The sequence below is a fragment of the Marmota monax genome, unplaced genomic scaffold, assembly GCF_021218885.2.
Source record: "Marmota monax isolate L192 unplaced genomic scaffold, Marmota_monax_Labrador192_F-V1.1 WCK01_AAM20220418_F8-fsc00119, whole genome shotgun sequence".
Taxonomy (NCBI): Eukaryota; Metazoa; Chordata; class Mammalia; order Rodentia; family Sciuridae; genus Marmota; species Marmota monax.
The window spans coordinates 5,381,675-5,453,763 of record NW_026694771.1 but is presented as its reverse complement, the minus strand read 5'-3'; the positions used below and the strand labels follow the sequence as shown (position 1 = coordinate 5,453,763).

The 72,089-nt window shown below is 37.1% G+C and overlaps 2 protein-coding genes across 6 annotated transcripts in view; both read left to right on the top strand.

The window, feature by feature from the left end:
• The window catches only part of LOC124079546 (OX-2 membrane glycoprotein-like), a 13,202-nt gene extending 4,911 nt beyond the window's left edge, over positions 1-8,291 (top strand). The window contains exons 3-4 of the mRNA XM_046425135.2: positions 401-700; positions 8,182-8,291. Coding sequence (XP_046281091.2) covers positions 401-700; positions 8,182-8,291 — 410 coding nt within the window. The remainder of the gene's footprint in view (positions 1-400; positions 701-8,181) is intronic.
• Positions 8,292-19,680: 11,389 nt separating this feature from the next.
• Cd200 (CD200 molecule) lies at positions 19,681-47,217 on the top strand. Of its 5 annotated transcripts, none has more exons than XM_046425199.2 (7): positions 19,681-19,879; positions 27,218-27,299; positions 30,266-30,592; positions 32,738-33,010; positions 35,376-35,483; positions 35,875-35,994; positions 45,913-47,217. In XM_046425199.2, the coding sequence occupies exons 1-6, from the start codon at positions 19,868-19,870 to the stop codon at positions 35,964-35,966; spliced, it is 894 nt and encodes a 297-aa protein (XP_046281155.1). In that variant the 5' UTR covers positions 19,681-19,867; the 3' UTR covers positions 35,967-35,994; positions 45,913-47,217. The 5 variants fall into 5 exon arrangements, with proteins under 5 accessions (XP_046281155.1, XP_046281158.1, XP_046281154.1 ...); XM_046425198.2 differs by lacking the exon at positions 19,681-19,879 and adding an exon at positions 20,880-20,934; XM_046425202.2 differs by lacking the exon at positions 27,218-27,299 and having other exon boundaries at positions 19,683-19,879.
• The last annotated feature ends 24,872 nt before the right edge of the window (positions 47,218-72,089 follow it).

Below are 72,089 nucleotides of genomic sequence, written 5' to 3'. Positions count from 1 at the left end.
GCAGAGTTGAGAAAAGTGAGGAAAAGAAAAAGACTTTAGGGAAAGAGAAAGAATGATGAGGATTAAGAGAATAAGGAGTTTCCAGTCTTCAAATAAACAAAATGCCTCATGGCTTGTGGCAGTGCGACACAGTCACCTTACTATATTGTGATAAATGTAACTTTTAGGCTGGATGAAAGTTGAGACACCAGTTGTTCCTCTCACCTTGGAGGGGCTGTGGGTATAGGAAATGATACTATGAGGTTGTTGTTTGTTTTTTTTAAATGCAAGGAAAGTATCTGAGAGGGCTCTTCTCAACATTTTGGGATCATATAAAAATTTGGGGAGGCCAAGTTTTAACAGCATAGGAATCTGGTATGGTATATTTTCATACTTAATTGTGTTTCTCTTTCTGCCTCAGCTGTAACTGAATTAACATCGGAACCCCGATTCAGTCCTGACTCTGAAGGTTTTCTTAGCTTTAATTATTCAGCCGTGGGAAAACCTGCACCTCGAATTTCTCTTTTCCCCTCACGGATCCTGAATTGTCCACCTGAGGAGTACCTTGCTCAGAACCCCAATGGTACCATAACAGTTACTAAAATGTACACCATCTCTATGGAAACTGTGAGGTCCCTAGGACTCCAACACCTGATTGTGCACATGGATCACCCTCTAAGGAATGAAGAGAAGATTGTTTCTCTGCCAAAAAAACAAGAATGTAAGTAGCAGTGAAGCCCAGAGAGGGGAAATATTTATCTTCCCTTAAAATTCACTTTCATAGGTGTTTGTTAAGTCATGTACTTTGAAAAAAAAAATCATACACATGCATAGTTAAAAGACTGAAATAATGAAGACAGCCTCATAAACCTGCTCACCTGCTCCCTGGGGCAGCTGTTTTTAAATGGAAGATTTTGAAATTGATCTTGATATGTCTTCTACCCAATTTCTACCTCAATCACTTTGGGCTTATTTACTCTACCTTCAACTTTTCCTCTGTCCTTTCCCTTCCTCTGCAACCTTTATGGTTAAGCCTGTTTCTTGTTTCATACTCCACAAAAAGTCTCTCTTTGCTGTCCATTTCTTTCTGCCTTCTTTCCCTTCAAGCTCTGCCAACTGTATTTATAACCATAATTTTTTTTTATTATGACTAGGTATAAACCATTTATTCTTTTACCGAAGTAAAATAACAAAGTATTGTTGATGGACTCCCAGACAGAAGGCTTTAAGGAGTAAAAAAAGTAATTATTTGTAATTAGTATGTTAAGGTTTTAATGAAATAAAAATTTATATACAACATCATTCTCAAACTAGAAGCCTTAAATAGGTTAGCCCCAAAGTGTTTCTTTTTAAACAGTTTAAATTATTTGTCAACATTTAAAGATCCATAAATTTCAGGTGAATATTATGGGTTTCATCTTTTCTCTAAAATGGAAAGTTCTGGCAAAGCTGGGCCCACATTTGTGCTCGGTGACGACTATCTCATCTTGGTTCCTTAGCTTGGGTGTGGGTGCTCACTCAGTTCTATAACCATAATTAAACAGGGTTAATAGGAATGGGATAATTTTTAAAGAGCTCAAGAAATAGTATGTGAATAATGTCTTTATATTCTACCCAATAATCTTTTAAAATTAGAATTTCTCCAAATATTTACTCTACATACTGATAATCTGAGGTTTTATTCTACCACTTTACCATTTATTTTCTGTTATCTCACCTTTAGTCTCTAAATATTTATGGTACATACTGACAATTTAAGGGTTTAATCTACCACACTCCTATCATTTTCTGTTAGCTCACCTGTTCCTGTCTCTCTTTTTTTACTAATTTATTTTGGTTAATGATTTATCTATATTTCCTTTCCCCCATATATTGGTTTATAGATTACATTATTTTAGTGATTGGCTTGGAAATTATAACATACATCATGACTAATTAAGGCCTAAAAAATTTAATACTTTAGTAATCACTTCCCAACAGTGCAATGAGTTTATATTAACTCCCACTCCTTGTGCCAATATTTTTGGGCATTCTTTATGCTTATATATCATAGCATATTATCATTGCTATGACTGTTATTTGTTGTACTATTCATTTAGATTTACCCTCTCTGTTGCTATTCATTTCCTTGCCCATTTTTCATGCTTTTCTCTGAAATAATTTTTCCTCTATGTGGAGAATTTCTCTATTGCTTTCCTTTAGTAGAGGCTTACCTGGGACCAATTTTCTCAATATTTTTGATTAAAGAATATGTCTTTACTTTTGAAGAACATTTTCACAAAATTTGTGATTCCAATTTGACAGATTTTTTTGCATTAATTTGACAATGTCAAATATGTCATTTTATTGACTTTCTATTACCATGATTACTGTTGAAAAGACATTTCTTCGTCTTGTTGCTTAGTCTTTAGAAAGAAAAGTATCTTCCCCATCCCCAGCTCTGGCTATGTGTAAGATTTTCTCCTGGTGTTTGTTGCTTACCAGTTTTATTATCATGTGCCCTAATGTAGTATTCTTATTCTGCTTGTGGTTGTCCAAAACCCTTGATTTCTTTTTTCTTTCTTTCTTTCTTTCTTTTTTTTTTTTTTTTTGTGGTGCTGGGTATTGAACCCAGGCAGGCCTTGTGCATGCAAGGCAAGCATTCTACCAACTGAGCTATCTATATCTCCAGCCTTTTGATTTCTTAATATGGGAGAAAATATCCTTTTCTATAAATGTTCCACATTTTGTTTACCCATCCATCAGTTTATAAATATCTGAGTTATTTTCATTTTTTGTTATGGCAAATGATTTTGCTATGAATATTTGTGTAAAAGTTTTTGCATGTGTGCATGTTTCCAATTCTCTTGGGAATAGACCCAAAAGTAAATTGGTGGTTCACATGGTAATATGATATTGACCTTTTTGAGGAACTACTAAACTGTTTTCCACAGTGGTTGAACCATTTTAAGTTCCTAATAGCAATACACGAATGTTTGAATTTCTTCACAATCTTTCTAATGCTTTTTATTCTCTCAATTTTAAAAGAAATTATAGTCATAGCAGTGGAGGTGAAGGGGTATGTTACTGAAGTACTTTATACTCTTTAACCTAAATTCCCAAATGCTCATATCCCCAGCCCTGGGAAAAACTAATTTGATTTATATATCTATACATCTGTACATTTTCATGTAAATGTAATCATATTTGTGGTCTTTTGTTATGTATGATTTTATCTTCTCTCAGAAAGCATTTACTTTTGCTTTCTGTAGGTGCTTATTAGGGATAGATTGCCTTAATACAATTAGGGATTAGATGACTTGAAATAGTCTATACTCTTCACTCCTTGAAAAGTGGAGTCTCTTTCTGGTCCATTCTTTTTTGATTTTGTTGTTTTTGCTTTTTTGTTTGTTTGTTTTGGGTACTAGGGATTGAACTTGGGTTACTTAACCACTGAGCCACATCCTCAGTCCTTTTTTATTTTGAGGTGAAGTCTTGCTAAATTGCTTTGGGTCTCACTAAGTTGCTGAGACTGGTTTTGAACTTGCCATCCTCCTTCCTCAGCCTCCCAAACTGCTGGGATTAGAGGTGTGTGCCTGGCTCTGGTTCATCTTTTCTACTGGAGTTTAACTCTTTGGAATTTTAAGCCTCAAGTCCTACCAGGACCCTTTGCCTTGGTAGACTTTTAATTCCAGGCTTTATTGCTGACTTTTCTGCTCAACTTTTCAGTATCTCAGCTTTGGCTTTCACTTTAAAAATTTGTGCTTCTACTGAGTAAAAACATATCTTAAAATGAGACACTCCCTCTCTTGGCTTTCTCCTTTTACTAGGTCTACAAATTCTTAATGATCTGGTAACCCTTTGATGTTTCAGAACATTTTTAAAGTAATTTGTCCATATTTTCTTAATGTCTTCAGTGGGAGGGTTAGCCTCAAACTAATTAGGTCATTGCTAGAATTAAAACCTGCCTATATTACCCAATTTCATACTGATAAGCATCTTTTCTTCTGTTACAACTGCATTTCCATAGCTTTGTTGCCCATGGGGCCCTTGTCAAAATGTTCAGGAATTGCTGTGCTTTGAACCCCCTCTCCCAGAAGTATAAGACAGCATCATTTTCAACCCTTATCACATTGCCTTAGATATTCTCTACAGAAATGATGAAGAGATCCTGACTTACCTGCTAACCAGAATTTCCATCCTCTTTTTTTTTTTTTTTTTCTGAAGGAAGGTAGAAATGATATTCCTAACATTTTGCTCTATTTTGGGAATCCCTTTATGTTTGGATAAGCACTACAGAACAAGATTTGGATACAAGTGTCACCCAAAAGCTCCTGTGTTAACTCAGGAATATTCGGAGATGGGGCATGATTGGAAAAGGTGGGTCACTGGGGGCATGTCCCCAGTGCCATAGTCATGCACATATTCATATTCTCCCTCTGTCCTTCCTGGCCATCATGAGGTGAGCAGTGCTACTTCACCACCCTCTCTTGTTATGATGTTCTGCCTCGTCTTGGGCCCAGAGCAATGGACTTGACAGATCAGGGAATAAACCTTTGAAGCCATGAGCCAAAATAAGCTTTTCATCCTCCAGCTTGTTCTTGTTGGGTCATAGCAATGGAAGGCTGACTAACACACATATTCTATAGTTTATGTTAACCATCCTTCTGCCTGAATCGTCCATTGGTCCTGACGAGAAGTCACATGTCAATCTGCTAATTGCAATAGCATATACTACTCCATATTCTTTTCTTCTTTATTTTTGTTGTGGTTTGGAGATGAGATGTCCCCCAAACGCTGATGTGTGAGACAATCCAAGAAAGCTTACAGAGAAAATGATTGGGTTGTGAGAGCCTTAACCTAATAAGTGTATTAATCCTCTGACAGGAATTAACTGGGCACTCACGGTAGGTAATTGGGGTGTGGCTGGAGAAGGTGGGTCCCTAGGGGTGTGGCTTTGGGGTTTATATTTATATCCTTCTTGAGCAGAGCTCTCTCTGCATTCCGGTCCCATGTTCTCAGATGCTTTCCTCCTCCACACCCTTCCACCATGATGTTCTACTTCACCTTGAGTCCCGGAGAATGGAGTTATCCATCCACGGACTGTGACCTCTGAAACTGTGAGCCTCCAAATAAACTTTTCCTTCTTTAATTGTTCTTGTCAGATCTTTTGGTCACAGCAATGAAAAAACTGATTAAAACAATCCTAGTGCCATGTTTTGTTTTGTTTGTTTATTCATTTTATCCTTGCATGTGAATACATGTGCTGCATTCATTTAATCTAAAATATTTCAATTCTGAGCATTTTCTAATTTCTCTGATAATTTCCTGCCTGTTCATCTAACTGATTCTTTTTGTATAAACCTCTGAGTAAATAAGCATTGAAATATTTGGATTCGATTTTTTTTTTGAATTTTCGTATGTTTTTTTTCTCAAAATTATCTTCAAACTGATTCATTGAATTTTTCCTTTTTTGGACAAATCAGGTTTTTAATTTAGAATTGCTTTGGGGATTTAAAATGAAAATTGTCTATTTTTTATAGACTTTAAGAAAGTAATATCAAATATATCTGGGAATAATAATTTGTAAAGATTATATTTAACTTCTGTTTCTTTAATTGTCTTCCCTTACCTCCACCCCTACCATTTTAACATTATGTTTCTTTTACTTAGCCGCCTCACTTGGATGAAGCTTTCTTTATTGGAGGTTTATAAAAGGCTACAGTTTTTGGTGGGGTGAACTTTTGTGTGTAGATAGGAGACCCTGAAAATCAGAGTGTAAAGGCCTTCATTCTGAAGCCCTGAACTAAATAGCCCTTAGTTATTTGAAGTGAGTTCAATAAGTCACACCTACTCCTCCATTTTTATTTTGGCTGGGTTGTAAGCATCTTGGCTGTCCAGCGTTGCACTTTGGAATATAAAGTAGGTGATTTTAACTATAAATTCTGTTACCCCCCCCCCCCGAGTCATCTTCTGCTTTTTCAAGGCTCTTTCTTCGTGTGTTGTCTGCTTTGTACCTCCCCAAGGCTGCAGCCTCTTTTATCTTGTACCTTCATAGCTCATTGCTTTGTCTTCTTTACATCTCCTATGTTTGATTCTTCATAATTTCTTATCACTGGAAGTTCCTCTGCAGTATTTTTGTTGTTTTGAATTTAAATCTTTTACTTTTATCACTATAATTTTAATTAAGTCTCAAGAAATATTTTTGCTTATCTGTCTCTCGAAGCTGAAATTAATTAGTTTCTTTTTCCTGGTAAATCTCCCCATCTTATCTCCCATCAATCTATTGGCTAGTTTGGTTAACTTATGGTTAAGTTTACTTCTTACTAAGGTACAAAGTCTGTAAGAAGTAATGTGAATTTATAAAAGCATTATTCTTGCTTACTTTTGTGACGTATGTACTATCTCATTGAATATATATATATATATATATATATATATATATATATATATATATATATATATTGTGTGTGTGTGTGGGGGGGGGTTTGTTTGTTTGTTGTGTTTTGTTTTTTTCCTCTCAATACCAGGAACTGAACCCAGGGACACTTGACCACTGGGTCACATCCCCAGACCTATTTTTGTATTTTACTTAGAGACAGGGCCTCATTGAGTTGCTTAGTGCCTTGCTAAATTGCTGAGGTTGGCTTTGAATTCACAATCCTCCTACCTCAGCCTCCCAAGCTGCTGGGATTACAGGTGTGCACCATCACAGAGTCTTACTTTTGCTGAGGCTGGCTTTGAACTGGCGATCCTCCTTTCTCAGCTTCCGGAGCCACTGGGATTACTGGCGTGTGCCACCATGCCTAGCTCCCCTATGCTTCTTTGTTGTTGACTTTAGAGATTTATGTTCACATTTGGGTCTTCAGGTTCAGTCTCCTCTGACTATTTAGAATGGGTATGTAGTATCTCATTGAATAAGAACATCAGTAAAAACAGAAGCTCACACAAAACAATGGCTGAGCACTCAAAAGTAAATGGCCAAAGTTATTCAACTAAAACACAGGTGCTTTTCTAACAGTATTTAGGGAAGAAGAAACTAGTGACAAGGCTCTCTTTTCCTTCATTGGTAATAGAAAATTCAAACCAGCAAATTAAACAGGGGTGAAAGTTTACTATAGGATTAATATTTATATTTAGGAGAATTTTAAAAAGGATAAGACCAACAAATAAACAAATAAACCCCTACCCTGACAAGACTTAAGAATATAAAACTCACAATATTTCATGCATTTAACATAACTTCAAATTTCCTTAGGGGCCAACATAAAACACAAGTTCAATTTTCTATTTTATCTAAGAACAATCATTGTTAATCCTTAAGAATGGCCTTTTGTTAATTTTAAATTATATTAAAAGAAGTAGGAATTATATTCAAAGGCAACATAGAAAGAAGAGGTATCTATCATATGATTTGGGAACACTAGGATCAAAAAAACCCTATTTTTAAAAGTGTTGATGCTCAAAACCTTGCAGTTTGTTTTTTGTTTTCCCAAGAGTTCATCTTCTGGAGTTGGAACTGAACTTGTTTCCCAATTTTGCCACTTAATCACTGTGTATTTAAGTGATTCTCTTAACTACAGACACTGCATTTCCCCATCTGTACCTAATAACTGTACCTACCAGTTAATGTAAATAATCCTTGTAAAAAGCTTCTTACAGTTTTTTATATGTTAATCTTAAATATTTGTTATTATTAGAAATTCATTTTCTGATGTTATTACAGACTCTAAATTTCATTTTGGTAATGTAGTCATCCAGTATACTATATTTTGCTTAATCATTTTTCTATGATGAATATTTAAGTGGTTATGTAATTTTTTTCTCCTTTTTGAGATCAATAGGATTATATTAAATATCACATGTCTTATTTTGAAGAATATGTACCAGTTTGAGTATATTTTACTATATTTTTTTATAAATTGGAATATGGCACATTCTTGTAAAGAATAAATTTGAATGTCAGTGAAGCAGTAAGAATCAAAAGAAGAGAAGGAAGAAAAAGGGAAAGGGGGAAGGAGAGAAGAGGCATTGAGGAATGAAATTAACCAAATTATTTGTACATACAAACATATCACAATGAATTCAGCACATGTAATTATGATAAACCAATAAAATTAATAATAAAAAAGGAATATTGCAAATTAAAGGTACCAGGATGCAGTACACTGTAGAGGAAAAAAAGTATGGTCATGAAGAACATGTTTCTGGTTTTTCTTTCAGGTGCTACTTGTTCTTCTACTTGCATGTATATAGTTTCGATGATCTTCGTTTGTGTTTTTCTTAGCGCACTCCTCCTCATTCTCTATTTTGTTTGGAGAAAGAAAAAGTAAGTCATATTACTATATGTTTGTGATAAAGAAAGTTGTTAAAACAAGATTAGTTTTAAATATTTTTGCAATAATTCCAAGGGATCTGGCAAAATCCATCATGAAAAGAGGAATGAAAACTCTTCCATATGCTTGGTTCTTCCCATTATCAGGGGTGTGTCTTTGTCAAAATGATACTTTACTTAGGATTGCCATAAAGGTGTAACCACTTATGCTTGTAGTAAATTGAGTTTAAGATTTTTTATTGAGATTTTTATAGGAGACTGCATATGGACCCTAGACAACTGGTGGGAGGGAGTCCACTGTGTAGTAGAAAAGACTGAGTCTGGGAGCCCCAAATAAGTCTGACTAAGCCATAATGAGCTGAAAGTGATCTTATTTTTACAAGACTAATATAATAAAATATCCGTTCGGTAATCCAACAAATACTTCCTGAGGCCTCTATATTGCTGTGCATTGTTCTCAGTATCAAAGACAGAATTGAAACAGGTGAGTTCTTTGCCTTAAGGAGTCTACATCCTAGTGAAAAGAAATAGACCATGGAATGACAAAAGGAAAGAGGAAATATCAGGCAATGATAAGTACTGGGTAAAAAATAAGACAGAATGATATGATTGAAAGACATGTGGCTAGTTTATGTTAAGAGGTCTCTGGGAATGGGGACGTTTCAACTGATACCTGAATAAGTATAACTAAGTATAACCGATACCTGAATAAGCATGAGTGGAATGCTTGGTGAAGAGCATTACAGACAAAAATGAAGAATATTTAATTCATATACCAATGTGGGAATAAGCTTGGTGTGTTACAAGAATAAAAAGAAAGTTGGGGCTGGGGTTGTAGCTCAGTGGTAACACGCTTGCCTAGCATGTGTGATGCACTGGGTTCAATTCTCAGCACAACATACAAATAAATAAAAAGTAAATAAAAATAAAGGTTCATCAACAACCAAAAAATATTAAAAAAAAAAAAAAGTCAATGTGGTTGGAACAATGTTATGGAAATGGAAGTGGTGGCCAGAATAGGTTAGGCCCACAGGCTTGGGATTTTTATCATCTGCAATTTCAATCCATGGAAACAAGAAGCACAAGAATTTGATTTACACAATCAAAAGCTCTGTCTTGCAAGAATGTGGACAAGGTTCCTTAGAAATCAAGAATGAAGGACAAAGAGAAGAGAAGTGAGACAGTCTGGAATACAGTGGTAGAAAAGGGAATGGAGGCATTAGTGATGTATTTGGAATCTGTACATTGGGAGAAGAGGATGTGGGCATCTCACTCAGGCCTAATGCAAATGCTCTACCACTGAGCTACATTCACTGCCCAGGGGTATGTTTAGGATGACAAGATTTACTGAAAGATCAGATGGGGAGAAAAAGCAAAAGGAAAGAAGTATGCTGATTACTAGACATAGAACAATGATGTTATTGGAGTACATTTTGAACATTAGATAAAGACAATTTATAAATCTGGGAAAGAACAGAGAAGAAGCTTTGGGTGAAGGATTAAGAATTCTATGTGGAACATGTTAATTAATTTTGAAATGCCTATTTTACATCCAAGGGAATATGTTAATTAAGTATCTACATATATGAAATCTGAAATTTAGGGAGTAAAGACCAGAGGTATAAGTCTCCAATGGGACAATCATAAATTACATTACTATAGAATAGAAACAATATGCAGGTCCTGTAATTGGAGTATTTTTATATTGAACTAAGCACTTGAAAAGATATTTTGACAATCTCTCAAGAGAATTTGAATCAGAGTCTTCCAATATTTTATTAATGTTTTGTTTTCATATTTCATATTTTTACAATGTACTGCCATGAGGGGGAGTGTTTGAGCCATATTCATCATATGTATGCATCAATGTTATTATATGTCTAGGCACCTGTGTGAACAATCATCGTTACAGTCGAGAGAGACAGAATTTCATCTGACACACAGGTGATTGGCACTGCCTGATTTTGTTTTTTACTGTTATTGTGTATTCCTCAAATTTAATACCTAATTTTCCAAGTTAAATTATGCATTTGGTAGCAGCAATTATCATTTTAGAAATAAAGGGAAACAAAGATTGATTTGTTTAAATATATAATCCAATTCTATGAAGTAGTGGATTCAAATGAGGCTAGTTAATATTAATACCTTTGCTTTATTTTTAATTTTTAAAACTTAAATTTTCTAACTGATACACAAAAAGACAAATATTGTGATGTATAGATATAGGTATATATTATATAATTACATAAACATATAATATTTAAATCAAGTTAAATGTATGTATCTCCTCAAACATCATATTTTGTAGTGAAAACACGTAAAATTATTTGTACTAGCCTTTAACAATATACAGAATTTTATCATTATTTATAGTTATCCTACTGTGGAATAGCACACTGGAAGTTATTCCTCCTATATAACTAGTTTTTCTAAATTCTCTTTCAGTGAATTCATCACTAATGTATAGGAACACATTTGATTTATGGGTGTTAATTTTATATCCGGCTACTTTGCTGAATTCATTTGTTAGTTCTAGAAGATTTCTGGTGGAATTTTTGGATCTTCTAAATATAGAACAATGTTGTCAGCAAATAGTGATAGTTTGAGTTCTTTTTCCCCCTATATATATTGTTTTAATTTCTTTCTTCTCTCTAATTGCTCTGGCTAGAGTTTCAAGGACAATGTTGAATCAAAGTGGTAAAAGAGGGCATCCTTATCTTGTTCCAATTCTTAGAGGGAATGCTTTCAATCTTTCTCCATTTAGAATAATGTTGGCCTTGAGTTCAGCATATATAGCTTTTACAATATTGAGGTATTTTCCTAATATTCCTAGTTTTTCTAGTGTTTTGATCTACATCTATTGAGATCATCATATGATTCTTGTCTTTAAGTCTATTAATGTGATGAATCATGTTTATTTATTTCCATATGTTGAACCAACCCTGCATCTCTGGGGTGAGCCCCACTTGGTCATGGGGTACTATCTTTTTAATATGTTTTTGTATGAGATTTGCCAGAATTTTATTGAGAATTTTTGCATGTATGTTTATTAGGGATACTGATCTGAAGTTTTCTTTCCTTGGTGTGTCTTTGGTTTTGGTATCAGAATGAAACCAGCTTCATAGAGTGAGTTTGGAAAGCTTCCCTCCTTTTCTATTTCATGGTATAATTTGAGAAGTATTGGTGTTAATTCTTCTTTGAAGGTTTTGCAGAACTCAGCTGAGAGTCCATCTGGTTCTGGGCTTTCTTAATTGTTAGGCTTTTGATGGCATCTTCATTGCTTGAGTTTGATTTGTTCAAATCGTGTATGTCCTACTGGTTCAATCTGGGTAGGTCATATGTCTCTAAAAATTTGTCATGTCTTTGAGAATTTTTATTTTATTGGAGTATAAATTTTCAAAATATTTTCTAAATATCTCTGTATTTCAGAAGTGTCAGTAATGATATTTCCTTTGTCATCACAAATTTTAGTAATTTGAGTTTTTTATCTCTTTTTGTTAGCATGACTAATGGCTTATAAATTTTATTTATTTTTACAAAGATCCAACTTTTCATTTGTCAATTTTTTGGATTTTTTTTTGTTTGCTTCAATTTGTTTGATGTACATAGATACTCCATTGTTTGGGGCATAAATATTTATGATTGTTATATCTGATGCATCTATAATTCCCTTAAGCAGTATAAAATCTCCTTCTTTGTCCCTTCTGATTAACTTTGGCTTGAAGTCCACTTTATCTGATATGAGGACAGAAACCTCTGCTTGTTTATACAATCCATGTGAGCAATATATTTTTTCCATCATTTAACCTTTAGTCTGTGGTTGTCTTTGCCTATGAGGTAAGTCTTTTGGAAATAGCATATTGTTGGGTCTGTTTTTTAATTCTATCTGCTAGTCTGTGTCTTTTAGTGATGAGTTCAGGCTATTCATGTTCAAGGTTTTATTGAGATATGATTTGTGTTTCTGGTCATTTTTGGTTTATTTCTGTTTTTTTATTTGAATTTGTTTCTCCTTTTATTGACTAGTCCTTTAGTATATTTCCTCCTTTCACTGGTTTTCACTTTTTTTTTTTCATTTCATCTTCATGGAATATTTTGTTGAGAATATTCTAAAGTGCAAACGTCCTGATTGTGAATTCTTTTAATTTTTGTTTATCATGGAAGGTTTTTATTTCATCTTCATATCTGAAGCTTAATTTCACTGGATATAGGATTCTTGGTTGGCATCCATTTTTCTTTCAGAGCTGATATATGTTATTCTAGGACCTACCATCTTTGAGAGTCTGGGCTCAAAAATCAGCTAAGATCCATATTGGTTTCCCCTGTATGTAATCTGATATTTTTCTTTTGCAGCCTTTAAAATTCTCTTTATTCTATATGCTAGGCATTTTCATTATAATATGCCTTGATGTGGGTCTGTTGTAATTTTGCACACTTGGGTTCTTGCAAGCCTCTTGTATTTGATTTTCCACTTCATTCTTTAGATTTGGAAAAATTTCTGATATTATTTCATTAAAAAGATTGTGCATTCCTTTGGTTTGTATCTCTGTGCCTTCATCTATCCTGATAAATATTAAATTTTTTTTCATGTTATCCTGTAATTCTTGAAAGTTATGTTCATGGTTTCTTAACATCTTCTCTCTGTGGTCAACTCTATTTTCAAGATTATATATTTTTATATTTTGTCTTCATTGTCTGAGGTTCTTTCTTCTAAGTGGTCTAGTCTGTTAGTAATGCTTTCTTTCTTTATTTTTTTTTTTAATTTTTATTATTGGTTGTTCAAAACATTACATAGTTCTTGACATATCATATTTCACACATTTGATTCAAGTGGGTTATGAACTCCCATTTTTACCCCATATACAGATTGCAGAATCACATCAGTTACACATCCATTGATTTACATATTGCCATACTAGTGTATGTTGTATTCTGCTGCCTTTCCTATCCTCTACTATCCCCCCTCCCCTCCCCTCCCCTCCCATCTTCTCTCTCTACCCCCTCTACTGTAATTCATTTCTCCCCCTTGTTTTTTTCCCTTTCCCCTCACTTCCTCTTGTATGTAATTTTGTATAACAATGAGGGTCTCCTTCCATTTCCATGCAGTTACCCTTTTCTCTCCCTTTCCCTCCCACCTCTTGTCCCTGTTTAATGTTAATCTTCTTCTCATGCTCTTCCTCCCTACTCTGTTCTTAGTTACTCTCCTTATATCAAAGAAGACATTTGGCATTTGTTTTTTAGGGATTGGCTAGCTTCACTTAGCATAATCTGCTCTAGCGCCATCCATTTCCCTGCAAATGCCATGATTTTGTCATTTTTTAGTGCAGAGTAATACTCCATTGTGTATAAATGCCACATTTTTTTTTTTATCCTTTCATCTATTGAAGGGCATCTAGGTTGGTTCCACAGTCTAGCTATTGTGAATTGTGCTGCTATGAACATCCATGTAGCAGTATCCCTGTAGTATGCTCTTTTTAGGTCTTTAGGGAATAGACCGAGAAGGGGAATAGCTGGGTCAAATGATGGTTCCATTCCCAGCTTTCCAAGAAATCTCCATACTGCTTTCCAAATTGGCCACACCAATTTGCAGTCCCACCAGCAATGTACAAGTGTACCCTTTTCCCCACATCCTCGCCAGCACTTGTTGTTGTTTGACTTCATAATGGCTGCCAATCTTACTGGAGTGAGATGGTATCTTAGGGTGGTTTTGATTTGCATTTCTCTGACTGCTAGAGATGGTGAGCATTTTTTCATGTACTTGTTGATTGATTGTACGTCCTCCTCTGAGAAGTGTCCGAGCTGAAATCAATGAAATTGAAACAAAAGAAACAATTGAAAAAATTGACAAAATTAAAAGTTGGTTATTTGAAAAAATAAATAAGATCGACAGACCCTTAGCCATGCTAACAAAGAGAAGAAGAGAGAGAACCCAAATTACTAGCATATGGGATGAAAAAGGCAATATCACAACAGACACTTCAGAAATACAGAAGATAATTAGAAATTATTTTGAATCCTTATACTCCAATAAAATAGAAGATAGTGAAGGCATCGATAAATTTCTTAAGTCATATGATCTGCCCAGATTGAGTCAGGAGGATATGGACAACCTAAACAGACCAATATCAATTGAGGAAATAGAAGAAGCCATCAAAAGACTACCAACTAAGAAAAGCCTAGGACTGGATGGGTATACAGCAGAGTTTTACAAAACCTTTAAAGAAGAACTAATACCAATACTTTTCAAGCTATTTCAGGAAATAGAAAAAGAGGGAGAACTTCCAAATTCATTCTACGAGTAATGCTTTCTATTGAATTTTTAATTTGGTTTACTGTTTCCTTTATTTCAAGGATTTCTACTTTTTTCAGAATTTGTACCTCTTTCTTGAAGTGATATTTTGCTACCTGTATTTGCTCTCGTACATCATCCTTTACTTTGCAGATAAGTTTAACTATGTACATTCTAAACTCCTTTTCTGACATTTCTTCCACTGTCATGTTGATAGATTCTGCTATTGGAGTATCTTGGTTTGCTTGCAACTGTTTGTTCCCTTGCTTTTTCATGTGGTTTCTGTGCCTAGCCATCTACCAGAATGGATCTGAGGCAGTAGAGTTTCTACCCTGTGGACTTACAGTATCTTTGAAGGTTTACATACCTCACTGTTTAGGGGGAGACAAATAATAACACCAATGTAAACAATTTACAGCATTAAATAAAATAGTTCCGACTATGACATCTACAATATTAATTATCACAATAAACAAAAATGGATATGATTAGTTATTGCCTATAAAAAGAACAGCAAGTTTGCAAAAGGGTTTACATTTTCAAATGGTGGACAGTAAGAGAAGAGAAGTGATATAGGATGTGATTATTATGAGGGAGGAGGAAAGAAGACAGAAGTAAAAAATCAAAGAAGAGTGAAAGAACAATAGAGGTTGGCTGTGAGCAGAATAATAGAGATAATTAGGGAAAACAGGTAGAAAAAATATAGAAAGCAAAAATTCTAAAAAATAAAAATTAAAAGAATACAAAACAAAAATAAAATATATTAATCAAAATCCTAGTTCATGGAAAAAACTAATCCATTTAAAATAACTGGCTTCAAAAGAGAAGAAGAAGCAAAATAGAAACTATATAAATGGCCATGTACCATTAAGCTCACAATTAAACAGTGAAAAAAAATTTTAAAAAAAAGAAATAAAAATCTTGATGAAAATTTAAAGAATTCTTTCTTTGGAGTTCAAAATATTCTTAGTTTCTCAGCAGTTTTAGGTGGGGTCATCTGGAGTGTGATGCTCCACCCTCTGGATTGCTGGAGTGAGAGAGGTAATCCTGTAGGTGGAGTTCTTGGAAGCATGGTTTAGGCTCAGGCAGGCTCCAGGCTCTTTGCTGAATGCTAATTGGTCTGGAAATTTAGCACACCTCCAGTACCCAGTACTTGCTGGTCCATGCTGGAAGACTTTACCCCAGGAGTCTCCCCTGGGTTCCACTCATGTGGTGGGGGAGCCAATTCTTAGTTCCCTATGTCACCTGCAGACCCCAGGTTTCCTGGTCTTGGGTTCAGTCTCCAAACAATTTCTGCCGCCCTGCCCTTCTGAGTTCCTGGCCAGATAGGTCTCTCCCAGCTGCAAGCAGTTGAATTAGAGAGGGAGGGGTAGTGCCAGCCTGGTTTCCTTGACCAGTTGTCCCCTACATAAATCTCTCTCCACATTTGATTTTTTTCTGGTCACTTATGCACACTCTGTGCCCTGCAGAGTATGTTTACTGGTCCTGTATTTATGGCCAAACTCTGGTTTGCCTGGAATCGGCTTCCTGCATTGCCAACCCCTAGCCACAGCTGCAAAATGGTTCCTTCCTCTTCCTCATGCCACCTAGAGAGATGGTGGTTTCTTTCTCCAAACATGGATATCATGCAGTGAGTCCTTCAGGTTTGTTGGGCAATATCCTTGGTCTCTAAACACTCCGTACCCAAACACTCCTCGGTCCTCCCAAAAATGTGGGTTCCTTTAATTCCATTATTCCTCTACTATACCCACAGAGGGGCCTCTCTGGCTAGAGCCTCCAGCCCAGCTGTGGTGGTGGCTATCCCACTGGGGGGGCGGGGGGGTCCTTATTTTATTATATCCAACCTCCTGTGCCCTGGTCTGCTTTGAATGTCCAGTTTTAGTGTCCAGTAAAGTTCCCCACCTCCCATTTTTGAACATTTCCTACCTTATGGAGAAGCTGCCTATCTGCTTTCTTTGTTTTACACCATGGAACAGCCAGGCATGCAACCTCCTCTATTCCTCCATCTTGGACCTGAGCCCTCCACAATGTTTTCCGTAATGGTTATTCTCATTTACATTGCTACTAACAGTGTCCATGTTGACCACTGTTATCTTTTATTTATTTTTGATAATAGCCATCCTTACCTGAGTGATAGCTCACTGTAGTCTTGATTTGCATTTCCCTGATGATTAGTGATGTTGAGCCTTTTATCATATACTGTTAGACATTTGTGTGTCTTCATTTAAAGAATGTCTGTTTAGGTCATTAATATTTATTGTTTATTTTTAATCAGGTTATTTTTTAATTTTTGCTATTAAGATTTTTTTGTTCATTGTATATTCTGAGTATTAAATACTTGTCAGATGTTCTCCCATTATATAACTTGTCTCTTAACTTTGTTAATTGTTTCCTTTGCTGACCAGTACTTTTTTAGTTTGATGTGATCACCCTATTTGTCTGTTTGTCTATTAGCTTTTCCCTGTTATTTTACAATCTTTTCCAAAAACTTATTGCTTATACCAATGTCCTGAGTGTTTTCTTCCAGTAGTTTTATAATTTCAGGTCTTAGATTTAAGTCATTCAATCATGTTGAGTTGTTCTTTTGTAACTAGTAAAAAGTAGAGATCTAGTTTTATTACACATATAGATATTCATTTTTTTTCAGCATTATTTATTGAAACAACTATTTCATTTCTAGTATGTGTCCTTAGCATTTTTGTTGAAAATCAGTTGGCTTATAGACATGTGGGTTTACTTCTAGGTTCTATTCTGTTTCATTGATCTGTGTGTCTGTTTTATGAAAATATGCTCTTTTCATTACTACAGCTTCATAGTATGTTTTGAAATCAGGTAGTATAACGCCTACTTATTTATACTTTGTGCTCAAGATGGCTTTGGCTATTAGGAGGTTATTTTTGGTGGTCTTATAAAAATTTTAGGATTTTTTTTTCTGTTTATGTGAAGAATGTCATTAGTATTTTGGTAGAAGTTGCCTTAAAAGGTGAATTGTATGGACATTTTTATAATATTGATTGTTCCAACCTATGAACATGGGATATGTTTGCACTTTTTTGTGATTCCTTTAATTTCTTCCATCAGTGTTTTATAATATTTATTAAAGGATTATTGAAATTTTAAGAAGTATTGATATCTTTTTAGTGTAATTTGCTCCACCCATATTCTGGTATCTATTTAGTCAAGTCTTTCTGAAAGTATTTTAGGAGAAAAATTAAATTTTCTCTCTGTAAGGTTTGTGTAATTCTTGCTGAGTTAATTCCTTTGTACTCTTCCTTTGCTCACCATAATAAATAATATCTTTTTTAAAAAAATGAAATCTGGGCTGAGGATGTGGCTCAAGCGGTAGCACGCTCGCCTGGCATGCGTGTGGCCCAGGTTCCATCCTCAGCACCACATACAAACAAAGATGTTGTGTCCGCCAGGAAAAAAAAAAACTAAAAATAAATATTAAAATTCTCTCTCTCTCTAAAAAAAATGAAATCTGACTAGTTATTAGTGGGTTAAAAAATTTCTTGAGTTTGTGAGTTAACTCATATTCAGAAACCATTCTAACCTCTATCAATTCAAAATTATTCTGTTGATTCTGATAAGTGTGGAGTAATTTCACACTCTGACAAATAATAGTGATATGCCCTGAGAGCTCACCATGTGCCAGGAATTGCTTTAACCCCACAAGATATTATGAGTCTGGTGGTATAACTCTTCCATTTTCCTCTGTCTAAAGCATTCAGAACTTGCCCACAGTCACATAGCTATTTCATAAATTCCTGGCTGTATGCTGTTTCTGGTTCTATCTATATGGGGTTTGAGTCATATAACCCTCTTTAAATTGTGGTTGTCACTTACCTAGCTCATAGGTCATTTGACTCATAAATATAATGATGAAGGTCTTGAGAAAAGAAATTTATGCTTCCAAGTAAAAATTTCCATGATACCACTTAATGAAGAATCTAAAATTGTCTAGTAGAATGGTGGTTGGTAGAAGCTGGTAGGAGGGGGAAACCGAGAGATATTAATCAAAGAATACAAAATTACAGCTTTATATTGTTGAATAAGTCCTAGAGATCTACCATCTAGCACAGTGCCTATAGGTCACAATATTGTATACTTAAAATTTTGATGAGGGTCAATTCTATCATGTGTTCTTATCTCAAGTAATAGTAATAATAAATAGAGTGTGAGTAAACTTTCAGAAGGGATGATTTCACAGGTGTATATTATCTTGAAGTTGCTTACAGCTGTGAATTGTACATAAGTAGTATGTATAGATATGTTAATCATTCCTCAATAAAGTGGGGAAGGAAGAGAGGAGGAGCCTGAAAATTGTACATAAGCAGTATGTATACATATGTTAATCATTCCTCAATAAAGTGGGGGAGGAAGAGAGGAGGAGCCATAAAAGCTCTGTCCCAGCACCTTATCAGAAGGTACTGGCAGTAAAACATAGAAGGCTTTTTAGGTGGGCTGGGAATGTAAATCCGTGATAGAGTGCTTGTCTAACACCACAGGTGAGACTCTTGGTTCAATCTCCAGTACTGGAGGTAGGAGTGGAGTGGGGGAGAGAGGGCTGAGCATTTAGAAGTGAGCATTTCATTGATCTCTTTATCTTTTTATTTTTTTAGACTCACGAATTCTGGAAAACAGGAACAAAAACAATCCTAAGCATCCTCATCATTAATGCAAGCGGAAGGATATTCCTCAATAAAGAAAAAAACTGATCACATCATGAAAGGCGAAATCATTACAAAATTGATTACTTGAATATATAATTTGATCCTGAATTAAAAATAATAAAGGTAAATTTTAAAGAAAGTGATCCACTGGTTCAATTCAACTTCAAAATATTTGCCATTTCTTCAGTTACCAACATAGTTATTTAAAGAATTCACCTCTCCCTCTTCCCACCACATTTCCTTTCTCAGTACAGGTATCAGGAACATGTTTAAAAAAAAATTGAAAAAGGAAAAAAAATATTTGAAGATGAGCTAGAATTAATATGAAAACCATTGCCCACGAATTGATCCAGGCTCCTTTGAGCTCCTGGGGGCGGGGGGCGGGGGCGGTGGAAAAGGCAGAAGAGGAAAAGAGGCGGAGACCCAGCCCCAGGCCTTCAGCGAGCAGAGAGGGGCACCACCATTTCTGGTGCTAAGGATACAGACTGAAGCAGGTGACGCTTAGGATCCTCTCCCCTCCCCGGCATAGCTCGGGGGCAAAGACTGGTCGGGGAGAACTGCCGGCCCTTTTCCTAGCAGCAGCCGGCCACCCCGCGCGCACGGCTGGGATCCAGAATGGAGAGGCTGGTGAGCGGGGCTAGGGGATGGAAAGGAGGGCGCTGGGTGGGCGAAGCGGAGCCGGTGGTCTTGGGGCGGACAGCAGGCAGGAAGAATGCAAGGAGCCGCGGCTGATCGCGGTCTAGTCCGAGCTGGTCGGAGGTGCTGATGGCCAACGCATTCTTCTCAGACATTTACCCTGCTGAGAAGCGACTCTTGCCTTTTAAAGGGTGGTTGACAGGCAGTTTTTGGTGTCGTGGTTCTCCTGAGGAAAGGATGCTACCCGGCGAGGGCGAAGCTTCCCGGAGAAAGATTACTGCTTTCCGCCCAGAGAAATTGGGGCCGGGAGGCGAGCGCTGGAGGCTGCGGGTGCGTAGGGCGTCTCCACTGGCTGACTGCAGCTCCCGGGGAGAGCAAGGCACAGCCTGTCTTACATTGCCCCAAGAAGGGGATGACAAGCTTTGGGCTGGCTCTGCGCTGGCGACCAAAGATGCGGTGGGGATGCAGAATTCCTATCTCGCTTGCTCCCTCTCTTGCCTCTTTGGTGCTCAGCCTTGCTGCCTCCTCTGGGCTCTTGTCTTGGGAAGCCATGAAAGATCCGATAAAGCGGCAGCAACAATTGAGAGGGGATTGAAACGCTTTGTGATCCTGTTTCTTGGAAGGGTTAAACCCCAGGATATCTAGGGAGGCCGACATTTTGTTTATTCTGGATCTGTTTATATGACCAAAGTTAAAGGCGAGGATGTTCGTATGCCCTATAATATAATTAGGTAAAAATAATCAAATACGATTAAAGCCTCAAGGTAATATACTCATATATAGTTTACTGGCAAGACCACACAGCCAGTTACTTCATTATCTTTTTTTAACAAAGGAGAATAGTAGTCCGTGAGCTAGTGTCTTTTTCTGGATAGATGCTCTTGATCATCACAACAAGGAATTATTACCCCATTTTACAAATAAAGAAACAGGAAGAGAGATTAATTTTTCTAAGACCATGTGGCTACATGTGGTAGGGTGGGGGTTCAGACTTAGAAACTCTCAGAGGAAGAGAGATGTGTACCTGCCAGGTGGGCTGTTTTGAGGTAAGGTCTGGGCCTTGGTAAATCTGCCCTTTTCTGTGAGGGCCATTGTGGATTTCTTTGTTTTCATGATTGGAATCCTGGTTTGTTTCCATTGATTAATCTCTTTAGCTACCTCACAGGTTTTGGCATTTATTAAATCCTAGACTGCAGTAAATACTGCTAAATACTTTATTCCTACTATATGCTTATGAGATAACAGCAACATTGATTTAGTGCTTATTTGTACCAGGCACTATTTTAGGAGCTTTGCACTTGTTACAGGCTGAATACCCATTATTCAAAATGCATGGGACTGTATTTTAGATATCAGATTTTTAAAAAAAAATTTTAGAATATATACATAATTTATACATAATGAGATATCTTGGAAGCAAACTTAAGTCTCACTCATTTTTAATGTAGACCTTATACACACAGCCTGGAGGTAATTTCATAAAATATTTTTAGTGCCTCCTTTATGATTACAACGTATCAGATAATGTGAAGTGTAGAATTTTCCACCATGACATCATTTTAACATTTAAGAGTTTTAGATTTTTGTAGCATTATGAATTTCAGATCTCTTGCCTGTATTTCATTTAGTCTTTTTAACCATGACGTTAATACTGTTATTTATTTATTTATTTTTGTCTCGGGTAAAATGATTTGTCTTACCTTATACATTAAAGTATTTGTTTTAGACAAAATTCAAGTCAGCCAGAGTCTTCCTTTGTGGCTACCATACAGTAATGCCAGATAGACTTCTTTAAAAATAGAAATCCTGTTGTTTTCAAGTTGGCAGTATTTTCAGTTACTCTACTTAGAGTAGAGGAACAATTGTGATTTTTTTTAACAGTGGGGTTTTCTTTCAGATTACCTTTGACTCTGTCACTGTATTTTTGTTTCTTAATATTGCTGGCTCCCAGTCCACAGTTTTGCATTTTGGTATATGTCTGCTTTTTCTCTTGTCCTGAAACAGATTTTCTCTATGAAATCCCAATTCTGCATTTTCTCATGACAGCCTGCTAGGGCCTGGGTTTTCAATGAGAGAAGCACATAATTATTTCTTATAACAGCATGGAATTAGGATGCCAATATCTCTCGCCACAATAGCTTTAACTGAAAATAAAACAAAATGTGTTGGTATCTGGCAGGAGATCCTGAGGAAACACTTGGCTGACTTTTTTTCTGACTTTCTCACACTATAAAATAGAATGGGGCAGTCCCGGTAATACTGAGAAATTTTTCAAATAGTCACTGGGGCACTTCAAAACTAAAGGCTTTTTAATGTGGTGCCTGTGAGTTGGTGAGTAGTGCGAGGTGAGCAGGTGTTATGGGGGCTGAGTATATTTTCAGATAGCACATCATCCATGACTTCCTAAAGGCAGTAACTGGTATTAGCCTTAGATCTGTGAAAAAAAGGGGAGAAATCAGCAGATAGGCATGGCATGCTCATGGTATGCTTAGACATTAAATAATAAAATACATGTGCAAATGGTAATTTGTCCTAATGGCATGTTCAGATATAAATTTTATTCCCCCATAACCTTAGAAATGTAAGGGAAAAACCAACTTGTGCCACATAGATGAATATCAGTGTGCACCATGATGGAATTCCTTGGGATTTAGGCAGAAAGTCTGATTGGGCCTCCCTGTCTGAAGATGAGGAGGCACTACTTCGATATTGGGTGGCACTGGAGATAGGACCACAGAGAGGTGATACATCATCCCTTCCAGGGCATCCCTCTCAAAAGATCTACAAAGGACACAAATAGAAAATGTGTTGGAGATTCTCCATCTCTGGCAGTTTCAGTGGATACGAAAGAAGAGAACCAGGGATTCATCCAGACTGTGACAGTTCAGGTGCTCCCATGAATACATCCACCTCTTGAGGACACGTGGGCCCCAGAGAAACTGAGACAAGCCTGGTTCTGATGTTCATCACAACATTAATCCCAAACCACGGACTGGGCCAGGACAACTGGGGCTCCTCTCATTACAGCCATATGCCTAAGTGTAGCTTAGGCAGGTGGTTACCTCTCTTCCTGAAGAAAAAAATCAAAGTTGCATAATGAGATTAATGTTTGCAAAACATCGGATGATCTAACCTGCGTTGACAGTTCTACTGAACATTTCTCAGTAAGTTTTAGGTCATGGTTACCCTCTGAGGGATGAAAAGATATGTACTAATTAGAACTAAGATGTCTATACAGTGGGAAGACAAAAACTTATTAAAATTGGGATGCTCCCACTGGGGACAGGAAAAGGAAAGATAAATTCCTGTGGCAGATAAGAAAAAGATATTTAGGTCGTCAAAGACTCTGTTCCCCCACCGTTCCCCCCAATCCTAAGGCCACAAGAAGAAATTAGAAACCCCAGAGAAATTCAAGGATCCAGTTTAGGGTATTGGGGAAAATGAACTCTAGCAGAGCTTTTGCTATCATTTATTCTGTCTTTAATCACTGTATTTAAAAGCAACTGTAAAAACAAGGCTTAATTAAGGCAACCAATGAGAATGAGGTGATGAGAATCCCTCAGGTACCAGCCTTTGCAACCATGATATGGAACTGAGGCTGTTTAAGTGGATATGGTTCAAATAGTTTAGAAGGAATCTTCAAGTTATAGCAGAAGCTGGAGCTAAGCAGGTCTGACAAAACATCTGCACATTTAGAGCAGAACACCCACGCTGGGTTTGTTGTGGCAATAGATTGGAACTTGGAGAAAGTGGTCAGGATGTCCTGAGGTTTTTGTGGGATAATAGAAAAAGTGGTTAGATAAGAGATTATTTCTAGCCAAACAAGACAATGTCCCAGCCTCTGAAATTTAGCACAGTCTGAGAAGATGTTTCAAAATTGGCAGTTCATGTTTTAGTATTAAATGTTTTCCAATGGACAAGAGCGAAGAAACAGAATAACAGACTGGGGTGAGGGGTGCTAGACAGGTGGCATGCAGGTTAGGAGCAGTGTCTCAGGGTCTGGGGCATAGGGGGAGCTATGTTTTGGAAGAGGGCATTTTCTCTCAAGGTGGAAAGTGGACTGGTGTGTTTAAACAAGATCTGGAACTGGTAGGATGGTAGACATAAGGAAGTAGGAGCCTTTGGGGGGCGGGGGTGGGGGTGGGGGCGATTAAGTCTATTTGGTGCACCAACAGGCTCACAGACCTAACCAAAAAATGCTTCTGAGGCACAAGATCGCTGTGCCCTAAAATGACTGAAATCAGGTTCACAGAAAGCCCTAAAAGATCTAAATAAAAGTCAGGGAATTCATTTTTGGTAGGGGAATGGTTTAAGCAAAAATGCCAAGGTAGGGAATTGTGTGGTGTGCATTGAGAAATAGATAAGAGGGGAAGGACGTGTAGGGAAGCAATGGAAGATGAGTTTTCAGGAATGGATCAAGTTAGGTGAAAATGCTGGAACTATTTTCTTTAAAAAACCAGGGAAGATAGAAGGTTCTTAAGGGTGTGGTAACTTGTACAAAGATGAATATTAAGGAAAATCTGTCTAATAGTATTATGTATGTATATAAGCTGGATGGTGAACTTAATTTGAGGTGGGATGCCGTGTCTGCCTGATCCACCACTGTCTCCAAAACATCAGGGACAGTGACTGGCATGAAGTCAAACTCAGGAGAGATTATTAATGACAGAATAAATGATAGCAGAAGCTCAGTAAGTAGGAAGACAACTACACAAAACACCCAGTGTTAGGAGTCGAGACCAGGAAAGGTGAGGAGCAGGGACTTCACAAAGTATGATGTATTGTGTAGAGTGACTAATGACATGTCTGGGAAGTGAGAGAATGTGAAATCCAGGATGACTCCAGTGACTGGGAGATCAGATTTCACAAGAGAAGTCATTTTGATGAATTTAGTGTCATTCATAAATGTATTCATTCACTCCTTTCCTTTCATTCGTTGGACCCACAGCACTGGAAGCTAACAGAAAACCTAAAAGAACTGATGCAGAAAAAAGCTTGGTAGTTTCAAGGCATCCAGAGGGTGGTGAGGGGGAGCTGGAGGGCAGGGAGGAGAGCACAGTGAGTGAGCTGGGAGAGCATCTCTGGAGGTGCTGAGCCCCAGGGGTGGAGATGGAAGCCAAAGACTCCAGTCAGACATCTGTGGGGGATGCTTTATCACCACCAGAGTTTCCAGAAAGTTTCTTAGGGTACTAGTTTCAAAATTGAATATAGTATATTGTTCCTTAGGGTACTAGTTTCAAAATTGAATATAGTATATATAGTTTCAAAATTGAATATAGTATATTGTTCCAGGGCAATGAAGCAGGGATCTCTGTGTGACTAAGAGTTTAATAATTCCTTATAATAGTGATTTGGTAAAAGGCAGTAACAATATCATTTTATTAAAACCAGAAACATTACAGTATTTCTGTAGTGGATTATGGTTAAGAGCTCTAGAGCCAAACTGCCTGGGTTTAAAATCCAGCCTTTCTAGCTGTGTGGCCTTAGGAAAGTTAACTTCTCTGTGTCTCATATTCTCCATTTTGGAAATGGTGATAATAATGTTACCGCTGTTTATCAGTGATGAGTCCTTGCTTCCCCCAATGCTGAAGTATATAACACCAGAGAAGCACATGGAGGCAAGTGTAGAGTGGAACGTAGAAGCTTTATTAAAGGACAGCAGAAAAGACTTCTCCAGGAGGAAGAAGGGGACCCAAAAGGCAGAATCCTTGGAAGGAGGAGGTCTTCCCTGTTTTATAGTGAAGGTCTACTTTAGCTTTCCTGGCATTCCTGTGGCATTCCCTGTCCTTTGTTCTCCCTTATCTTGCAGTGATGGAATGTAGGTGGGAAGGCCCAAAGGATGGGGGACCCCTGGGCTGAAAGAGTAATCTGGGCAGGAAGGGCCTGGGGTGTTTGCCTCGAGCTGCTTCATTAACGTTTCCTTGGGATGGGCTCTGGGCATTGGGGACATAACAATTCAATTTCCCCAAGTGCTGCTCTGTTTTCCTGGATTCCATTCTCAATAATGGCCTCCATTTTATTCATCTTACTTGATATTAGACCCGATTTACCTAACTACACTAACTACCTATCTTTAAATCTGGTTTCAGTAAGAGGGTTCTGTAATAGGTTTATATGAACTATTAGATGAAGTAGTTTATCTCAAGTGCTAAGAACAGTGTGTGGTGCATAAGAAATATTCAATAAAGGTTGTCATCATTAGTGGTTTCATCACCTTAGGCAAAATGGAAGTTGGAGAGTCGTTTTCACATATTATCTTGTATGTTTTTGGATTCTGGTCTTTTGTTTCTGTCTCCTGGTTTTTTAAACCAGACAGTCAGGCACCCACTACTTTAGAGCTCTGCCACAAGAAAGCAGGAAGGAATCTCAAGTTTCGCACAAGCAAGATCCTAAACATTCAAGTTTCATATGAAAGACCAAGGACATAAAATTCATGCCAGAAAAAGCTAGAGAAAACTTAAATTTCTTACACATCTTTATTTTATTTTATTTATTTATTTTTTTGGTACCATGGATGGAACGCAGGGGCACGTGACCACTGAGCCACGTCCCCAGCCCTGTTTTGTATTTTATTTAGAGACAGGGTCTCACTGAGTTACATTTCTTGCTGTCTTCCTTAAAATGAACATCCATGGAGACCAAGTGAAGGAATCCATGAGACAGCTGTAGGGAAAAGTTCAACTGAATACACCCTTCCTGCTCATTTTTGAAGAAAGTGATGCTCCAAATAACATTCCCTTAAATAGCCCCATGGCTTACAAGAAGGCCAAGGATTTCTGCCTAGACACATGGAAACAAAGCAACGAAGAAAAAAAACAATCAAATTAAAACCAGTACTGGTTTTTTAAAAGGTGCAATTTATACAAAACTTGTGACATTTGCGGGGGAATCTGACTCCACAAATCTCTAGGTGGTTACGTGTTTCTGAAGTGTTTTCCCTTAATACTAACAGACATGGACCATTTGAGGAGTGGATACATTCTCCATTTGTATTCTCTGCATTTTCTGTATTTATTTAAGGTAGTGTGTTTTCCCCAGTGATCCTACATCTTTGAGACTTTGCTGTTGACAATGGTGGTTTAGGAGCAAGGCCACCCATTGCAAGGGCCAATTGCTATTACAAAAGAGCCACACTGCAGCTTTGCCCTCTCCACATCCTGAATACTCTGTTATTTCTTCTATCTATAACCTCTAACTACTTCCACAAAACCAAATTCTCTGGGGAAAACTTAACTCTCCAAACATGTCCTGAAATAGCACTTAGATGGAAGATTCCTTGGCCTTATCCAAATGCAAACCCCATTTCTGTACTTTGCTTTCTGTCTTCAGGTATTCAGGAAGCCCTTCTGTCATCTGTCCACCTACAGCCTGATTTGGGGCATGGCAGCAGTGGTGCTGTGTACAGCACAAGGTAATGATGCTCAGTTCCCCCACCCCGAGTAAATGCAATGTCTGGGGTGGACACTTTGGCCACTAACCACTGTTTGTGATGCTAGTCCCATTTGTCTCCATGAATTATTGAAGCATGTAATTTGCTTGGAAGAATGGGAGTGGTTCTTTCCGCTTTTCACATGTTTGTTTGCAGAAGAGAAGAACAGCTGTTTCCATAGATGAACCAGGCTTATGAAAAATATTCTCTTTGAGTTAAATTATGTTGTCATTTTTCACCCACCAAAAGACTTTAAGACATAGTAATTCCTCTGTTTGTAAGGATATGGGAATGATTATGGGAGTCTGAATGGATTCGATATTTTTGGAAGACAATATCACAACCTTAAAACTGGGCATGCCCTCTTTTTACAGAAAAATATAGAAAGTAATGAAATATAGAGGATATGTAGGTTCACATTATTTATCATGTAAAAATCGTACCCATGCCATCTGACTGCTGAATTCCCTATTTCTCCCTGCTCGACCCCATAGGTCACTGCTTATTTTTCTGTTGGACTTTATTTTCTAAGTTTTAATTTTTAATCATTTTCAGTGTATTGTTTCTCAACATTGCCCACAGGGGAAGGTGATGATTGTGAAGGACAGGTGGGCTTCATGCCCATCAAAACCCTGGTCCACAATATCCAGTATTTACCAACTGATTGGAAAATCTAAATGGGTTCCATACCAGCAACAAAGAATGGTGAAATTTCCCATCAGTGGCTTCTTTCATAGTCAAGGGGGAAAAAATTACCTAGGTGTTGAAACCTACTTTTGATCTCTTTTCCACCACGTTCTGAAAGCAACGATTTCTTCCATTCTTTGCTCTCCAAAATTTCAACAAACTTTCAGGACACCTCAACCCCACCAACAGGTGTTGCCTCCCAGAACCTTCTCTATGCCCCAAGAGTATCTATCATTAAATCTTGAGTCACACAACAGGGGTCCAGAATATAATCTGTTACTCTGCTTCTCTTTTTAACCCTGGTACTGTTGGGGAGTTACGTTTTTTTTTTTTTTAACTTTCTTTCTTTTTGGTGCAGTCTTCTTTTTTTTTTACAATAGCTGCCAACATTTTGTCTATTTTATTCATCTTTGAAAACAAATTTGGTGTTTTTAATCAAGTCTACATTTTATGTATTGGTATATTAATGGATACTTTTATCTTCATTAAGGTGGGGGGTGTAGGTTTGGGAGTAAGTTTATATTCACTTTCAATTTCTCTTATTTTCTAATAAACATAATTAGGATAAGATTTGTCCCTCTAAGAATTGCTTTACCTATTTCCACAGATTTAACATTTTTTGCTATCACTGTCATTTAGTTATAATTTATGGTTTCTGCTGATTTCTAGTATAAATAAAAAGTTAAAAGAAGTGTGTAAATTTATGATTTTATTGCATTGTGAAAAGTGTTCAAGTCCACAAAGTATAGCAAATTTTGGTAGCTGATTTCAATTTTAGGAAATATTTTATATGTGTTTTGAAAAGATTATGCAGTCTTTGAGTATTATATATTTAAATTATATATATATATCCATAAATGCTATATAGTATGTATGTAAATATGAAATGTTTTATGCTAAATATATAAAGTATATGAATAAACATTTTTTTCAAATTTTCTCTATCCTTATATTTGATGTTTTTTTCTTTGTTTATTTTAATATAATGGAATTAAAGATTCTGAAAGATGTATAGTAAATGCCTATGATAAGTGTGGATTTTTAAATTTTTGTTTGTAATTTTATTCATATTTGCTTTATATATTTCAGAGATAGGTTGTTAGGTGCATAAGATTCATGACTGATATATCTAACTTTAAATTGTTCTTTTCCTCATTTTGAATAATTTTCCTTCTTAAAATGCTTTGTCTACTACTCTCTTTTCTCTCTTTTTACAAATCTTATTGGATTGATATTGGAACATTTAAGTCTGCTCATTGAATTTTTCTTGAATCCCTTTCATATCCTTATCCTTTTGTGCTACATTCTGGAGGAATTCTGTGACCTGAACTTCTACCCATTTACTGTGGTATCCATTCTGTTAGTTGAGCAATCAGTTGAGATTTTGTATTTTTCTTTTTGCACATCTCTAATTTCTACCATTTACAAAATTGTCTTCTTACACACTTTGGATATATTCATGTCAAAGTATTTATTGATTTATGATACCTTTATTTATTTGGTCTGGCTTCTTGGGTTTGTGGACTTTAGTTTTCCCTTTTCTTTGTGTTAGTTTTCTCAAATGCGTGGTTGTTTGTTATGAGGTGGAGGTTTCTCTGTCATAGAGAGTAAGTGGCCAACATTGCAGAACACAAGAAATTACTGTTATAAAATTCAGTGAAAATGGGGATGCATAGATTGTCATTGGGTACCAAAGCTTCAAGGTCCTCATAGGTACCACAAGCCTCCCAGAGCGCTGTCTTGTATATCTCTCTATCCGATGTGCCTATCCTCCTGCTTTCTGGAGGCAGCCATCTCTGTGATATCTCCTTCCTTTGTAGGTTGTGTGTGTGTGTCATGAATAGAGCTGCTCTATCTTCTTTGCTTAAACTGACCACTCTGCCTGTTGTCCTTTGGCTCCTGGCTTCTACCTCTCCAAGCATGCACGTACTTGGTGAATCTTCTATACAGTCTAGCAGTTTTCATCTTCAATCTCATTCTACTTGTTTTCCAACTTACAGGGATTCTCCACAATTCCTGGTCTCTGAGCATTTTCTTTCTTATTATTATACTCTATTACTCTACTTTGAAAGATGGAACAAATATATATTTCTCTACCAATAATAGGTATGTAAATAATTTTGTTTTCTTCTTTGCATTTTTCTCTTTTTAAAAATTGACTTTCACATACACCTTGTTTATTATCAGGAAAACATGTTCATGTGTGTATGAAAGTATGTATTAAAGTCTTAAAACACACATGTTCTTTTATGGTTCTATAGAGGAAGTGGTGACCCAGGATGAAAAGTTGCTGCTGAACACACCTGCATCCTTAAGATGTTCTCTGCAATCTGCCCACGAAGCCTTGATTGTGACATGGCAGAAAAAAAAGGCTGTAAGCCCAGAAAACATGGTTACCTACAGCAGGAACCATGGGGTTGTGGTCCAGCCTGCCTACCAGGGCAGAGTGAACATCACCGAGCTGGGACTCCAGAACTCAACCATCACCTTCTGGAACACAACGCTGGAGGACGAGGGGTGCTACATGTGTCTCTTCAACACCTTTAGTTCTGGGAAGATCTCGGGAACAGCCTGCCTCACCCTCTATGGTGAGAATCTCTGGGAATGCACTGCCTGTGGGGAGACACTATTTGCAGGAATGTTTGGAACATGGTGGTATGGCGAGTTGTTCAGGTTCATAATCACAGAATGGCTCACTAGAAGACACAGCCTTTCATGTCTCTAGCAGCTATTTGCTGTGGTTTTCCTTTTCTTTGAGGGTTTGTGGTGCTATCCTGAGTTGTTCTGCTGGAGCTCTCTTTCCTCTGGAGATCTTGTTGTCCACATGACTTTGGGCAATAATGAGGGCAGCAAGTTCTTCAGAATCAGTGGCACCAGTGAGACCTGGCACTGCCCTCATCAGTCATGTGGCCCCAGAATATCTGGTATGCTTTCTCCACTGGAGTTTCTTTGTCTGGACAGTACATGTGAAACAGACTATCCCTGGAGTCTCCTACAACTTGACCCTCTTGGATCTAAGGACAAAGCCAGATTTTGCTGACCTGGAGACAGCTTTCTCTTAAAATCCAATAGGCTTAGTTTGATGAGATTTCTTTCCTCTTCACTATCATGTTGCTAAGGATTAGGATATAGGGATAAGGGATGACTTTGAGACATGGCACACTTGGCAGTGGCTTTAAGAAGGAAAAGACAAATTTAGACAGGGTTATTAAAAATATTAATGTGAGACTTTAAGCATGCCAACATTATTGGCCACAGGAGGAGAGGAGATTCAATGAGGTCACAATTTAAGGAAGGCACCACAATACCAAATACAAGTTTCTTTCATTTATTTTGCCTATGCTGTATCCTCTCTGCAGAATCTTATGTCAGGTTTTCTTCTTGCTTTTCGATTCTGTCATTTTCTGTCTGTCCATTCGCTTCTCTCCCACCTCCCTCCTTCCTTCCATTATATTTCCCTTCTCCTTATCTTGTTTTTCTTTTTTTTCTTTCTTATGTCATAATTTTCGGATTTCTGTTCCTATTTCTTCTCTTCTTTTTCTCTCATCTTTCTCCTACTCTGTCTCCCTTACTCCTAATTTTCTGTATTATTGTTCACCTGAAAATCAGATGACTCTTGAATTTTGCAGCTTGTAATACTGTTCTCTTCCACCAAACCTCTCCTTCTAAGCCATTCTTTGGTACATCTCCAAAGAATCTGGACACCTAGTCTGGCCACATTAATCACATTCCTCTCTCTTCCTTTGTTCTCTTTACCTCCAGTGCTTGCTTTGTTTGGAATCTGGACATTCTTTGGACACAGCTGTAGTTCTACAACCCTACTTCTCCTTATCCACCCACCTCTTGAACCTAAAGGTATAGACCAGCTTTAATTTGGTGCTGCCCTGTAATTGTCTTGGAGGCTCCAAAGCCAACTAAAGAATATTCTGCACTGCTTGGCAGAGATAAAGTCTACATTCCAATGAAATGAAGTCATTGGGGAAATTTTAAAAGGGAATAGGCTATGGCTGGCCTGAAAATTATATTTTTTTCTCATAAGCTAGTTATTCTCTATTAGGCCTCACTCTATTAGGTGAGGCCTAAAGTCCTTTAACTGCCGTGTTTTGATTTTTCAGGTTATAGGCTTGGAATTGCTAGTTTGTATTTTGTGTACATCTTTCAAACAGAGATTTTCCAAGTCTTCTCTCTGTATCCTATTTGCTCATTCAGCTTTGAGAAAAAAAAAAAAGAATGGGTATCACTAAGTGGCAGTCCTTCTTGGGGCTGTCTGTTCTGCACCTACCCTTGTGCTTCTGATAGGTGCAGAGTACATGTATACAGGTGCTGGTGGGGGTTACTGTCAAGCTACTTGAGAGGAACACCCAAAAGAAGGGAGAGGTGCTACATTATTCATGCAAGAGGAGAACATAATAATTAGGCTTTAAAATATCTGAGAGAGACAAGTAACATCTGACTTTTCCATAACTTTCTATCCATCCAGCTAGTTCTGCTGGAGGCAGTTACAGAAAGGGCCTTTCTCATCGTAGGTTTACACCAGGCCATTCTCTATCCTGCAGATCAGAGAAGGAGACCTCAAATAACTGGGAAGGCCCCAGCCCCAGTGGGTGTGGGATGTACGACCTCATCTAACTAGTTTCCATTTGTCATTCTGTAAGGACCTTTTCCTCATCTCTGTAAGGAGACTATGTGCTTAACTGATGGCAGGTCATATATATATATATTTTTTGTCCCAGTACAGCCCACAGTATTCCTTCACTACAATTTCTTTGAAGACCACCTAAATATCACTTGCTCTGCCACTGCCCGCCCAGCACCCATGATCTCCTGGAAGGTTGCTGGGTCAGGGATTGAGAACAGTACCGAGAGTCTGTTACACCCTAACGGGACCACATCTGTCACCAGCATACTCCGTGTCAAAGACCCCAAAAGTCAAGTGGGGAAGGAGGTAATCTGCCAAGTGCTGTACCAGGGGACTGTGACTGAGTACAAGCAAACTGTGAACAAAGGTAAGAGAAGGAGGGCAAAGATGGCTATGGTCACATCTGCATATATCCGACTGGAAGGTGGCAAATATCCTTCAGAGACTTTGAGTCTCTCAACAAAGGAAGTAACTGGGGAGAGAAAGGTACAAGTAAGGAAAGAGAAGCAGAGTTGAGGAAGCAAATAAAGCAAATTTTATAGTAGTCTCCCCTTATCTACAGAGGATATATTTGAAGATGCCCAGTGGATGCCTGAAACTGCAGAAAATACTAAACCGTATGTGTATGTGTGTGTGTGTATACACACACGTATATAATATGGCTTTATTATATTATATATAATTATATTTATTATATAATATATATACATATATACATAATATAAATATATGTATATTATATATAATATGGTTTTATTATAGTTATGTTTACACCAATAATAAAATAAACAAATTATAACAATGTACCTTAATAAACATTTGTGATTTGGGTCCATTATTAAGTAAAGAAAGCATTACTTGAACCCAGCACTGTGATACTACAACAGTTGTCTGATAACCCAATCAGCTACTAAGTGACTACCAGGCTGGTAGTATACACTGTGTGTATACACTGGACAAAGTGACGATTCACATTCTAGACAGGATGGAATGGGATAGTGTAAGGTGTCATCACATGACTCAGAATGACATGCAATTTAAATTTTATGAATTGTTTATTTATGGAATTTCCCATTGAGTATATTCTGACCACAATTGACCATGGGTAACTGAAATCAAATTGCAAATAAGGGATAGTACTGTACTTTGGGGAATGTGATACAGCACATTGTTCACTTATCAAATGCTATTGCTGATATGCATTCATTCATTCATTCATTCATTCATTCATTCATTTGTTTCATTCTAAGATTTATTGAGTGTCTGTTATATACTAATCTTTAGGTTGAACACAACAAATTCAACAACAAGCAAGACTCAATCACTGCACTTACAGAGCTTATAGCCTACTAGGGATACAGAAAAGTGTCTGGGAAATTGTAAAACCTCATGCTTCAAAAAGAAAGTAGTGGTTCACCATATGGGGACTGAATGTGGAGAGGTGGGGCATCAGCTCAGTTGGGGGGATTAAGAAGGAAGACCTGACATCTGTGATGAAATCTCTGTATAACCTACAGTAGGAAAGGGCCCATCTGAAGAGTCTTCATCACTACTTTGAAACAATCTGTCTCCCATTCAAGCCCCTTTTGCTCACTTGTGTTTCCTTCTGAACTACTGTCTATGAGCCTCATAGATACAAGAAGTGAGAACTGGGTGAGGGAATAAAGGGAGCAAGTCTTAGTGATGATAGCCAGAATTTTATTTCTCCTGTAATTTTGAAGCATCAACTCTTAGATGAGCACTCAGTAATAAACTTCATAAAAATATTGCTGTTCTTTTGGGTGCTTAAAAAAAAATGTGGCAAAGCTTTCCTGTGTGAAGCTCACTGGCCAAAAGGGTTGTGGTGTTAGATTTGGGCATTTGTGAAGAGATTTTCAGGTTTAGCCAAGGCAAAGTGTTAATTTCACTGAAAAACAAGAAGAGGAACATATTTTCTATTTGAGGAATGCTAAATTCGACTTATATAATGTTTAAAGCCACTGGTATATTAGTTTACTCTGTGAACATTTACTAAAAACCTTGAAAAGTATTAGACAAAGCACTGGAACTGTAGAAATTAGATAAATCCCTGTCTGAAGGTTAGTTAAATTGTGATGTGAAAAAAATCCATTATGGAGAAGATGCTAGACACTTCAGCTCTTTCTTTGCTTTGTGTTTCAAAGTAGTACTGAGGAAGACATTTAGGCCAAGTTCCATTACTGACACCTGGAAAGAGTTTTAAAAACAAAGACACAGATTAGAAAAAATGCAGTAAAAACATCGAGACAAGTTATATCTGGGAGTTGAAATCATGAGGTTCATGATTTTCTTTGCTTTTTACTTAGTACATTCCAATAAACTTGCATTATAGGAAAAAGAATATGTGCTTTGCTCTTCTTCCTCTTGCTGCTTTGATTTGAAGCTCACTGGCTTCTCAGAGGTTCGGATTTTAAAAAATCTGTCAGATAATAATAATAATACCTGACTTAGAACATTTTGAGCATTAGATGAGATAATACAAAGACCTTACTATATAGTAACTGCATAAAACATGTTACCATTACTAACGTTATCTAGATATTATTAAAATCATCTGAAGTCATGAATATAGATCTCCGTAGGTGTGCATTTAAGGTTAATTTCAGTTAAAAACTCTTGTAAAATCTCATATCATACCTGTTGCTATATCAGTATTTTTTTGCCTCAACAGCTTCCTCTTGTGATTTTCCTTTTTCTACCTTCAATATCCACAGGCTTTTGGTTTTCAATTCCACTCTTGTTAAGCATTGTTTCCCTGGTAATTCTTCTGGTCTTAATCTCAATCTTATTATACTGGAAACGTCACCGGAATCAGGACCGAGGTGAGTCATTACAAGGAGTACAAAGAATGCAACAGGTTCCATGATTGTTTTAATAATTTGGGAATCATCTGAAGTTATGAATTAGGGGATGGCCACATGTGTTTTGTTTGTTGTTTCCAAAATACATAAATTGTTGGTGCAGTTTTAAAATGCTTTAGAATTATTTTATTGCAATTGGATATTTCTCCTTTTCATTTGCTAAGATGTTTCAAAGATGAATTATTTTATGAGCCGAGAGAGAAAGAGGGCTCAGGAGAGGAAAGAAATGAGAATAAAGTGTTTATTTGATCACAATGGAGTCATTTGATGGCAGAACCAAAGAAAGAAGTCTGGCACCCATGCAAGGTCCTCTCTACCTGTTAATAAAGGACAATCTTTTCTCTTTTTACAGCATTCCACAAGCCAGCTGCCCATTTAAGAGACTGTGAAATTGTCCAATATGATCACTCATTAAATAGCACTTCCTATGTTATACTCCCATGATGTCTCAAACACTATCGGCAACATACAGGTGATCCACACTTACAGTAATTGTGTCATGTCATTCTGCCCTTGTAGGCTGTGAGTTTCTCTTTATCCCCCACAGCATCTATCACGACATCTTATTTATACCACATGTTCAATAAATGTTCATTTATTGAATGAATGAATGAATGAAAGGGATGATGGATAGATTTTTTTAAATGAATTTTTTTAATTTCCTTCCTTCTATTGTAAATTCATTACCTCATAAATGCCAAGTCTAAGATATTGTGAGATATTATAGAAGAAGACATGCCTTAGAAACAAGAGAAGTGACCTGTATATGTAGAAAGATTAAAATTTCTTTAGTTTCTGAAAACAGTGCACTATATTGCACAAGTTGTTAAAATGAGCACAAAGTTTCAGTTTGTGTTATGTGAAATGGGAGTTTCCTAGGGCGAGGGGGTAATATGGGAGTTTCCTGCATCTTAGATGGCTGAAGGTCTGGGCTCAGGAAAGAAAAAATGTTGGTTTTGAGTGTTATTTTAGTTTTTAATTTAAAATCCCCTTCAAAGACTACCTTATTTTCCTTTTCATTTTATGTTTCATGGACTGGGTCTTTCATGTTCTAGTTTCCTTGATCACTTTATTTTGCATAAGCCTTACATTAATCCCAAATTAATTCTTGTGAATTTATAAAAGAAGCAGCAAATCTTCAGTGTCAGTGTCAGCCCTATTGCAAAAGTAAGTGAAGGAATTTGTTCTATCTGGAAGAGGAGATTACAGATCAGATACTCTTATGGCACATGAACACATGCCATAAAACACATAAGCACTGGACAGAATATCAAAGACTGAAATTTGTTTGATTCCTCTTTATACAAATATTTCACTTTTCTAATTTGGAAACTAAAGCTCAGAGAGGGAATTCAACTTCCTTCTCTAAGGTCACACAGCTTCTTAACAGCAGGCTAGGACTAGAACCTGGGTCTCCTGACCTCTGCCAGAATGCTCTTTTCATTATAGATGCCCTGGATTCCTGACTTGAACGGAGCTATTGTTATCAGTTGCATTAATTTTAATCTGTGCTTAGTGTATTGTTCTTGTGAAAATGCAAGCAGAAAAGCATAGAGTAGTCAAAGTAATTTTTAAGTTTCTCTTGGGAAAGAGTCTTATAAAACAAACTGTTAAAGCCCAAGGTAAATTCCACTCGTTAGGGATATTTGCAATGTCATTGCCCTGTGTTCATTAAGCGAAAGTTGGATTTTCTGGGAAATGCAGTTATTCAAAACCATATCCAATTCTTGAAACAAAAAGAGACAGTTTATTTCTATGCCCAAGTTTTTCCTCATTTATGAAATAAACACCTCAACTTGTGTTAAAGCTTGTAAGCACTAGGATTACCATTTACTGGTGATGTCTTCATGACATATGGCCAATTCAGTAAATTTCTCTGAATGTTCTGTGGCATATTCTAAATGAGTTGATTTTGACTGATTAAAAAAAAAAATTGACAGCCAGAGAATGATTCTGTATACAGCTAGTAATACCAAATGTCAATTATGCTGATAGCTTACATGCTCAGAGCTAAGGAAATGGTGTTTCATTAAGACCAAATGTTAAGTTATATTTTCTTTTTTTAAAATTATTTCTTCAAGTAAGGAATTTTGATGATTAATTTGTGAGAAAGGGGAATAGTCCTATACATAGGGCTTTCATTTTTCCTTACTTTACTTTTGTTTTCTTTTTCCTTTTCTTTTCATTACCTTTCTAAAGCACTAAATTTTGAGGGCAGGGAAACATGATCATACAGAACCACAGCCAGGATTCTGAACCCTGAAAAATGATGCTGTGAGCATAAATAAGGAAGTGAAAAAGAGGAACTGAGGTGTGTGTGTATTTGTGGGTGTAGGTGTGTGTTCAGAGTTCGTAGTGAGGTAGAGAGGAGAAAGATGAATTAGTGCTTGCATTTATTAAGTGAATCATCAAAGATGATTCTTTAATCATCTTTGTGGAGCTGCCCAGTAGCCAGTAATAAAAATCTGTTCAAGTCAGCCCTGTTTGATAAATGACCAAAAAAAATTTTTTAAGGTCATCATTACTATTCATTTACCCACAAAAGTCAACAAATTTATAATTTCTGCACAGAGGGGTCATCGCCAATGGTTGATGTTATCTTTGCAAAGAAGTTAGCCTTGACTGACTTTTCTTGTGATGTTCTTTAATGACAGAAAGCATGACACCAGTTTTGTCAGCTGTACAGTTCATTTTGGAGGAAGATATGATGAATTATAGGCCACTTCTCTGCACATTCCTAATAGGATCATGAGTTATTTCCCTGGTGACTACCGTAATAAGACTAATAAACTTCAGAGAATATACTTTTTTTTCTTTCATAAATCTAGTACTTTATTACTGAAATAGAAAATGAGAAAAACATTAAAATTTCCTAGGGAAATTTTCCATCTCATAATAGTTCTTTCTATTAAAATGCAGTGGTGTCATAAGTTTGTGCCTTCCCCATATAGGACAAAGAGGTTCAGACTTGAGGTTGAGAATAATATTTTATTTATCTATTTATTTGGTACCAGGAATTGAACCCAGGAATGCTTAACCACTGAACTACATCCCCAGCCCTTTTTATATATATATATTTTATTTAGACACAAGGTCTTGCTGAGTTGCTTAGGGTCCTGCTGAGTTGCTGAGGCTGGCTTTGAACTCATGATCCTCCTGACTCAGCCTCCTGAGCCACTGGGATTATAGGCGTGTACCATGGCACCCAGTGAGAATAATATTTTATTTCTCATTAGTCCACCTACCAATGATTACATGTTTCTCAGAAAAAAAAAATACAAGAAATTTTACTTAAGAGCAGACCATTGTGGACATATTTGAGTTGTCATTTTTTTGTCTGTTTTGTTTGATTGGCAGTGCTGAGTTGAAAAACCATAGAAAATTTAGACCAATAGTGTAACATACATGTTCTAACTTCACTTTGTCTTAAACTACTAGCAATTTCATGTAGGAATATATTTTCCAGCCACATGATCTTCATGTTTGCCTTGAGTTCCTTCAGTTCACAGTAATCTGTGAATGGATCCTTGCAATGAAACAATCGCCATGTTAGGAAAACCCCATTTCCTGGGTAGGAGCACAACACTGTCTCCTATTTTAAGCTTAGTACTACCTCAGATAAAAAAAGCTCAATAAACAAGTTGTGGTGGTGAAGGAGGTCATCAGTTCAAAGGACATTACAAATATTGTTCCTAAGACAATTTGGATTGCAAAATAAGATTTTCATACTCATCCCCACTCCTACCTTGGTGTCCTCAGACTTCCAAGGAGAAGGAATGGGATGCTTTGTATGGGGAAAGCAATGGGGAATCTTTATTGAACTGCTCAGTGAAAAGTCACTTTCTAGGTGACATTTCACACTCCAAGGCTATTTTCCTGAAAAAAAAAAAAGTTTACAATTTTCACACATGTATAAATATCACCCGATATGACTAAATAGCACAATAAAATCTGATCACAAAGTTCTTACCTTACAGGCCCTTAAAATCTGGACATTCTTGCCTAGAGCTGTTCTTTGCTTCTCTGCTCTTCAACACTTAAACCCACCTTAGATTACATGACCCAAATTTTGCTTTTTAGTGTATGGGAATACCTCTAGGAGTCAAAACCTCACAATATCCTACCCAGTAATTAAATCCCAGTTCACTTCTCAGATAGCACACTCATTCCCTTGGCTCCTTATCCTTCTGGCTGCTTTGTTTAATTTTTGTTGTTGTTGCTTTTATTGGTTCATTATAGTTATACATACGAGTTGGGTTCATTTTAACATAATCATAAATGCATGGAATTTAGTTGGCGCATTGCAGTCATGGGACTGTTTTAAGGAGATTTGCCATCAGTATTAGTGTCTTCTGTTAGACACATTAATGAAAAATCAAGAATGAGAAAATATCCCAGCTGAACAACCCTCCCACATCTCTGTTGCTTTTGCATTTTAGCTTGCGTTCTTTAGAGTCTAATTACTGGTTGCTTTCTTTTCCACCGTCTTGCCCTTCATCTTATCCCTACCACTAAGCTTGGCTCTGAATAGATTTAAGCTTTTACTCCCCGCTGCTACAAGAAATCAACTTGATGGTCCTTAATCTGGAAAAGATTGGATTCCTTTATGAAAGTACTCAGCATGGCTTACCTGAGAAGGAAACATCATAAATGTTGTACTAATTTTCTATTGCTTCTTTAACAAATTATCACAAATTTAGTGGCTTACAACAACACAAATTTGTTATCCTGCAGTTCTGCATGTCAGAAGTCCAGAATGGTTCTCATCCACTAAACTCAAGCCATCTATCTAACAGGGCTTCCTTCCTTTCTGGAGGGAGTAGTGGACAATCCTTTTTTTTTTTTTTTAAACGTAGCTTTTAGAGACTACCCATTTTCCTGATCCTTTTGTCACATTCTACCTGCAAAGCTAGCAACAGCCAGTTGGGTCTTTCTCCTGTTGCATCACTCTGGCTGACTCTATTGCCTCCCTTTTTCCCTCAGAAGGACCCTTGTGATGACATTGTGTCTACCTCTATAATCCAGGATTATCTCTCCATCTCCTGACCCTTCATTTAATCAGTAAAATCTCTTTTACCATATAAAGTTACACATTCACAGATTCCTGGAATTAGTATGTGGACCTTTGAGGTGACCATCATGAGGCTACCACAAATGCATAGAGGGGTTGGGAGTGAGCTGGGTAGAGGAGCAGCTGTTAACTGACTTCCCAGTGAAAGCATTCTGTGTCTGTAATTCCACAGCCTTAGCTTTGTTTGTGGTTACCCTACGTCAAAGAACATCAGAAACTGGTCAGAATCTCTGAGCACATCACTTTGATTTTCTCATCCATTTCCTATCTCAAACAAGGCAGGGCTTTATTTTTCAATGTTGTATTTTGCCTCTCAATTCTATAACCCAAAAGCATGACTTCTGCTGTCTTCCCTTTTACTAACCATCACTAACTCTAATGTTACAAAACCTTTTCCTTTTATTTGGAATCTTGGTTCTCATGTATTTCTGGCTTCTCTCTACTCACAACCCCCTCACAAAGGCAGGTAATTCTGGGTTCCTTTAATAGCTTAGTCATAGGTAAGTTCATTGGATTCTCTGTGGAAGGTAAAGGTGGAAAGATTATACTTATTGCTGTATCTAGTGACATTTGGCATACCACATTGGTCTTCTCCCGTTTATTATAGCTCATTAAAACAGTGATTTTTGAGTCCATAATACTTGCAGAATATTGTAAAGCCATGATAGTTTTTGCAACCTTAATGTTTTCCATATCATTTCTAAAATTCTTTAAAATCCTTACTTATAGATCCAAATTGATGTCAACAGCCCATATACTGTGCAGCAGTTCTTCCACTAGCAGTTTCTTTTTTTTTTTTTTGAAAGGAAAAAGACTTATTTGTTCTGAAGAGAAACCAGAGTATGAAAGTTCTTTTGTATACAGATCATATATGTGTGTTATATAATTTGGATAATCTAATATTTATTATATATATATTTGACTAAACATAGCAGGTGTAAAAGTGTTAGAATTATCAGAAAAAATAAATTAAGAAATTCTCAGGGTGTTTGAAATGAATAAATGAAGTCTTTCTAACAGGATATATATTGGAGATATATATATTTCATCTAGAAAATGATGAACAAATGAGATTTTGCAAGACAAGTTTTGCAAAAATCACAACTTTAGTGTTAAATCCTACATGTCATGGAGGATAATTATGGAAACATCTATGGACAAGAGAACACCACAAGAACCTTTTGCCCTTGGTAAACACACAATACAGAATGTCACTAAGGCTGACAAGTGCTTCTAGTTCTAAGAGTCACTGATTTGTAAATTCCCCAAATTTCTCTTATATTTGTACATCAAAAAGAGAGGACTGGACTTATATTCTGTGAGTCTTTGAAAGATTATGCTGGGCATGGTGCCACACGCCTGTAATCCCAGTGCCTCAGAAGGCTGAGACAGGAGGATCTAAAGTTCAGGGCCAGCCTCAGCAATTTAGTGAGGCCATAAGCAACTTAGTGAGACCTTGTATCAAAATTCGAAAAATTTTTTTAAAAGGGCTGGGTATCTGGCTCCATGGTAAAGCATGCCTGGCTTAAATCCTCAGTACAAAAAAAAAAAAAAGATTATTTATTGAATATCTTTGGGACTTAGGTAGACAAGTTTATTTTAATCTACTTTAAAAGTATGTGTCTTTAATTTTTATTATTAATTTTCTAAATTGAGTACAGATATATATATATATATATATATATATATATATATATATATATATATATATACACATATTGTGTATAACATGATGTTTGTAATTGTGTAATGGCTAAATCAAGCTAATTAATGTATCATTTTTTCATATACTTATTTTTTGTAGTGAGAACACTTAATATCTACACTTTCAGCAATTTTTAAGGATACAATACATTGTTACTATAGTCATCAGATTGTATAACAGGTCTCTTGAACTTATTCCTCCTATCTGGCTGAAATTATTTTAATCTTATGCAAAGTTGCATGAAATAATTCAGAAACTAAACATGATATTTTAATTCTATAAAAATATTTCTTCCTTTAAGACTTTAAATTTTTAACTGTCAACTTTAGCACAGATGATTATAAATGTCTATAGATTTGGTTATTTTCCAACCAGTCATTATTTTCACTTGCAACTGTGACCAATTACTCAGCAATTTAGATCAAGTCCTATCTTTTGACAAATTAGCTGAGTACTTTTGGGCAAGCCATTGTGAGGATTCGGAAGGGAATACCTGGGACCAGAAAAGTGCCTTGAAACAATGGTGTGTTGGGAAACCAATTTTGGGGAACGCTGATAGATCTGCTCTTGCCAGCTTCTGTGGCACAGATATTCCCACCATGGTTAATTTCAGGTTACCAACAATTTAACCATCAGTGTGAATCAATAAAGGTCCAGCACACAAATGCAACATAGTTAGTTTCCAGTAAATAATTAGTTTCTGTTGGTACTAAATCTAAGGTCCCTCAAAGTTTTATCAGTGTTGTGAGTTGTACAAATGATAGAGGGGTGTCCAGTTAAATAGCTAAATGGAGGAAGACATTATAATTATTAGCAGGTAGGTTTTGAGAAAGATTTTAGAAGATACCTAAATTTAGACATGAGGGCAGGCATATATGGAAGTAGCAGTCTTGAGAGAAGTTTGGAGTGAAGGTAAGAGGGGAGATAAGATCAGAAAATATATGTACCCAAAAGCCTGCATGTGCCGAAAGGAACATATGATACCTAAATTGATTTCTAGATATGTGTATAGTATTTATTTCTTTTTGGATATGGGGAACTGTTTTGATTAGACTTTTTGTTTCTTGGAGGATGAAAAAAAAATAGTTAATTATTAAAGTTACTGGGAGTCAGGGTGTAGAATGAGAACAGTTACTGTGCAGAAGTGTATGAATGGGTTTCTAGGAAACCAAAAATGTCAGGAAAAGCATGCTAGCAGTGGCTTTGGGTCCCAAGTTGCCCTGGGCTGCTCAGCAGCACTGAATCATGGGTGTTCCATTTGGTTTCCCTATTCTTACTGTTTCCTCCTTTTTATTTTTTTTATTTTTTTTTTTATTTTTTATTGGTTGTTCAAAACATTATAAAGCTCTTGACATATCATATTTCATACATTAGATTCAAGTTGGTTATGAACTCCCAATTTTACCCCAAATACTGATTGCAGAATCACATCGGTTACACATCCACATTTTTACATAATGCCCTATTAGTAACTGTTGTATTCTGCTACCTTTCCTATCCTCTACCATCCCCCCTCCCTCCCCTCCCATCTTCTCTCTCTACCCCATCCACTGTAATTCATATCTCTCCTTGTTTCCTCCTTTTTAAAAACAAGTTCTTCATCCTCTGTTCTGTGTATCTTAAACATAACTCATAGTTTCTGTTCTTTCATAAAAGTGGTTCATAGATGACTCAGTTTTTTTTGTTGTTTTGTTTTTAAAAGATGCATCTGCATCTGAGCTGCCTAAAACCATAGAATCTCTAAGTGTGTCCTAGGTGTTTGAAATGACCCAGTTCTTCTGGTGATTCTCATGCATCCTAGAGCTCAGAAGCTCAAAGGTTCCATTTGAGTAAGAGTTGTGAGTAAAGTATGGCCCCTTTTGTTGGGAAGGGAGGGCATATGGATATATTTGCTAGAAAAGCTATATTTTAGAGAAAGGAAAAAAACTTTTTAAACTAGATGCAAAAAATCAAACATTCAGTCATTCAAAGTCAGGCTTAAGAGATTTAAACATCAAATTATTCTAGTGCCCCTAAAGAAAACTATGCTGTCATTTGGATTATTATTCTGGATTCCAGTCAGTGGTTGGGTCATACGAAAATGTTATTGTTAAATGATAATCCAAAAGAAATGGTCATAGGGGAAAGTGCTTAGATTTTAGAGGAGAAAACTTTGGAAGTGGGAATGTTATTGGAGATGAAAGGAAAACATGGACTGGGCACTAAAATATTTAAAAGGATGTTCATGGGACGAAAGGAGTAGATTTTCTAGAAGTTATATTTAATTCTCACAGCAGTGTATGAGGAAGATGTAGTTATTTCTGTCTTACAGATGATAAAACCAAGGCTTGCAGAAGTTTATTCATTCATTCATTTTACAGATATTTATTAATAAGTTTTCCATGTGTGTTTTAATAATTATAATGAGCAAAAAAGGACATTGCCACTCTTGTGGAGATGATAGGCCAGTGGGACAGAGAAGCCACCAGTGAACTAGAAAGAAAGGATATGCTCTTAAGTCCTGAGAATGTGACTGTTAGGAAATAACACAGTACATCACACAGAAGGAAAGAGAATTAGGTGACAAGAAAACTATTTATGTGCAATTTGTTTGGAAGATTTCTCTGAGGTGGTGATGTTTAATGATCTTTACTGATGAAATATACACTAGATTTGAAAGGAGAGAATAAATCAACCATAGAGGAGAGAAGGCGAGGTGGCTTCTAGCAAACGAATGGCAGATGTGAAAACTGCAGGGCAAATTTCATTGATATTATAGAACAATGTTACACAAATGTGGTCTGAGGATGTTTGCCCTTCTGAGAGCCATTTCTTACTAAATCTGAAGTAAAATAAGCACATAACTGAGTAGATATGATCACAATTTGACAGTAATTTTATGTCTGTTGAATCCAATAATTAAAAATGAGATTATAGTTAGAAAACTAGAGTTACGTTTTATATATATTTTATTTTGGTAATAATTCATTGGGGTTTGGTTTTTGTTTGTTTGTTTGTTTTTTAGTATTGAGCTAATTTGGGGGGGAAATTGTACTTCTTTGGAACATTAATAGTTGATATTAGACATGTTGACAGGCTCTGAAATATCTAGAACTTCACAGGTTCTGGTAAATTACCCAAGATTACATAGAGAGTGAGAACTAGAGCCAGGATAAATTGTAGGGCTTATTTCAAGTCCACATGCCTTGTAGAGAGGAGCATGTCCTCTCAGGTTATGCGCTAGAAAGTCAATAGCCCCTGAAAAGGTCCCTGTGTCTACTTTGTGACCATTCCCAACGTGTGGTCTATCAAGTTACTCTCCATTGGGAACAAAGCTCCAGGGCTTATCAATAAAACACATTTAGATCATTTGACATTCTTGAACATGTCATTTTACTTGTAATCGTAGGTGATTCTCCAGACTGATATTTCTTGGATGCCCTATGTGTTTTTTAAAGAACATCATGGTTCACTTATCATTTTGGGTGGGGAACATCTACTTCTTCATCTTTACTGATGAAATATACACTCGATTTCTGAGTTTCTTAAACCTTCTATTGCATATCTTCTTAAAATACATGAACATAGAAATTATGCATGTCCAAAGTTAACATCTTGGTCTTTCTTTTATCCAGAGCCCTAGAGGAGCCACACGGAACTCCTGAAAGATTTTCCCTGATCTACTTGAATCTGATGTAAGAGGAAAGAAGGAGGAAAATAGGTCATTCTCCAAGGCACTTATATGAACAAAAGAGGCGGGAACGAATGTTTTAAGAATTCCATGACTTTTCACTGCCATCTAAGCTACTCAGTGTTTGAAGTCCAAGAGAAAGTCATTTTACCTCTCAGGTCTGTTGTAGGACTTGATTTTGTAAAGCAATGCAGTGTTGTGCTGTTGGAAGGCACTGGACTTAGAATCAGGACGTTGAGCTCACAGGCTGACGTGGGCTCCCACCGGTGGGAACCCTGTGTTAATCACTTTACCTCAATGAGCGTCTGTGTCCTCATCCAAAATGGTAACAGTGTTGGACCTGATAATTTACCATGCAGTTGTAAAAATTGATGAAATTCCAGGAAGAAAAAAAAAAAAGGAATAGGAAAAGGAGGAATAAATGAGAGAGAGAAGAAAAAATATGAAGGGTCCAAAGAACTTTTCTGAGACTACCTTTGCCTTTCTGTTGTTCTGTCTCTTCTGTTGTTCTTAGGCCCAGGAGCCTGTTTTCCCGCTGTTTGGGATCTAGTCTATTAGCTGCTCACTGTTTTGCTAATTGTTGACCTTGCTAGAACCTTTGGTTTCCCTGCCATTTTTTTTGTGTGCTTCTCTGAGGTTTACTATGATGAAAATAGGACAGAATTTATTGTGAAATAACATTGGCAACCTTAACTTATCTACTTAACTTATTTTTGTAGCAGTATAAATAGTGTTAGTCTTAGACAATAGCTCACATTTTAAAGACAGCATGCTTCCCCTGACCATTTGTCCCATCCTATGACCCCAGCCCTCGTTCTGAACTCAGTCTAGTGTAAAGAAAATATATTATGAAAACAGATATTTAGACATCCTGTAGATCAGTCAGCCTGTTCATACACTTGGCCTCTCCTGGATCCTTTTCCCATGAATTAACAACTTCTCACCACAGGAGAGGAGACAAGTATGAACTTACAATGACTTTATCTTAAAGATATTGTTCTAACTAGTAGAACAATATGGATTCTTAACCATAAGACCGAATTAGTGTGTTTCTTTTCAGTATTTTTTCCCTTGTCTTTCTCTATCCAGTGACCTAGAAATTAAAATGTAAGTTGTTTTCATTGTTGAATTGAATATTTATATATTTAGTAAGTTTTTCATGTGTTATTTAATTCTGTATTATTTCTTATATTTGTATTAAAGTACTGAACAATTAAACGTGTCACCTATAAATATTTGATGTATGCTACTCTCTTGAGAAATGTGGAATTCTTATATTTTTCTCTGTGTGTGTGAAACCCTTCTCTCTTTTCTATCTCCCACTCCATAAAAGATGCAGTTGACTGATTAATCACAAAAGCACAAATCGAGGACTCTGACCTGGCCGGAGGAAGGTCCCCCAATTTGTGTCTTTTAACATGGACCATGGGTCATGGTACATTTCCTGATGTGTGTTGTTTTGGTTTTGCTTTTAGATACCAAAAAAATAAAAGATTTCAAAGGTTCAATAGCTCACATAGTTTTGAATTTAGTGGAACCATCACTCTGTATTTTGCTAGATTTCTGTAGAGCAGTCAGAGTAACTGAAAGCACCAGTTCTCAAACATTTTGGTATCAGTACTGCTTTATGCACTTAAGGGGACTCCAAAGAGCTGTTTTGTAAGGTGAATTATATATGCTCATATTAACCATATTTGAAATGGAAACTTATAAAGTTTTAAATCAAAAATTTATAATCACATATCATTGTAGCTCTCTGAGTGTTGCCAACATCATATATCACACGGCACATTTGGGAGACCATGAGAGAGAAAAGAGAAAATAATGGATTGATGTAATTATGAAAATGATTTTGATTCCATGGACCCCTGAAATGGTCTCAGAGACAATATTCAAGACTTCTCAGGAGAACACCTTATAAGAATATTTCATGAGCCTTTCTCAAAGGAATTCCTTCCTAGACAGCTGCTACCAGAGTTTGTGGGCACTTCACCATTTCACCAGCACTGTATTCAAGAAATGGCCTTTCTGGAATCTCTCTTTCAAAATTTAGAGATTTCAGAGAGCCCTGAGACTAATCCTTCTTCACCATTAATCATTCAATTTACATTGGGTATTAAACAGCTTATCAGTTACCTTTCAGAACCTTAAGACCCTTGACTTAGAACAGGGATGTTTGATGGAGATGACTTGGAGGGTCAGAGAGAAGATAAGAGGAGCAGGAAGGGGTCAGGTAGAGCAAGTGCCTCTGTCTGAAAGGGCATGACAGTGTGTGGCACTGTGGTCCTGCCTTCCCTGTGACTCCTGCCCTTTCACCCCTGGGAGGGGCTTCCCAGCCCTCCAGCTCTCTACTCATCTTGAACTTGAGATTATGGGTGATTTTTGTACTTGTGAATTAGAAAGAGGTAACCAGGACTTTGCATATTTAAGCAAAATTGAGGAAGTTGTAAACTTTTGAGTCACTTAGAATAATTCAATCTCATATTTCTTAGTAAAAATTTGAAAAAATTCCAGGGTGCTGGTAAGCTTGCTCAGAGATAAGGGAAAACAAAAGAAGATTTGTGTCCTTAACTGAAACTGAAATCTGAAGTTGAGGATTTTTTTTTTCTTGGTAGTTATTCATCAGTCACTGACTAGATAATTCATAAATCTAGGTTGGAAGAAAACAAAATCCATATTAGTACTAAGAACTGAACTCTTTGGTTGAAACAATTTTCTTGAAACAAATTTCTTCCATGATATATATATGTATAACTTACCAAGTCAGTGATTTCACTTTTTAAAATAAGTTTGTTTTGGATTATTTTTGGATTATTTCCTCAAAATTATAATTTAATTTTTTTTTTTTTGTATTTGTCCTCAAAATATTCCAGAGTTGATCTCAGTGCCCCTCTATGGATACTTAGAATAATTAACTTGAGCAGGTCACATAGAGCTAGGACACAACCCAAGCCAGTCAACACTTGCACAGATACCATAATCATTGCACAGATACCTGGTGAGCCCATTTGTGGAGGTATAAAGGCCAAGACTCCAATTTTTTCGGCGACTTTCTTTGAGTATCACTGAGTATGTGTTATGGGGCCAAAACTGCAACTCAGAATTCCAGGTTTCCTGTCCAGTGTCCTCTGCTCTACCACCTCTGCTGTGATCCATCCTATCTCCCACGTGTGAGTGTACCCTGTTTGCTTTGGAATTCAACTCCTACCTCCAGTCCTACCTTCTGACCCAAACCATCTTATCATTCTCCTAGTTCTTGGCAACTGCTTTAATTAATCTCTCTGCTTCTGCCTTCTCTTCTGGTTAGTTTATTCTAAACATAACTTTTCTAAACTACATCAAGTCAAATCATGCCACTCCTTGGTACAAAGGGTCTAAGTGCTTCCCATCTTACATACAACAGAAGGCGAAGTCTTTACATGGTCCATAAGACTTCACATGAAGGTGCTCCCTCCTCCTCTGAAGTCATCTCCTACTGCTCTCACTCCTGATCTCTGGCCTCTCTGATGTTTCACTTATCTTCCAGACATGTTTCCACCTCAGGACCTTGGCACTTTCTTCTCTCTCTGGAAGATTCTTTCTGCAGAGAGCCACATGTGGTCCCCCCTCAACCCCCGTGACCAACATGCCCTAACTCCCTCTCCCACTTCATGTGGTTCCTCCATCGCAACCGTCACTATTCAAAATATTCTATATATTTTACTTGCTTGTTTTATTTATTATTTGTCTCCTTCCACTAGATTGTAAGCTTCATGGGAGTTGGAGATTTTTATCAGTCAGTAAATCCTTCTCAAGTGAATTCTTTTCCTACAAATACCTTATGGGAGAGAGGAGCAGTTCAGAAGACATTGAACTGGAGCATCCTTTCTGCCCTATGGGAGAATGAGTGTAAAAAAAAAGGACTGAGAGAAATTGGTAGTTGTGAAGCACAGAAACAAACATGATGGATCCCAAAGAATGGAGTTTCGTTCTATGCTTGGCATTTCGTATGTGTGATCATGGGCCAGTCACCTAATCTCTTTGGAATTATATTTTCTCAAGTATAAACTACAGTGTGCACCAAATCTATCTCCCGAGGTGGTTACAAGTTTCAAAAATACAAGGAGTAAATTCTTCTCCATGACATCAAAATTCCCACTGCATCAGCACAAGCTTCTTATCCTCAGTGACCTGTCCAGTGCCCGCTCACCCCACAGTCAGCCTCATCCCTGTTCAGAACTACACACAGGGTTGAGGAGGAAGTGGAGCCCTGGAGCCCATGGGAGCTGCCATTGGATGAGCAGAGAGAAAACCCATTGGGTTTTGCTTCAGAAGCAGAGGCCTGAGTGTACTACCCAGCATGACTTGGCCTTTCCTGTGCTGAGGATGAGGCAGAAGGAAAAACATGGAAAAGGTCAAAGTCTGTCTCTGCTGCGTTGGCTTGCCCAGAACAATTGTGTTGTCTGACGCTGGAGTATGACTGTTTGTGACCCCTTCAGAGACAGCAGAGAGATTCCAGATCACTTAAAGCCGATGCCAAAGCTGACATGCTTGGTTTCCCTTTCCAGAGTTATGTTATTAAATCAAAGAGATAACATGTCATGACAGAAAGATCTGGCCAGAACTTGAGTGGTTTCAGAGAACTCAACAAATTCTTTGATAGTTTTAATCTGATGAATATTAGTCTAGATAGTGGAGTATTCAACTCAAAAATATATTGAAACACCAGCTGGTACCCCATGAATATGTACAATTTTATGTGTTAATTTTAGAAATTTTAAATTAAAAAAGTTAGAATCCAAAAATGGAGTTATAAAAAAAAATATGTAGTTACATTTTTCTGGGAGTAGTTTTCCCTTTTCAGTCTGGGTACAGAAAGCCCAGCTGCTTAGGTTATGAAGCTCAAATACCTCATGATCAAGTGGTGATGTTTAGCTCTGTACCTAATAATTTTCTTAAATTCTACACATGTTGGTTTCCTTTCTGGTAGATCAATGATAATTATCATATAGATCTCATTTAACATTAGGTCAGGTGTTGGCTTTGATTAAATATCCTTAAATAGCATATTGATTAAGAGACTGGATGACTCTTAGTTAAGAAACATCAGGAAGTACTACAATTTCAGTAACTAATTGCAAAAACAGTGAGCAGTCAGATGGAAGCACACTGATCACCTGTGAACCTTTAGAGGTAGGTAGAACTGGCTTAGCAGTGTTTGTGAAATATACCCTGTAGCTATCCTAGACATTATTCTCCCCTACCCCTTGTCCCAGTGGATTTCAGAGAGGTCAAACTGGTTCTTGGGCTGCTCAGACATGGTTGGAGCTATTCAGGGAAAAAAGATGCTTCTATTTCATTTTAGAGCTAACTTTAATTTACAAACCATCATGTACAACCACAAGAATTAATTTTAAAAAATAACTACGGCAGAAAAATCAGTGGAGGGAAAGGAGCCAGAGCTAGGGAGTGGGAAGGGAGAGGAGAGGTACTGGATGGAGACTGGATAAGAATGAGATCTATTCCAGGCTTTTTAAATTATGTCAAAAGGATTCTACTGTCTTGCAAAACTAAAAACAACCAGTTAACAAAATATAAAAAAGCTTAGAAAGAAAGAATGTGTTCCTTCAGAGAATTCAGGCCTATCATACTGCATTTGATGTAACTAGATCATATCTCAAAGTGCCACAAGAAGCCACTGTTATAAGAAAAGGTTAGCTTGAGACTTGGTGTCTCAGTGCTCAAAGGACAAAATGCCCTTGGATATACTGAAATTCTTGCTGGTCACCAAGAGGCAAAGTACCCTATGAGTCTCTAGGAGAGACTGGCTGAGAACCCTAGAAGGTCAGTACTAGAAGGGATCTCTTTTCTAGATATCAGGTCTAGCAAAGTGAAGGGACTTCCTGAGACTGCACAAGACCCACACACATCTTTGTGGGGATAGATGGGAGAACCAGATGGCAGAAATTTCAGTACCATTAAAAACAAATACTCTCCTGTGGCTTTAACAGTCTGGTCTGGGCACTGGCTCAGCTAAGATAGCCACTTCCTAAGTTTAAATAGAGTGTCAGGACCTCAGAGCTTACTGGAATCCAAAACTTTCCTTAACCGCTTCTGTATTTCAAAGCTATTCCCATCATTGGTTTTTTGACTTACTTCCAGCTTCTTTGGCAGTGGAAAAGTACACACCTGGTTTGATAATTTGTACGAACAGTTCTGATGTTGCACTTAGTTCTGGAGAACACCTTTTCTGGTATAAAGATTTCTCTTGGCTAGAATCATTGTGATTGTTTTCAGAAAGACTTTTTTTTTTTTCCTTAGGTCTTAGAGAGACAGAGAAAGCACAGGAGTTGAGTGTATGAGTGCATGCTTGGCTAGGGAGGGGGAGGTATCCAGAGATACCATTAGCAACTGCCACAAAAACACGCAAATACACTCAAGAAGCAAACACTTACAAAGCCAGACGCAAATGAATTTCTGTTCTCTCTCATCAAGTTTCAAAAGACAAACATAACAGAGAGAAATTTCAACAGTGGAAAAAAAGATGAAGAAAAAGAAAACAAGTGACTTCAAAAGTTTGGGGCCCATGTTTGGCTTGATTTACTCAACAAAGAGTGAATACAGATGCTGATGTCATTAAATGAATTTTGTGTCTATTGGATTTTATAAAAAATAAATCTCTAATAATTTTCTAAACATACCATTGTTAGAAGGCAACATTACAAATCTCTTTACTATATTATATATGTGCTTTGGCACAGTAATATTTATGGTGATCAAAATAGCACTTTGGGCTGGGGATGTAGCTTAGTGGTAGAGCAAGGGTACATAAGGCCCTAGGTTCAATCCTTAGCACTGGGGTTGTGGGGTCAGTATGTCTGGCAATGGGTAGCATTTACTAAGCTGTCATTTGATAGGTACCTCACTGTACTGGGTCCTGAGAGATAGTAGGAAAGGAAGGCATTAATAAAACCCTGTCCTGGAGAGATTCAACACTTAAGAAGAGACAAAGTAAAACTATCTGCATATATTTAGAAACAACTTGTGGAAATTCATGAAGTCATATCATGAATATAAAAGTAAAATTTAGAAATGCAAATTGAATATCCTTTCTCCAAAATACTTGACACCAGAAGGATTTTAGATTTTGGAGTATTTGCATATACAACGGAGCTATCTTGGGAATGGCACACAAGTTTAAACACAAAATTCATGTAGGTTTGATATAGACCTTATAGTTATAGCCTAAATATAATTTTATACATTTTTAGTGTGCCTGCATTTTAACTGTAATCCTTCCCATAAGTTCTGCTGTGGGGTTTTTCCACTTGTGGCATAGTGTGGGCACTCAAAATGTTTCAGCTTTTGGAGTATTTCAGATTTCAGATTCCCAGATTAGAGATGCTCCAGCTGAGTATTTTTTTATAATTAAATTTGTATTCTTTTTCCATATAATTGCAAATATCCTGGACATGGATAATAAGGAATAAGATTATTCATATGCTGATCATTGTTGAAATTGTTGAAGAGTCCATTGGGCTCTTCTTTCTAGAGGTTTACAATCATTTCTGACTAGTTAGTGTGACTTTCTTAACTGCCAGCGATTTATCAAAGCATGCATTATTGCACACAATAAGGTCTGAGTGACATTCCCTTCACATCCTCTGGTAGTATCAACGTCTTCCTCTGTGACCACATTGACACAACCAGAAGTACAGACTGGGTACAGGCTGGAAACCTCTCACCCATGCTAGGACCTCATCATTTCTGGAGTTATACAAAATACAATAATATTGCAAAACTTAACACCTACTTCGTTTATCATCCTCAGATATTCCAAATTACAAGAGCCAGCTCCAAGAACATATTCAAGCCAGGAAAGTCACACCAGACCTGATCACTGTGCATTTATTCTCCCTCTTGGGCTCATCTCACACTGATCCTTAGGGGCAATTGACTAAGGGCACAAAATCCATCTAATTGGCATTTATTCTTGAAGCATACCATCTTAGTCCATTACAGAGTTATTTGCACTTTCTGGGTTTTTTTTTTTTTTTTTTTTGGACAATGCTACAAGAAGTATCACCAGCTATTTTCAGTGTACCTCACTGATAGGTACCTCACTGTACTGGAGAGCTGCTGAGGTCAAAATACATCATACTGTTAAGCCCTGCAAGTGAAGCAAAGCTAGAAAAAATATTGTTTTATTGAAGGAATTGGCATATTCCCTACTTTCTGATTCTAACTATATAAATGACTAATTTTCCCTTGTTGCCTTGACTATTAAGAAATTTTTTTTCTGATTTTTATAATAGTATATGCTCATTATAAAGAAATTGTGAAGTACAGAAGAGTAAAAATGAGGAAAGGAGACCTATCAAAAAAATTAAAGGACAATCCCATCATCAAGAAAAGCCAGTATTAATATTTATGTGTGTGTGAAAGTCAAATATGACACTTGATTGGTGAAATTGTATTTGCCATTATGTTTCATATAGGAGGGTTCACTTTTTCCTTAGTTTTAATTTTTACAATTTACACTTTAAGTATATATATTTTGGAGCTGTTCCAAGTGACTTTTGGGAAAAGGAAGGGCAGATAAAAATTACTGATATTGTGGCAATATGAGGTAAGTCTTGCCAGACCTAGGATTCCTGACATAACAGTAATTCAACCAGGGGATTATGAGATTGATTAGGTGAATCACTGCTTACATGTGGAAAACTGAAGACTGCAATACTATGAAGTAATTCTAACAAAAACAGCTCCCATGTATCGAGTACTTTGGTATTGGACCAGGAATGGAACAGATTGCTGTTCATAAACATGCCATATAATATTCACCACAGCCCTGTGAGAAGGTAATATTATTTAATTTACAAACAACAACAAACTCTAGAGACTTGGGAAGGCTAAGTAATGTTTCCAGTTAGAAATTTTCTAAGCTAGATGTTACTAGATGAAAAAAGTTTGACACATTAAAAATTTTTGAAGTAGTTTGGTAAAAACCTCTTTGAGAATTTCTCCAGGAAGTCATACCTAAATCTTAGCCTTTGGTTATTAAACAGTCTACTCTACTCTTTTGTAAGGTAATGGGAGAGTAAGTTGAGGTTACATTTTTGGATTAGTATAGTTAAGTAGAAATATCACTCCTCTATTCGAAGAAACAAACAGAAGAAGTAAGACACTTAATTGACCTCTCCATAAACTATTTCACTGGAGATCAATGAAGCAGAGAGAATAAAAGAGGAATCATCTTCAGGGAACTGTTGAAGGATGGAATGGGCTGAAAAGAAGAGAACTGCTTCTACCCCGAGGCAGAGCCAGGAGATTAAAAATTACTGGTTTAATCATGTGATTGGACATTCAAATATTTTTTGAGCATCAATTATGGGGTTCTGCTTACTTCTAATGATACAAAATAAATAAGAAGAGATCTTTTCTCTAGAGGTGTTCAGGGAAATCATCATATAAGCGAGGACAATGAATGGAGTACAGCATGATGAATACTTCAGGCAGTCAGACTGGTACCGCAGGTGTGGAACAGGTGAGTTAAGGAGGGAAACATGAGGTCCAGGGTTTGGGGTGGGCAATAGAAAAGGACCATGAAGAGAGAGGGGAAAAGCAGGATACTTTTGCACCACAGACCATTCTAACATAGGGAGTTTGCTTTGTATCTTGTACTGAAACTTAAAAGTGTGAGACTTGATATTGAATTGATGAATATTTCTCTCTGGAATATATTTGATTCCTGAAATTCAGAGTTATTCCAAAGCCAGGAATTTGGTATATTTTATTCTTTTTTAAAATATTTATTTAGTTCTCGGTGGACACAACATCTTTGTTGGTATGCGGTGCTGAGGATCGAACCTGGGCTGCACGCATGCCAGGCGAGCGCGCTACCGCTTGAGCCACATCCCCAGCCTGGTATATTTTATTCTATAGTGACAATCTATGTCAAACAAACAAACAGGGAGATGTCCTGGTTTTGCTGGTTTTGCACAAAAGGAACAAAGGAATTCAGTGCTATAACTAGACCTTGTTAACTTTTTTCCACATTGAATATCAGATTGCCTCCATCATATAATAGGAAAATTAGTGAACCAAGAAACTTCAGATTTATCATGTCTAACCCCCATTTCATTTATTTATTTATTTATTTATTTATTTTTATTTTGGTACTGGACATTGAACCAAGGGATGCTAAACCACTGAGCCACATACCCATGCCTCTTTTTATTTATTTTTTGAAGACAGAGTCTGTCTAAATTGCTTAGGGCCTTGCTCAGTTGCTGAGGCTGGCTTTGAACTTGTGATCCTCCTGCCTCAGCCTCCCAAGTTGCTGGGATTTCAGGTATATGCCACCGTGCCTAGCAGATGCCCATATTTTGCAGATGAAGAACTCTAACTTACTCAAGGTTATGCACACAGATGATGATGTGACTTTGGCTTGGCTGGTAGGTCTTCACAGGTAGCTTCGCTCAGATCAGTTTAAGAAAAGAAGCAAAAGTCTCGTTAAGAGTATTAGCAGGAGAATGTTGTTCTTTGTAATTTTATAAATCAGGCCAGATTTTTGTGTTCCTTATTCAGCTGACGTGATTGGGATAAAATTCAAGTACATCCACTGCAAGAGTATTCATATGCCCAAACAACTTAATTGTATCTTTTAGAATTGCTATCCTCATGCCCTTCTCAAGCCTGGGCTTATACATAGTAATTATACTTGATAATACAGTGTCCTTAGACTTTATGGTTGGGTGAGTCAGATCACAAAGATCATGATTATGAGTAGGGATTCACTTATCCTAGTGACCATGTATTTAGAACATGCCAAGACTCAATTTCAAACCAGGAGCTGTTTTTTGTTTGTTTGTTTGTTTGTTTTACAAAAACTCATGGCTTTTCTCCAAAACCAAGTACTTTGAAATTGTAATTCTTCTGTTGTGACTTGCCATGGGTTCCTTATAACAACCTAATCTGCTTTAGATACTTGAGCACCATTGCATCCACACATGTACCCTCTGTTCTTGGGTACCTTCTCCCAGCTCTGCTCTGTTCCTTCCCTCTTCCCCACACATGTGCAATTAATTCCCTTCTACCCAAGAGTTTGGGCTTTCTGCATATTGCAAAATTAAAATAGGTTAATGTTACTTTCGCCTTTTAAGTGAGACACTGAACAAAAAGATCACCATGCACAGAAAAAGAATGCACAGAAAAAAAAATGCACAGAAAAGAAATGTTAATAAATAGGAAGGGAGAAACTATAAACTAATATATCATAATATAATTTTAGACATGCCTAGAACATAACAAGTCTTCAGTAATGGGAATCATTTTTTCCTTAATCTGAACAAGAGGAAAACCAATAACTTGTATTTAAACAATGAATGGGCAGCTCTGTGGAATAAGAAATAGATGTATTCTTTGGAGGTTGTAACATCAAATTTAGTCCCTCAAAGTATAGATCTACATTCTTATCCCCAGAATCTATGAACATGACCATATTTGGAAAACGAGTCTGTGTGGATATAATTTAAGGTTTAAAGATCTTGAGAGACATTATCTTGGATTATTTAGACCTACACTAAATCCAATGAAAAGTGTCCTTAGATATACACAGGGAAGAGGAGAAGGAAATGTGATCATGAAGCAGAGATTGGAGCAATGTGACCACAAACCAAGAAATGCCTGGAGCCACCAAAAATGGAAGTCAACAGGGAGCAGACTTCCCCAGAGCCTCTGGAGGAAATGCATCCCTGCCAACAAACATCTTGCTTTTAGACTTCGAGCCTCCGGAACAGTGAGAGAAACAATGTCTGTTCTTTTAGGCCATCAAATTTGTGATAGTCCTAGGGAACAAAACTGAAGAGCAGACCGATTAGGAGGAAGTAGAAGGGTGAATTTTCAAATTATAGGAGCTGTTCAGGAGTGTGAGAGGCTGTTAGGAAAGAGTTGGCTCCAATCATTGGAAATGTGGTTCAGTGGCTGAATAGCCAGGAGGAAGGGAGCTCATTGCATTGAATTGGGGGTCTATTGGAACTTTTCTGCTGTTATTTTTCTAAGATTTAATATTTCTAAACACAGTTTTCTGGAATAACTTCTCAGGAATCCCCAGACTCACATTGTTGTTCACTATTTCTGATTGGGTTAAGAATAATACAATTAGGTCCAAACAGGAAGATTAGTTTCCAGAAAAGGAGGAAGTCTCTGTTGACAATGCCTGGAAAACAGATTGGAAATACCAGATGGGGCTTCCTATGTGTGCAACCATCTCCCTGCAGTTAATTCATCTAATGCTTCTTTGCTGGTAGAGAATCAGACTTTTTAAGGGCAAAGAAAGAAGTTGCCTTATTAATATTAACATAGTCTCTTTCTTTGGATCACCAGCCAATCTGGGACACAAAACTTGAAAAATTTGAGTTGACCTGAAAGTTAGCAAAATCATTTTTCTTGCCTTTGAAAAAAAAGAGAATTAATACTTTAAGTTCATTTAGGTTATCTTATTAGATTGCCATTCAGAAGCCACAGGTAGGTCTTAACCTAGGAATATGAAATGGTCAACTCCATGATCTTCTTCAAAATTTGAGTCAGTGTTTGCTTTCTAGAAAAATCAGATGACCTCCATATCACTCAATTTAATGAATATCTTTTAGCTCTTGTCTGCATGTCTCACAGGATATCACTTTCTTGAAATTCTCTTTCCCATTATCCTCTGTGACCCTATGGGCTCTTGGTTTTCCTCTGATCTTTCTAGTCCACTGTCTTATACCTCACCTTTAAATTTTTCAGCTTTTGAAAACTCAGACATAAGTCTTTTTACTCTCTTATTGTATACACTTCCCCCATGATCTCATTCATATCCATGGTTTTGACTGATATCTATATATTCACAGCTACAAAATGACTACCTCCAACCCAGACCTCTCTTCTGTGCTCTAGATATGTGCATCCAACTGCCTATCAAACATCTCCACTGAATGCTTTATAGGCAGCTCAAACCAAACATGTCCAAAGAATTTCTGCTCTTTCTCAGTCCTATAACTGATTCTCCTCCAATTTTCCATATCATAGCAGATGGTGTCATTATCTTTACAACATACAAACCAGAATTCTGGCAGATATGCTTAATGCTTCTCTTTCCATCAGTCCCCATACCCAACTAATAAAAATCCTATTACCATTACATCCTAAGTATAAAAAAAATGTATCTCTGAATCCCCACTGCTACTATTTTTATTCTGTATTATCACTTGTCTGAAATATTGCCAGTCCATTTTCTACAACTGAGAAACTGATGTGACTCCATTTTTGAGAAACCAGCCTCTACCTCAGAACAAAGCCTGTCCAAGGAAGGGGGCATGACCCCTGTCCTTGGGAAAAAACCCACAGAGCACTTCTAAGCAGACAGCCACCCTGCTGAGTTGTTTGTCTGTAAATAACAGGAGAGATCTTCGGAGCCAGGTGTCCCTGATTCAGTTAGGCTAGTTGAGGATCCATAGCAACTCCCTAGCAGCCACCAATCAACATGAGACAGGGAAAATACCTGGGATGCCAGATGACCCCCCAGTAGTTTATGGTGGTTGATAACATGTTGGGAAACCATGTAGTTTAGTACATACACCCCTCAGGGCTTAAACCAATCAGTTCAAAGGAATCCCCCTATTGTACTAACCAATCACCCTTACCCAACTTGTTCCCGCCAGTGAATGTGCTAATCAATGTTAAGAGTTGTTGTTTGATTTTCCAGCAGTGTGTGACGATTTGCTAAGAGATGCTATGATGTATGTAAAGTCCCTGCCTTCCCCAAAGAGTGTATAAAACTTCTGCAAACCCTGGGCTTGGGGCCTCTCAGCATCACCAGTTGCTGTGTGCACAGAGGACCAAGCTAGTTCACAAAAAAATGCCTCTTTGCTGCTTACATCAATCTTGGTCTCTGGTGGTCTTTTGGAGGTCCTGAACTTGAGCCTATCACAACATATCCAAAGAACTTTCTAAGTGCTGATAATGTCATTCCTCTGATTCATATCCAATAATGGTTTTACATTTCTCTTAAAATGTAAGATCTGTAACAGAGTGAATAATCTAGACTCTAACTACTTCACCTGCTTCACCTTAACCATTTCCTCTGACACTGTAGGCTTTAGTCATATTGACTGTGTCAGTTACTCATGTCAATTATATTGCAAGCCACCACCACATCACAGGAACACAAAACCACCATATATTGCTCATGTATCCTTGACGGTTGGCCAAGCATACCTTCGGGTCTTAGTTAGGCTTGCTTACTCATCTGGGGAAGCAAGTTGGCAGTCACCTAGGAAAACTGAGGCACCTTAATTTTCCTCTCCCTGTCTCTCATCCTCCAGCAGACTATCCTGGACACATTCCTGTGGCAATTAAAGAAGTTCTAAACAAGTAGAAACTTACAAGATCTGGGTTTGGAACAGCAGATGTCACTTCCACGACACTCTGTTCATCAAATCAATCAAGTCCAACCCAGATTCAAGAAGTATGAAAATAAGAAAATATATGTATGAAAATAAATGGAAACTTTTTTTGTGAGAGGAACATCAAAGACACTTAGCAAAGGGTAAAGATAAAGAATGGAATTTCAGCATCATCATCACAATCTGTTGCCTTCATATCTGGAATATTCCCTTTTCCTTCTTGTTTCTACAAGGCTCCACCTTGACCTCACCACTCCCTTTGGCTGCCTAAAATCTATGAATTCTTCAGCACATAGATAACAAAATTATCTAGAAGAAACCTTTTACAACTGCCCCCTCCACAAAGCTCAGATATTTCTGTCTCCTTACTTTGCCCCAGATATCCTCTTCTTAAGTCAGTACTTCTACCCACATAAATAATTGTGTAATTTGCAATAAAGTTCTGACCACCTTTTGACAGTCTCAGTAAGAGCAAGAAGAGATGTTTTTAAATAATTTTATTTTGTGTCTCTAGAACTGAACACAGATTAGGTGCTCAGCAAATATTTGCCCCAGATAAGACTGAATGCCTACATCTGAGAAAAGGATCTGTAGTTCTTATTAGAACTTCAAGTTGGTTGGCAATTCTCAAAAACATTAAGAATCACTTCCTGAAGATGATATGACTCTGGAAGATACACTTGGAGGATGGAAGTTCTACAGCTTGGGGAAATTGGGATCTGAACTGAGCACTCGGTTGGTGGCCTGCGGTCCAACATATAACATAGGAATATCTTGGGTCCTGTTGAAGCTTTGATGGTAACCAAAAACTTACTTCCTCTACTTCCTGTTTTTGTTCTCTTCCTATTGGCCTTTTGAACCAATTTGCAGAACTATTTTCATATCAATTCCTTTTTTGGCATTTTTATCACTATAGAGACAAACAGAAGATAACTGCAAAATAAAATAGGTATTTTTTGAGATAATCCAGATACTATGTTGAACTCAGTTTACATTGCTTTATTTTATATTTGCAGCAAATCCACACAATTGTATCATTATTTACATTTTACGGGTGAGGAAACTAAAGGTCAATTGGATTAAATAAATGAAGTTCTTAACTTTCATAGTCTTGACTTCAATCTAATGCACATTTTCAGTTTCGTTCTTTCTTTCTTAGTGGCAAAATAGACATAATTAAGAGAACTTAATTAAGCCTTAGCAGGATATTCCTTGGTGTAGGTTTTGCTGAGGCCAAAACCACTGTCTCCCAACATACAAATATATTTGTTTTCTTTTTCTTTGTGCACACTTTTTCTGTCATCTTTTGTCCCCCTTTCTCCCTTGTTTTTAATGCCCCCAATCTGCCTTGCATCAGCTACCTCTCAGATATGATAGAGGAGGCTTTAGTCCTTTAAGTTTTATCTTCCAAAGCATCTGAGAAATGCTGAGAATTCCCCACCAGGCTTGCTGAAAGATAAAGTGTACCAAGTTTTGGAGCTAGAGAAATGTGAGATAGAATCTTCACTTTACTCATTATTAAGCTACTAATTTTGAAAATATTTCTTAGTTTTTTTTTTTCAGTTTTGAGTTCCTTATTTTGGGGGGGGAACCCAATGCAATATGTCATCACTTTAGCATAGCAGCCTTCAAATTAGCTTCAATTAAGCTGAGAGAGGGAGGGAGAGGCATGAAGGAAAGGAAGCACACAGAAAAGGTGGGCTGGAAACCTTCATCTAAGTGCATTAGACATGTCCTGGATACAGAACTCATGGAACAGGAAATTCTACAGAAGGCTGTAAGTTTCAGAGGAAAATGAGTTGCAAAAGAAACCACTGGCGTAACGAAAAGGGTCAACTATTTGAGACGATAAAATAACAGCTGGGCCTCCCTTTAAACAAGGAGATGATGGACCTACTGTGCCCATTTCAACGCCCAATCCCATGTATGACATCAACAATAAATAAAATTCCTTTCCTCCTCTATTGCATTCCCACCCTTAAGGGTGATTCCATATTATGTTTCTAAGTATTAGATCACTGGGTCCTGGAGTAAATTGCTGACATCTATGCTTTAGAGCACCCACCCTGTCAGGGCCAAGAGAACTGGAAGCAGAGATCAGAAGGGTGTTTGGAGGAGAAAAATCTTGTAATCACTTTTGGCATAACCAGTGGAGCTACTCATCTTCCATGAAGACATGATCCTTCTTCCTTCCAACTGACTCCACTTGTTCTCCCAGTAACACAAGCCCTGTGTGGAAATGACAGCATTTACTCACAAGTTATTCAAGATGTAGACTCCTTTCTAACCTTCTGAACACTCCTCACATCTCTGATGGCAGCTGAAAGTCAGAGTACGTGGTCTGACTAATACTTGTGGGGACTGTAAATGGAATGTTTTTAAAGGAGCTGTCAACATTGACAGGAATCACATGTGCTCTTTGACTCTGCGATTTTTTTTCTTTTTTAATCACCTCTGCTCTTTGCACAGCATTATCTTTGGATGTGAATTTTTGACAAAGCTTTCATTGGTGCCTTGTTCTGGTGGAATGTACACATTTCTATTGGCAGACTGGGAAAGCAGGGTCCTAACCTATTGCTGCATCTAGATCCTGGAAATCCAGGGAATCCAGTTGAATGTCTCCTTTAAGGAATTGGGGGTAGGGAGACTGGGAGAGGGAAAGAGAAAGAAGATGCTGTGGTTTCCCTTCCCTTGGGCTCCACTGTGGGCATGCCTGCTTCTACATGGGAAAAGCCTGCTCAAGTGCCCCATACGACCTTCCTTCCCACCCTTTCCTTTCTCCACCCATTACATCCTTTCTTCTATAATCCATAGCCAGAGCTAGCTCACCCATGCTAAAGAATCTCTCTTCCCTCAACTCTGCTAAGAAAGAGCAAACAGGACAGAAATAAGGTCACCTCTCCTGGAGACATCTTGTTCCATTCCTTCTGTTTCTGGCATTTCATTCTGTGTAGAGCTGAGGGCCTCCTTGCAGAGCAGAGTTTTTTCCTTTTTATCTAAAGCCACTGCTTCTGCTGTGTTAGGAGTTATTTTCTTGGTACCCAACCCATAAGAGACTAGGGAAGCACTAGTTCCCTTTTCTCCAATTAAGGAGAAAGTGAGCTAATTCATACGAAAGTATTACATTACTTCCAATCATTTTAAATTATGGAATTCAGGAAAAGGCTTAGAAAATGGACAAATGACCTCAGCCACTAGTGGTTATGTTTTGTTTAGCAATAAAAAGTTTTAACAAAATTGGAAAATTTCTTGTAAAAGTATGAATTCCTTGATTTTTTTTTTTAAGGAAATCTGCCCATGCTTGACCAAATGTACAATTTATGCACAAACCACAACTTCCTTTAGATTGCCAGGATCCTTGGTTTTCCACAGACCTCATCACCACATCCTTTGCTTAATCATGGGAGAACCAAGGGGTTTCATTTTGGTTACCGGACTTCTCATAAAGCTTGAATTTGCAACTTCTGATTTAGAGGAATTTGTATCTGGATTGAAAGGAAGCTTCCTCTGAAATACTCCACCCTTTCCCAGGGTGAAGGCTCACAGCTCCATTTTACCACCTGTCTTCCTCTTTAAGCTGTCCAATCCCTTTCTTAGCACATGACAAGCATCTCGAATGCAGAGACAATTTCAGTGTTTACTGGGATTTTAGCACAGTCAAAATGATTAAAATGTCTGGTGGGTAGATTAGGACTCATTCAACTCTATTTTGTGTCTTTCCTGGCAGACTCTAAAGGAATTATTCCAGAAGTTTCTGAATTTGTCATTTTTTTGGCTGTGTCTATCCTGCCCTGTGATTCCTTTTGGAGGATGCTGTTGAGGCTGTACATCTTCAAAGCACATCTTCTCTGTTTATACAAGTCCTGCTTCCCCTCAAACACAATCTTGTGTCCTCCCCTCTTAAAGGATGTTTTCAGATTTCCCATGCTAAGATATCACAGCACTTTTGTAGATTTATATTTTAGTACTTTATTTGGTAACATTAGGTGCTTGTTTTCCCCACTGGTCTGTAGGGACAGAATGTACATTTTATTATTCTTTCTATCTTCAGTAGCTGTCAGAACCAGGCACACAGAAAGTGTTCAATAAATGCTTGTAAAATAAAGTGGCTTAAATTTGGGGATCCTGACATGAACTTAAATTGTTCCTATCTTAAACAATATATATAAAAAAGAAAACTAGAAAAGTACATGACATGTTATAAGGGCATACATCAATACACAAAGTGCTAAAAAATATGTACTCTGGGCCATGATATATATTTCTTCTTCTGCATTATATGAAAGTGTAAAAATACAGAATCAAAATGTAATTGAGTAATTTGATAATTTAATATCGACACAATTAAGCAGATACTTCAGTATATACTTCAGTAGAGTTTTGGAGAAAAACTCAAATGTGCTAGCCATTTTTTCTTTTCTTTTTTTTTTTTTTTTAACCAACTTGAATTATAACCCTATCCTTTCCTCTAGGAATATTTCAGATAATGGACAGAGATCCTCCTGTGGCTAGGTGATTACATAGGCACAATCACTTTTGAGACGCTACTACTGATAAACACAAAACGGCTGAGAAATGAAAAATAAAAGCCCACCCCTCTTCCTCACTAGTTGCTATGGTTTGGATGAGGTTTGTTCCTTAAGGTTCATATTCTGGAAGCTTAACCCCTGATTCTTGCATTCTGTATGCTTGTAGAATTAGCACCACACGGATACCACCCAGGTCTGTGGCTTGTTCCTTTCAGAGTGATGGCATGTGCCAAGATTGGACCTCTTAGACCATTTCCCTTCTACTTCTTCACCATGTTGTGATGCAGTTGCGGGCAGGGGTAGGGAGCTCATCTTGATGCCAATGACTCTCTATAGTCACCAGAATCATAAAACAAATAAATTTATTTTCTTTTAAAGGACCCAGGTTCAAGAGTTTTGTTATATCAACAAAAAATGTACTGAGATAGTAGCAGAGCTGGGATAGGAACCCAGGTGGTTCAGATTCCAAAGCCCAAACTCTTTTCTTCTTTATTTTGCTGGCAAAAATTATTTCTATCTAAGTTTCCATTTGAGGCCTTGTGAAAAATGACCCTAACAATCAATCATCAGAATTCATGAGGGAGCCCTCAAACATTTCTTGCTTCTTTTGGAAAGATCCCTAGCCCAATATTTCTCAAATATCCTAGCTTTGTGACCACTATTTAATATATCATTACCCTTGTGCCAGTCAGTTCTTGCAGGAAACCTAGGACTGGCTTCTAGGAAATTGCTTATTCTTCTAGACACTAATCTTTGTAAGGCTCTGCAAATCCTTATTCTTACCCTACTGCTCAGTAATCCCCACCTCCTGAAATCTTTGAACTCTGTTGCCTGGAACTCATGGTCAACAACCAGTGAACTACCTTGTGTCCTTGATCTTTTTTCCTAAGGGTTCTCTTCCATCGGCTACACTACCTTATTTTGGCACCCCCTGAAGGACAGTGTTCACTTGCGGTGATTTTGTTTTCCTTGTACCAATGGGCTTGGACATGGCATGAGTGGAGGTGTCTTTTCCACATACAATCCCCACCCTGCATTGCCACGACTAAGCTGCTGTAAGCTGCTTTCCTTTCCAACTGCTCTCTTTTCCATGAAAAGCCCTTTCTTTGCATTTAAAATGATCAGATGATTTAGCATCTTTGTTATAAAGTCCATCTACCTTACCCAGGTCATTCTCTCTCATTCCTTAAAGATTAAAGTTGCTGGTTAATTATAGGTACGCCAAACTGCTATTGTAATTATTGATTATATCCCTGTGTGCATAGATGATCCTCGCCTCTCTCTGGCCTCTTTCTCTCCACTAACCTAGCCTTCACTCCAGCTCAGGCATCCAACCTCGCTCCTGTAATTATATTCCACTCTGCATTCATACAGAAATTGCTACTCCTGGTGACCTTATTTTCACACTTTCTATTGCTGAGAGCCATTGCCAAGTAGGTATGTCGCATGGCATGACCCAGGTCATTTGCAGTGACATTGCATGTAAGGTGACCTTGCTCAAGGACCAGGGTGGTTCCAGGTTTAAGGTGTACCCTGCTGGGAATAGGGCGTATCCTGCTGCCTCAAGCACGCCTGATCCTTGAGTTCCCGTTGAGTTCTCGCGGGATTCAGAGAGTATTTGGGATTCAGAGCCCGGTGGAGTATGTGGATTTTGCCCAGAACGTGGATTTTGCCCAGAACGTGTGTGTAAAGTGCCGGTGACAGTTCGAGAATAAAGAGTTGCTGTTTGAATCTACAAGGTGTGTGGTGGCTCGTGATTTTGTGCCCAGCCAGACTGCGGCATTTGGTGGTCCGTGCGGGGAACGTCTAAAGCTTGGAGGTAAGTGAAATTGCTCACCCCTGAGGGAAGGCGAGAGAATGGGTGACCATTTCAAAAAACAATGTGTTCTTGTTTTGATTTATTTTGTTTTTGTTTCAAGCTGCCTATCCCTAGAAATTTCTCAGGCAAACTGGGAAAAATGGTTGGCTCAAAGTTTGAAGTTGTTCACCCCCGAGGAAGAGAAATTGTTAGAGGAAAGAGGCACCCTAGCAATACCAAGAACAGTTAGGACATATGTTGATACAATACAAAAATGAAGCCCATGGCTTTTTAAAGACGAGTTATTAAGTATATTAATGGGACCATCATGGTATCCTGTAGAAGGATTTTTCTTCAACAAGAAAGAGATGGCTAATTCTGTTTACTACATTTGTCTGAGATCTTGGTTTTTACAGATATCTGATTAATTTACAAAGCTAAAGTGTTAAAATATCAATCACTAAATATAAAATCAAGTACTCTTTACTTATTAAGTTACATAAGGTAATATATTTAAACATTATGTGTGTTTTCATAAATTGGTGAATGGAAAAAAGGTTTAATATTGCTTTGGTCTGTGTCTTTGCTGAAACAAGGTTACTAAGTGTTAAGATTCTATCATGTGTAATTTATATACAAAGAGTATAAGAAGTTTCAGTTTGGTTTCAATTATATTATTATAGTGCCATAAAAAACATGAAAGTATTTCACCTTATTAAAGTGGAGTAATTTGTCTAAATCAGAAATTTTATAAGGGTGTTTCAAAATGTGAATTTATAAAAAGGGTTAACGGCTACAAAAGAGATATAAAAAGATTCAAGATGTGGAAATGTATTTTAATATAAAGGTTAAAAAAAAGAGAAATGTTTCTAGATGAGATAATCACTGTGTGGTAAAGTAAAAAGTTGTAAAATGCCATTTAAAAAGATTTTGAGGAAACTAGACTTACTTTAAAAGCTTGAGAAAGGAAGAAAGAAGAAAAAGATATTTGTACATGGAAGATTGAGACAAAGCTTCTTAATGGAGTTAAAAAAAAGCCTTTGGTTGAAGGGCAGCCATGTAAACTAACATTGAAGCGATTTAAACAAAATCTAAGCCTCTTTTAAAAGAGTGAAGCTGTAGGTGGTGAAACAGTACATTTAAAAGTACAGTATAGATGATAATTGGAAGGCTTTAAAAGGTTAAATTAAAGGTGGTTAAGATGCCTTCATGGTGGAGGAAAGAGTGCATCATTCAAAGCCTAGTTAATCTTAAAAGCATTACTTAAAAAAAAAACCATGAAAATGGGAAGATAATAGGATAAAAGATATTTAGATAAAGAAGATTAAAAATTTGAAGTGAAAAACTTTAAAGACAGAAGTATAGAAAGTTAAAAAGAAAAAAAGATAAAGAAGATGTAGAAAGATAAAAAAAAATGTTGGAAGACAAGAATTTTAAACCCACAAAATAGGAAGAAAAAAAAAATAGGAGGAAAATAAGCAACTAAGGGTAAATATACAAACCTTAGGAAAAAAACTAGAAGATAGAAATAAGATAGAAAATGGTTGAAAATGTCAAGTAAAGGTATTTCAGATAGAAAATACAAAAAGCTAAGACAACTATTAGATACAGACATTCAAGATAGAAAAAGGTAGAAGAGAGAAGTTTAAAGTCAAATATTGGATAAAATAGAAGAACAAGGAGATTATTAGTAATTTTTTCAAAAAGCCCATCAACTTTAATTTCTGGTGGTGCAGAAATTAGAAGTCTCAGATGAGGGTGTTAAAATTTATAGACAAGAGCCAATTTAGAAAACGTTAAACTAGAAGGAAATTGGTTTAAAACCACATCAAAAAATTAAAAGGACTAAAGTAATTCTAAAAACTAAGGCAAAATGCTTTTGGAAGACTTAAATTTAAAAGGATCTTTAAATTTCCAAAGGATGCATATAGGATATTTTGGAACATCATCCCTGAAGAAAAATCAGTTAATGTTTTACTTACCAGGAATCCCATACAATCCACAGGAATAAGGGATAGTTTAAAGAGCTCATCGAACTATTAAAATGTATTTATTAAAGCAAAAAGAGGGAATTGGAAAGGGTTATATATCCCCCAAAGATAAACTTAAAATAACCCTTTTTACTCTAAACTTTTTAAATTTAGATTCATCAGGACTTAGTGCTGCGGAAAGGCATATGTATCCAAAAAATGTACATAAGCCTAAGGTACTTTGGAAAGATATTCTAACAGGACAATGGAAAGGTCCTGACCCAGTGATTGTCTGGAGTCGGGGTTCTGTTTGTGTGTTTCCACAGGGAGAACAGCAGCCGATTTGGATTCCAGAGAGACTAACCAAAGCAATTTCTACAGACCAAAAAGAAGACGATTTGACTCAAATCCATAACAGCTGATATCCAGAGCTCCAGCTTGGCTATTCTTACATCTGTGACAGTGATTAACCAGGATGCTTTTTTCAATATCTATTTTATTATTGCCTTTTCCAACATCATAAAGTTCTATTTTATTTTTTGAGCTCGTACAAACCTAGGTTAATGTTTTTCTGATCAGTTTTATTTTTTGACTGTGGAGTTTTTAAACATTGCAATGGAGATTTCACCTAGGTAAAGCTACAAGGCCTTTACTATTGTCTTATGTGTTGTACGTTTGTGTGCACTCTTGTGTTTTGTGTTGTATGTCTGTGTGTGTGTATGTCCATATTTCATATATGAGGAGCGCTCGTGAAAAAATGGATCCGAATTTTTTTTTATTCACGTGATTTAAATGGTTTAATTTAAATTAGGTAAACAGCTGTTAAGGATTGTTTTTAAAGGAGGTTAACAGATCTGTTTGTTTACTTTCACCTTTCCTTTTCATTATATTTAATAATTCTTTTCAGGATAATGTCTCTTTAACATCATTGCCAGAATTCCTATCTTCATCCCAGTGCCGGTGAAGACAAAGATAAAACCAAACTACAGCTTCTATGATAGCTATCACAGTAAACTGTATAAACTGATGCATCAATGAATGTAACTCAACAAGTAATGCTCAATCAAGGAGTCGACTTACTTTGGGAGGAAACGGACATATTGATAGATTCCTCCGCTTTGAACTGCTTGCAGAACTTGCCTGGACTATGTAACTATCGTTTGGTGCAGCGAATTGTGGTAGTGCTGGCATATCTTTGCTGATGCTGTCACCAGTGATGTAATTTTTCCTAAGGAGCCGTCAATTGGCTTGGTGTCGTGGCATTTCTGTATCCTCCTCCCTTCTGCTAGTGATGGTCTAAAATTTGGGGGCCAACAGAGGTGAGGCAAAGAACCTCACCCCCCCACTGGCACCAAGGCCAAATTTGGGGGCCAACAGAGGTGAGGTTGCAAAACCACCTCCTATTTTTCCTGTTCACTTCCTCTAATGCTCCAACTCTGGTTGCCTTTTCTCTGTACTTTATCCTTTAAATCTGTGGTTCTCAACTGAGTGTGAATTTTTACCCCACTTACTCCAGGAGACATTTGAAAATGTCTAGGGACAGTTATGGTTGTCACTTCTAAGAAGGTTCTATTCTCATATAGTCAGCAAAGGCTCAAGGTACACAGGACAGCCTTCTACAGTGAAGACTTATCCAGTCAGGTCTGTGAATAGTGCCAAGGTTGAAAAACTCTCACATTTCTAGGACTCTACCTGTATGTTATAGAAGGAATTGTGTCCTCCAAAATAAGATGTGTTGAAGTCCCAACTCTCGATTCTATGGAATATGATTTTATTGGAAGACAGGGTCACTGAAAATGCAGTACAATGCAGTAGTGTGGGTCCCTAATCCATTAACACCTGTGTTCTTCTAACAGAAGCACCACATAAACCGTGGTTCTGTTCTACTTGATTAAATACATGGCTTTGCATATCTAAGATTGTACCAAAAAATCCGCATATAGATGATGAAAAATGAATGTGATATTGTTTTTGTATATAAAATTGTATGCAAATATAGCAAGTATAAGAATCATTATATTGTTTCCAATAGGCTTCCTGTTAAAAATGTTTAAGAGAAATCAAACAATAGACAAGTGATTTTAACTGAAGTTCTTGGAAGATTTTGCCCATTTGTGTTTGTACATTTTTTTATTTTTTGTTTTTGCACCAGAGATGGAACCCAGTGGCACTTAAACACTTAGCCACATCATCCCAGGCCTTTTTTACTTTTTATTTTGAGACAGAATCTCACTAAGTTGCTGATGCTAGTCTCAAATCTGTGATCCTCCTGTCTCAGCCTCCCGAGTCACTGGGATTACAGGCAGGTGACACTGTGCCCAGCTATACCAATTTTAAATAGTTAAGATAATTTGATTTACTGAAATTTTGAGTTTAGGTTTTAAGATTTTGAAATGTTTAAGAGAATCATAGAAATGTTTAAGTTTTATTATCAGCTTTAGTACAGTTTTTATGTATTTTGGAAAGGTTTTGTTTCTAGAGTTTCTATTCTGCTTTTTTAAATGTTAGAAGTTCTTGAACAGATCCATTATATTAATGTTGTGATTGTAGCTGGAAATATTTACAGGAATACAATTAACCAGGTGTATAAAATATGCTTAAGTATTTAGTAACAATCAAATTGCTGGGTTTAAAAGTACACTTGTTGAATTACATACACTTTGAAATATAATATACTAGCCAAAGATTTATGCACATTTTATTTGTGAGATGTATATTGATCAAACAATAACCAGACACAAACTATGCTTGGTCTCAACCTTAAAAATTCATAGATTTATGAGTTAATTTGCTAGATTTTTTAAAACTATATTTAAAACTTAAGAAAAGTAAGGTTTTCCATTTATAGCTGTAGTAGTATGTAGTAGATTCAATGTCAAGGGTTAACACAGGCTACTGTAAGTATTGTTTTCTGCACACAAAAGCCTTTATGAGTTTTTTTTTTTTTCTTTTTTAAAGCTTTACTGATGTCAGACTGGGATTGATAAAAGAAAAAAAAATCTTTCTGATGAAAGTGTCACCAAGGCTGAAAAGAAAAGAGTCTGAAAAGAGTGACACAGGAAGAGCCTGGGTGGGACAGAGGGAGGAAATTGTGTAGGGAACTTGAGGACTTCATTCTCAGAGGATGAAATTTAAAAACAGGAATTCCTAGGGAAGCAGATGCCAAAACTCCTTAACTGGAAAAGTATGCAAAGCAGAGGAGAACAACTCCTCCAAATGCCTCCCACTTTCAGTGTGCAGTGTGTGTGCGCACACCACACACACACAGATGCACAAACACTTGTATGATAAAAATGAATCCAATGGCTTCGTCCAGACCTCTCTTGTGTGAAGAGGCCTTGGTAGGCAGTGGCCCTGGGGAAACAAATAAGGCTTTTGTTAGTGTTTCCTTGAGCAGA

Bases quoted from the DNA above. Each gene is read 5' to 3' on its own strand.
- Cd200 (XM_046425198.2), top strand. From the start codon at position 20,905: ATGTGTACCTGCCAGGTGGGCTGTTTTGAG. The intron at 20,935-27,217 runs GTAAGGTCTGGG...TTCTGTCTTCAG, and splicing joins GCCAGGTGGGCTGTTTTGAG to GTATTCAGGAAGCCCTTCTG. The intron at 35,484-35,874 runs GTGAGTCATTAC...CTCTTTTTACAG, and splicing joins TCACCGGAATCAGGACCGAG to CATTCCACAAGCCAGCTGCC.